The sequence below is a fragment of the Cetorhinus maximus genome, chromosome 31 (genome assembly GCF_964194155.1).
Source record: "Cetorhinus maximus chromosome 31, sCetMax3.hap1.1, whole genome shotgun sequence".
Classification (NCBI taxonomy): Eukaryota; Metazoa; Chordata; class Chondrichthyes; order Lamniformes; family Cetorhinidae; genus Cetorhinus; species Cetorhinus maximus.
The window spans coordinates 10,096,907-10,157,854 of NC_135909.1; the positions used below are offsets into that span (position 1 = coordinate 10,096,907).

Below are 60,948 nucleotides of genomic sequence, written 5' to 3' on the forward strand. Positions count from 1 at the left end.
CCGGTTGCTGCTCATGGACCAAAAGGCATAAAACCTGAAAGAAACCCTCTGGCACAGCCCTCTAGGCATATCTCCATTAGACCATGCAGACAGTACCTGCTTCATAGATAACAACGGCGGGAAGTATAAGCAATTTCAGTGTAGGCATTCTGTGGAAATAGAGGATTCAAGATAAAACAGAATTAAAAATACTGTACAGACCCTCAGGGAGCAGGACTCAAGTCAAAGTGGAAAAATCCCATGGATTTTTAGACGAAAGCTTTAACCACTGGACAATGGCAGCTGAAATCACCCCCCTTTTATACAGAGCAAAAATGTTCCTACACTGTTTCACTTTTGTTCAAGTTGTTTATAGTCAAATGAAGAAAATAAACTGTTGGAGGGAATTTCCTTCATTGATGGAAACACCAACAACCGCCAGTTGTCAATCACTCAGCCCCATCAGACCCACACACACTGACGGGAGCTTCCTGCATCCAGCACTGACCCTGTCGCACTCACCAGCTGCTCACCCAGACCCCACTCTCACAAACACTGAACATGACGACCCAACCCAGACTCGTCCCCTCCACACTGACAGATACAACACGGTCACACTCTGCTTCAGTGAGATGAATGTCGCCAGCGGTTTCTTTTGAAGAAATTGTGGCTGATTGAGGCACTTTGAAATTCCTGATTATTTGTACTGAATCAGTCACAAACCCCTTGGGATTTTCGTGGAGTGATACCTAATATCCCTCTTTGTGAAAGGCTATTTAAGATAAATGATAATCTCTTTCGGTGAAGCAGGTTGTGAGGAGAATTCCTTGAAATGTTTACGTGCTGTCACGTTAACAACATGTAAACAATTGACACTTTTATTCACAAATAAAGTTAAACCAAATGTCCGCCCCGATGTTAGCCCAGAATATTCAGCATTTTAAACGGAGTGGGAAACAATTTAAACACACATCTTCAGTGAGTTCTCGGAAAACAGGATTTAGCAACTGATTGTTGCAGCGTTCATGCAGTCACCTGTTTTTATCTCTTCCTCTTATGAAGTTTCAATCCTCTCGCTGACCCAGTGATTTTTTTTCTTGTTCTGTTCTCTTGTTCTTCCAAAATCTCGATGTCAGTGTCCTGAGCCTCTACTATTAAATAGAAAAGCGCTCATCTCTTCCAATAGAAACGATCGAGGGAGTTTCTCAGTGTGAGTGGCCAATTTCCACAAATCTCTTCTTTAGTCAAAGAAACAAAACTCTCTTTGCATTGAAAGAGTAGAAGATAATCTATTGCACAAAGATGGACAATTTGAACCAGCAATTCGGAAGTCCTCACCCGAACCAAGCCATATTTTGCACAGGTCAGCTCAAAAGCTTGGGAATTAAATAAGGCTCCGCTGGGATTTGAACCCAGGATCTCCTGTTTACTAGACAGGCGCTTTAACCAACTAAGCCACAGAGCCAAGATTCAGTCATAAATACTTTAATCACGGATCCAAACTTCAGGAGTTCCTGGAAAACAGGATTTAGTCATTGTTTTTTCCAGTATTTATACAGTCACCTGCTTTAATCTCTCTTCCTCTTATTCCCCGGGATGATGTTTGAATTCTGTCACTGACCCAGTGATTTTTTCACTTGGTCTTCCAAAATCTCGATGTCAGTGTTCAATTGTGAAATAGAATTGTACCCATCTCTTCCAGTATCAAGAGTCTCTCAGTGTGAGTGGCCTCTTCCCCCAAATGTCTTCCTCAGTCGCAGAAACAAAACTCTGTTCTTGTGTTAAAATCTTTGCAGCTGTTCAACGATACAGGGAGAGACTATTTTAAACTACAATTCTAGAACAAAGACAGATTTCGCCCTGTTATGACGGAAGTGCGTAATCGCACAGATCAGTTTCAACGAAATAAGGCGCTGCTGGGATGATGAACCCAGGAGCTCCTCTCCACAAGGCAAGTGCTTTATCAGCTAAACCAGTAAGACTAATGATGCTCAGTTGAGCACATGGAAATACTGGAAATAATTCGCAGATCTGGCAGTATCTGTGAAACGAGGAATAGTTTACATTTCAGACAGCGACCCTTCACCAGAACGACCTGAAACGTGAATCTGTTTCTCTCTCCACAGATGCTGTCAGATCTGCTGAATATTTCCAGCGTTTTCTGTCTTTGTTTCAGATTTCCAGCATCCACAGTATTTTGCTTTTGGACCAAAGGACAATGTGTTGCCTTTCCTGCACTGAGGGTTATTGCAGGTCTCTCTGGCTGTGATTATCATTGATTATCCATCTCTGGGCTCTTTATGATTCCGTGAGTTTGCCATAATTTGGGAGTGAGCGCCAGACAAAAAGACGTAGTTAGCTGATTTCTCTGTAAACTTTTCGAATCTCTGCCTTTTCCGGACCTATAACAAATTCATAAATGAGGGAATCACACACATCACTCCCTGAAACTCCCCCGCCAAACATTGAGCGGTTTATCGTGAGGTGGTTCCATTTACTGTATTCAGACACACACCTGGTATCAAAGTAGCCGTGTTCGGGATGTGACTCACACACACAGTTTTATGCTTGGATGTCGGATATGCTGCGATATGAGGTGATGCTCTTTCCATAGAAACATAGAAAATAAGAGCAGGTGTAGGCCATTCGGCCCTTCTAAAAAGCAGGTCTACAGACCAATGAAGGCTGAGCTTTCATAAAAAACGCCATGAACTGAAGAACAGATGTTGGGTGGAAAGAGCTCAGGAAATACAACAACTCACCAGCAGTCAGGCATGTGAGGATTCTTCAGTGCAGTCAAGACCATTTACAGCTCAAGCACAAAAGTACCTACCCCACTGAGAACTCAGAATGTAGTGGTGCTTATTAAGCCCAGTGGAAGTAGCACTCGCTGGAAGGAACATGTCCAGGCTCCCCTCAACTGAGACTCAGTCCTCGACATGAGTGCCCACGACCACATTCCACAGCATGCTACCCACCACCAGCTCAGCACAATCCCAGCCCGACATGAGGTTGGAAAGGCCATCCGACAGCTAAGAACCATCAAGGCCAGTGGCGCAGATGGAACCCCACCAAAACAGTGAAATACGGTGGAGAAATACTCTTAAAACAAATACATTACCACATCTCCCTCATCTGGAGGGAGGAGAGCATGTCAGGGGATCTCTGAGATGCCGCAATTGTGACCGCCTCCAAAAAAGGAGACCAGACTGACTGTGGTAACTATAGAGGGGTATCTCTGCCGTCTGCCACAGGGACGGTCGCTGCAAGAGTCCTCCTCAATTGCCCTCTCTCCATGCCTGAATAACTCCTACCAGAGTCACAATGCGGATCTTGTCCATCATGCGGCACTGTGGAAATGATCTTCACAGGAAGACAAGACCAAGGAAATGCAAAGAACAGCAGCAACCTCTATTCATGGCCTTTTTTGACCCCACAAAGGCTTTCAACTCTATCAACCGGGAGGGGCTGTGGAGCATCCTCCTCAAATTTGGCTGCCCACAGAAATTAGTCACCATCCTCCACCTGCTGCAGGATGACATGGAGGCCGTGATCCTTACCAAGGGATCTGCTGCAGACCCACACTAGGGAAAACTGGGGTCAAGCAAGTCTGTGTCATCGCACCAATGCTCTTTTCAACTTTCCTCGCTGCAACACCCCCAACCCATGTAAGATTTTGGGGGTTTGGGGGCCACAGATACCAGAATAGACAGTCAACTAGTCAGAAGTAATCTTAAGATAGTTTATTAAGAAGGAACTGTTTAGGTATGATATGTTAAGTAATTGGACAGAAAAAGCTCTATAATAGCCTGTGATAGCAGCATTCTGCCTTCTAGTCAAAGCGTTAGGGAACTCTTCCCTCAATATCTCCATCTTCCTCCTCCTCCTCTGGTCCATCTTCCATCTGAAGAAGGCAGCAACCCAATCAGCACCTCACCAGCACCGTTTATGGGGGGCTAGTAGCTTACCACTTGTCCGTCGTCTATCTAACTATTTTGACCAATGGATACAGGACAGGTAATCAAAACGTTAGGATGGATAACACCCCACCCCATCCCCACCTCACCCCACCCCGTGCATCACCCTGCTCAAGGTCAGCTTTTTAGTTTACATCTTGCTGAGGGTCATATCCTGTCCCTTTCTAAGCGCTCACATAGATAAACGGATGTACCAGATGCCATTCTATCAGCCTAGGAATGTCAACATGGCAGCCTGAAGACTGTCTGGAGGTTAAATTGTTTAAAAATTCTCCTTCCAGTGCGAGAATCAAGGCTGTTTTGCGATTCCCATAAAATGCAGAAAATACCCGCTTATTAAAGACCCCAATGTCTTTCACCCACCTCCATGAAGCTGCGGACCGGAGTGGGGCTACCCTATAGGACGAGTGGGAAACTACTCAACCTGCGTCACCTCCATTTCGGAACCGAGATCACCCCAGCCTCTGTCAGCGAGCTGCAGTCCGCTGATGATGCTTGTGTATGCGCATACTCACAGGCTGATATCCAAACTATCACTAACACGTTCAAGGAGGCGTATGAAATAATAAGACATGGGCTATGGTCCCAAAAGTTAAAGGTCCTCTACTAGCCTGCTCCCGATGCAAACGTTGCCTCCCGACTGTCGAGATCCATGGCGAACCATTGGACAATGTGGATCATTTCTCACACCTTGGGAGCCTCGTCTCAGTGAGGGAAGATATCTATAATGAAACGAAACATCGCCTCCAGTTTGCCAGTGCAGCCTTCGGCCGACTGTTTAAAGGAATGTTTGATGACAAGGACCTCAAACCCGGCCCCCAGCTCCTGGTCTACAGCGCTGCAGTGCTACCTGCCCCCTGTATGCATCAGAGACATGGACAACGTACAGCAGACACCTTAAATCCCTGGAGAAATATCACCAGCGGCGCCTCCACAAAATCCTGCTAATTCAATGGCAGGAGAGTTGCTCCAATATCAGTGTCTCCTCTCAGGCCAACATCCCCAGTATCGAGGCACTGGTTATGGTTAATCAGCCACGTTGGCCGGACCACATCATCCGCATTCCTGACACAAAACTCCCAAAACAAGCTCTCTACTCCGAGCTTCGTCACGGCAAGCGGTTACCAGGAGGGCAGAGGAAACGTTTCAGTGACGTCCTCAAACCCTCCCTGATAAAATACAACATCCCCACCGATTTGTGGGAATCTCTTGCTCGAGACGCCCAAACTGGAGAAGAAGCATCCGCGAAGGTGCCAACCATTTGGAACGTCTCCGACAGGCCCAGGTGGAGGCCCAGCGCAAACAGCGGAAGGAGCGGAGCAAAATCCGAGCATCCCACCCACCCGCCTCCTCAAACACTACCTGCCCCAACCTGTGGCAGAGTGTGCGGAGCCAACATTGGGCTCTTTACTCACCTCAGAACCCACACCCCAGAGTGGAAGAGAGTCATCCTCAGTCAGGAGGCACTGCCTAAGACAGGAGAGTAAATTCTCCTGTGAGTGTCTCTGGGTGATGAGCTAATGGTGCTCGGAGCTCTCAGCTTTTACTCATTGACCTTTAGAAGGGTTGATCCAGCTTTCATGCTGACTTGTCTCTGGTGTCGTTTTACACAAATTCTTCACCCGATTTTCTGCTGCCTAATGAATCTCTCTCAACCGAGTTCTCAGTTATAGCTTGACTTTTTCTCACGGGATTTCAATCGCCATGTTTTTGAATAATTTTGTTAAAGGATTTGCCCACAGCCAACTTCCAGGAGCAGCAATGTGATAAATACGAAGTAATTTGTTTTGAAGTGATGTTAATTGAGGGACAAATGTTGGCTCTGGCTCCCTGGAATAACTCCCCCGCCCCTCTCCAAAATTGTGCATGGTATCTGTTACCTGAGGAGGCAGATGGCACCTTAGTTTGTCATATCATCTAAAAGCTGGCACCCCTAATAGTAAAGAATTCCCACAGTACTGCACTGGAGAGTCAGACTGACTTACTGCTCAGGTTTTGAACACACATCCTCCTGCTATGTAAAAGCAAGAGACCTTTTGACTGAGCCGTAGCTCACAGCAGAGAATAAAGCCGGCAGACAGTGTACTCTGTAAGGAGAGACAGAACTAGATTGCTCATTGGAGGAGTGTTCCTGGGTTTGAGAGCTAGACATTCGTCATTGAAAAAGATGGACTTTTCTTTATCATGGCAGGGAGAGAGAGTGTAGCAGGAATTTCGATTCCCAGTGTTACCTTTGGATTAAGGATTGGATATGATAAGCCGCCAGAGGCCAACAGGATTTAATGATGACAACTTTATCAGTCAGATTCACACATGAAGAAATCAGACATATTCTGTGGTGTGTGAGTATTATTGGTGCCTATATCACATTTCCACTGGCTGGAAGATATTATGTTTTATCATCACAGTCAGGTGATTTAGTAAAGATAGAACCTGGAGTTTTTCAGTGTTCCCAACTCCCTGAGCTTCTAGAAGAGGTAAAATATGTAACACAATATCCTCTAATATCCCACAGATGGGGAGTAAGGATATATGACAATATCCAGCAATAAAGCACATTAGAAACCAAGACCCTATCTTCCCCTCTCAGAGGGATGTGAACAATCCAGCCAAACTATTGACAACAAGAGAAGAGGAGTTTTACCCAGAGTCCTGGGGTCAATATTAGTCCCTCAAACAGAATCTCTGAAACAGGTTATTCAGTCATTGATCAGGTTGCAGTCTGTGGGATCTTTCTGCGTGCATTCAAACAAAAACCTCACTTAAAAAGCCACGGCCCCTTCCCACCCCACCCCCTCCTGCCATTGGCCGTGAGGTTTTGTGTCTTCTTGAGGTTGCAAAATGTGCTGAAGAAATTCAAGTTCCTCCCCGCTCACGCAATCCCTCCAGTTTCCTCTGTTCCTTCAGCTCTCACCCCCCTCTCCCACCTCCTACTGTCTCCCTCCCATCCTCTACCCTTTTCTCCCTCCCTCCCTCTATTTCATGTTCTTTCCCTCCCTCTCCTCCTCCTTCTCAGCATCTCTCTCCTCCTTCTTTCCTCTCTCTCCACCTCCCTCGCTCTCTTTCTCTTGTTGTGAAAGTCAACTTACCTTGACGTTGAGAGCAGAGGTCTGGAACTTCAAATCCCGACAAGCCTCGCAATTGAGGCAATTGACGCTTTTTCAGTCCTTTAGGCTGAGGACTGGCCCAGCGCCCCTGTGCATAAAGAAAACAAAGGGGCGAAAACCCGGGTCATGTGGCCAGGAGCATCAAAAACATTGGAGATAAAGTGTTCCAGGCAAGTAACAGTGAGAGGGGAAAGGGAGATTACCCCAAAGGAAGAAATATCCCACAGGGAGAGGGACAGGGAGAGATATCATAGGGAGAGGGACAGGGAGAGATCCCAAAGGGAGAGAGGCAGGGAGAGATCACAGAGGGAGAGGAGCAGGGAGAGATCCCAAAGGGAGAGGAGCAGGGAGAGATCCCAAAGGAAGAGGGACAGGGAGAGATTCCATAGGGAGAGGAGCAGGGACAGATCCCGTAAGGTGTGGGGCAGGGAGTAGTCCCAAAGAGAGAAGGGCAGGGAGAGGCCCCAAAGGGAGAGGCCCAAAGGGAGAGAGACAGGGAGAGGTATCAAAGGGAGAGGGACAAGGAGAGGCCCCAAAGGGAGAAGGACACAGAGAGATCCCATAGGAAAAGAGACAGGGAGCGATCCCACAGGGAGAGGCCCCAAATGGGGAGCGGCAGGGAGAGATCCCATAGGGAGAGGAGCAGGGAGAGATCCCAAAGAGAGAGGGTCAGGGAGAGGCCCCAAAGGGAGAGGGGCAGGGAGAGGTATCAAAGGGAGAGGGACAGGGAGAGGCCCCCAAGGGAGTGGGGCACGGAGAGGCCCAAAGGCAGAGGGACACAGAGAGATCGCATAGGAAAAGAGAGAGGGAGAGATCCCAAAGGGAGAGAGGCAGGGAGTGTTCCCATGGGGAGAGGGGCAGGATGAGACCCCAAAGGGAGAGGAGCAGGGAGAGATCCCGTAAGGCGTGGGTCAGGGAGAGGTACCAAAGAGAGAGAGGGGCATGGAGAGGTCCCAAATGGAGAGGGGCAGGGAGAGGTATCAAAGGGAGAGGGACAGAGAGAGGCCCCAAAGGGAGAGGGACACAGAGAGATCCCATAGGAAAAGAGACAGGGAGAGATCCCAAAGGGAGAGGGACAGGGAGAGGTTCCATAGGGAGAGGAGCAGGGAGAGATCCCGTTGGGAAAAGGGCAGGTAGTGGTCCCAAAGAGAGAGGGATAGGGAGAGACCCCAAAGGGAGAGGGGCAGGGAGAGGCCCCAAAGGGTGAGGGGCAGGGAGAGATCCTATAGGAAGAGGAGCAGGGAGAGATCCCAAAGGAAGTGGGGCAGGGAGAGGCCCCAAAGGGAAGAGAAGCAGGGAGAGACTCCATAAGGAGAGGAGCAGGGAGAGATCCCAGAGGGAGAGTGGCAGGGAGTGATCCCAAAGGGAGAGGGGCAGGGAGAGACTCCATAGGGACAGGGGCAGGGAGAGATCCCAAAGGGAGAGAGGCAGTGAGAGACTCCATAAGGAGAGGAGCAGGGAGAGATCCAGTAGTGAGAGGGGCAGGAAGTGGTCCCAAAGGGAGAGGTGCAGGGAGAGGCCCCAAAGGGAGAGGGGCAGGGAGAGGCCCCAAAGGGAGAGGGGCAGGGAGAGGCCCCAAAGGAAGAGGGGCAGGGAGAAGCCCCAAAGGGAGAGGGGCAGGGAGAGGCCCCAAAGGGTGAGGGGCAGGGAGAGACTCCATAGGAGAGGAGCAGGGAGAGATCCCATAGGGAGAGGGGCAGGGAGAGATCCTATAGGAAGAGGAGCAGGGAGAGATCCCAAAGGAAGTGGGGCAGGGAGAGGCCCCAAAGAGAGAGGGGCAGGGAGAGGCCCCAAAGGGAGAGGGGCAGGGAGAAGCCCCAAAGGGAGAGGGGCAGGGAGAGGCCACAAAGGGAGAGGGGCAGGGAGAGGCCACAAAGGGAGAGGGGCACAGAGAGATCCAATAGGGAGAGGGTTAGGGAAATATCCCATAGGGATATCCCAAAAGGAAAGAGGCAGGAAGAGATCCCAAAGGGAGATGGGACAGGGTGAGCTATGAAATGGAGAGTCCCAGACAGGGAGAGGAAGAGGCCGCAGTTAAATTGAAAAAGGTCTGCCATCAGTGAAGAGGGCTCAAGAGAAGGCCTGAATTTCCAAGAAGGCAGTGGAAGTTTGCTGACTCCAAGCTTCGGGCCTTTGGGGCGAAGGTTCCCCTTTGGAGCAGTGGAGTTCTGTTCACTGCGGCTGAAGCTGTGCTGGGGAGATGCTTCTTGAGAGCAGATTCGGTAGATCAGTAAACAGAATCTCGGGAGACCAAATTGAAAACCGGAAAGTTTCGCAATCATTTCATCCCTCCGAGTTGGTGTAAGATCTTCGAAGGTGAAGGCTGGAATCCCTCGTGAGAGAGGCAGAGTTTCAGTGAGATTGATTGACTCACAGTTTTTCCTCATGTCTGAGTGGGTTGTTGTGAAATCCATGGATTCTGTCTTGGTCGCCATTTATTTTGTATTGTGCATTCAACCTCAATTTGGCTGTTATTTCACATGTACCTCACATTAATCCTGAATGGACGACAAATATCCCCGTGGAATCCTGTGGCTTTATTCACTGAGCAAGTGTCATGAATCACACACTTTATTCACATTAATAAAAAAACCTTATTGATCCCTAGCCTGATCTGACCAAAAACTTGTTGGGGGAGGGGTTGTCCGGACAAAGATCATGACTGTCTCTGATTCGTTTTCCTGGGATCTGTCTTCTCCCCAGGTTCCCACTGACCCCGGGCTCGGGGACTCTCAGGCCGGGCCGGGCTCTTTAACCGGCTCCATTCACTTTGGCAATCTCCACCTATCACTGGCCCTCTATCCAGCTCTACTTGCACACCCCCGCCCCCCCCCCCCCCCCCCCCCCGCCTTAAACCAGCTTATATTTCACCTCTCTTCTATTTTTCCTTAGTTCTGTTGAAGAGTCGTATGCATTCGAAACGTTAACTGTGTTCCTCTCCGCAGATGCTGTCAGACCTGCTGAGTTTTTCCAGGTATTTTTATTTTTGTTTTTGCACAGGAAAAGTGATTTCATTTCCACAAAAACATCCGCTCCCTCTAAAATCCCCAAACAGAAATTCAGACTCACCATCAATGTGAAGAGGGGGTGTCGGACTGCGGTTTCCGCTCCTGCTGTTTAATGCAGATTTCATAACTGTGCACAGTGAGCAGAAAGAAATTGCTGTTGTTTGTAAACATTTCTTACTGAACTCACTGTCATTCTGCTTTAACAGGACGAGTTTGAATCTCCTGATGTATTGGAAAAGTAAAGTTGGGTGATTATAGTTTACATAATAAAAGATGAATATAATGTTGTTAACACTGCGGTCTAACCAACTGAACTCAGCGGCTGTATAGACGGAGGCGGCTGGGGTTAATGGACAGATTTTGTTTTACTTCTCATACTGGGGAACAGAGCAATTGCAAAAAGAATGGCCACACCACGTTGCTCCGACATAAAACTGTGCAAACTAAAAGCTAAGCGGGTGATTCGGAAGTCGCCGGAGAAGAGGACTTTAATCCATCGAAATTGCAATTGAAATTAAGCTGTTCGCCAACATCCCCGCACAATGATTACAGATATAAAAGCCCGCCACTTGAGCAGTAAAGCTTTTTGAGCCTGACGTGATTTGAACACGCAACCTTCTGATCTGGAGTCAGACGCGCTACCGTTGCGCCACAAGCCCATCCGTTAAATATGGTATTTTACTGCTCCTAGATTCGCTTCTTTACACCTTGATTATACACAGGGGATTGGAATTTTGCTTAATCCCCATTTTCCCTCCGTTCTGTCAGGTCAGTGATTAATTTAAACTGTTTTCTAGGCTGTCTGCTGTTTAAGTATTTCCCAGACATTACTTATACTTTTTGCTTCTAACTTCTGCTTGATACAAAGTGCCCCAGAATATATGAAGGACAAATGCAGAACTCCGCCAACTCCGAGTGACCTCGAAACAGCAACCTTGAATTTAATCGCTGAATCCACAAACCAATACCGACGCTCACACTGCTGCTGCATTGAGCTTGTGTCAGAAACCCTGAACTCGGGTGTCACTGAGTGACGGCAACGTTTGAGGCCAATGCCGCGCACGCGCATGGATGCGCGTCCGCCATCTTTATTGGGGGCAATGTGCAACAAGGCGCATGCGCAGTCATCGCTGACCCTGGATTACAAAATTCACGCTTTTCACAACCACTCCATCCGCAGCTCAGCACAAACCTCACAGACAGGGCTAGAAAGAGCAAATGGGACCCACTCTGTTCCCCCATTCTCACCCCACCACCCAATTAAAATGACATGGTGGCGCCTTTTTAAAAAATATATCAAAGGATGAAATGTCGAAAGTAATTTCTGGCAGGAGAGAGAAAGTGGGAGAGTCAGGGAAATAACCGCGGCCCCAGTGCCGGCCCGCCGCGAGGCTCAGGAAGCACGGAATTGTTTGAAGTTTCCGGCCAACAGTTTCATTAGTTCAGAAAGATGTGAAAGATATTTTCCGTGTGAAATATTTCCAGACCATGTCCCACATGATTCTCGTCAGCATGAAAATTCACCGCGGAAATAGCGAAAGATACACACATTTGATCAGGTCATGATTTACATCACTCACACCTTAAACATGAGGTCCCTGGTGAAATCACGATGACTTGGAATTTCTCCGAAAATGTCAGTTGACCTCAGGGACTGGCAGAATTGCATTACCCACGTGATTGGCGAAGCGCAACCACAGGCCCAGCTGGCGAGTGGCGCAAACTGATATCACTGCTTCTGATCTTCGCCAGAACAGAGTTAGATGTAACATTGTTTAGCAAACAAATCGAGAGATGTAACAAACTTATTTATTCCAAAATTCATTCCATTCCGCTTTAATACTGGGTGGCTTTAATTCTTATTCCACATTCCATTCTGGGAATTGCAACACTCTTTATTAAAATATGCTTTTTATGTCATTTCATGTGTTAATTCCTAAGAGCCCTTTAATGTTTGGAAGAACAATCAGAACCTTCAGCTGCCAAGTAAGAACGTGGTTTTCAGGGAGTTCCACCAGATTTCCGTTTAAAAGGATCATGACAGGACTCAAGCCTGCAATCTTCTGAGACCTTAATCAACACCGAAGTCAGATATAGTCATACTCATGGAATGATACCTGACAGATCATGTCGCGGAGGTGGCGGCACAGTGTCAACGTCCATCACCAAAAGTGGCTCGGAACGACCAGCACAGGGCGAGCTGGCCGAGTCCAAAAGGGCATCATGTTGACATTCACCATACAAGTATAGTCTATCTACAGGCCCCCATTTATCCATTCAACATGTTGCCCCTTAAAATAACTCTAGTAAATGGGTTAAACATAATTTCCCTTTCACAAAACCATGCTGACTCTTCCCGATTACCTTCAAAGAGCGTATTTAATAGTATTGGCAGGAGTGACTACCACACAGTCCTTGTGGAGACAAAGTCCCATCTTCACATTGAGGATGTGCTTCATTGTGCTAGGTGGCACTAACACCGTGCTAAATGGGATCAATTTTGAACAGATGTAGCAACTCAAAATTGGGCATCATCAAGGCGCTGTGGGCCAACAGCAGTGGCAGAATTGTACTAGAACACAATTTGAAATTTCATGGCTCAGCATACCCACCCCCCACCACTACCACCACTCCCCCCCACCCCACCCCACCGACTCTGCCATTGCCATCAAGCCAGGGGATCAAACTTAGTTCAATAAAGAGTGAGGAGGGCAAGCCAGGAGCAGTACCAAGCATACCTAAAAATGAGGTGTCAACCTGGTGAAGCTATAATACAGAGCTACCTGGTGCCAAACAGCAAAGGCAGCAAGTGATAGGCAGAACTAAGCGGTTCCACAACCAACAGATCAGATCCATGCCCTGCAGTCCTGCCATATGCAGTCATGAATAGTGGTGGACAATTAAACAACTCACTGGAGGAGGAGGCACCACAAATATCCCCATCCTCAATGCTAGAGGAGCCCAGCATATCATTGCAAATGACAATACAGACGCATTCACAAAAATCATCAACCAGACTGCCAAGAGGATGATCCATCTCGACCACCTTCTGAGGGCCCCAGCAACACAGATGCCAGTTCTTAGTCAATTTGATTCACTTCACATAATATCAGGAAATGGCTGAAAGCACTGGACACTGCAAATGCAATGGCCCCTAAAGACATTCTGGAAATAGTACTGAAAATTTGTGTTCCAGAACTTGATGTGCCCCTAGCCAAGCTGTTCATGTACAGCTACAACACTGGCATCTACCCGGATACATGGAACATTTCTAAGGTATGTACTGCACACATAAAGCAGGACAAATCCAACCCGGCCAATTAACACCCCATCAATCCATTCTCCATCACCAATAAAGTAATGGAAGAGGTCATCAACAGTGCGATCAAGCGGCACTTGCTTAGCAATAATCTACTCATTGATGGCATGCCTGGGTTCTGCCAGGGACACCGAGCTTCTGATATCATTATAGCTTTGGTTCAAAAATGGACAAAAGAACTGAACTCCAGAGGTAAGGAGAGATTGACTGCCCTTTGCATCAAGGTCACATTTGAGTGAGTGTGACATCAAGGATCCCTAGCAAAGCTGGAGGCAATAGGAATCAGGGGGAAATCTCTCCACTGGTTGCAGTCTAATCTAGCACAAAGGAAGATGATTGTGGTTATTGGAGGCCAATCCTCTCAGTTCCAGGACATCACTGCAGGACTTCGTCAGGGCAGTGGCCTAGTCCAACCATCTTCAGCTGCTTCATCCATGATGTTTCTCCCACCATAAGGTCAGTAGTGGGCATGTTCGCTGATGATTGCACAATGTTCAGCACCATTTATGACACTTCACTTCACTTACTCCTTTTCCTGTTTAAATATCTGTAGAAACTCTTGCTATCCATTTATACATTTCTAGCTAGATTGCTCTCATTCCCTAATTTCTATCTTCTGATTAACCTATTAGTAATTCTCTGCCTTCACTATATTTCGGACCAATCTTCTGGCCTGCCATTCATTTAAAAAAAGAGCGTGAACAGCAGCGAGACTTCATTTTAAAAAGAGCGCACAGAGTGGGGAGACTTCATTTTAAAAATAGCAGAGAGCGGGGAGACTTCATCGAAAAAAGAGCATGTAGAGTGGAGAGAGTTCGTTTAAAATAGAGCAAGGATACTTCATTTAAAAAAAAACAAGGAGAGTTCCTTTAAAAAGAGCACGGAGAGCAGGGAGACTTCATTTTGAAAAGAGCAGAGAACAGGGATACTTCATCGAAAAAAGAGCACCTAGAGTGGAGTGAGTTAATCTTAAATAGATCAAGGCTACTTCATTTTTTTTTAAAAAAAGGAAGGAGACTTAATTTAAAAAGAGTGTGTACAGCAGGGAGATCCATTTTAATAAGAGAGCGAAGAGCAGGGAGAGTTCATGTAAAAAAGAGCAGGGAGACTCCATTTTAAAAAGAGCGATTATACTTAATGAAAAGAGCAGGTAGGCTTAATTATAAAAGGAACAGGGAGACATAGTTATAAAAAGAGCAGGGAGACATCATTTAAAAAAGAGTTCTGAGAGTCAGGAGACTAAATGTTTTTAAAGCGCATTGAGGGGGAGACTTCATTTTAAAAAGCCCGGGGAAACTTTGTTTCAAAAAGAGGGCAGAGAGCAGCTGGTGTTCATTTTAAAAAGGGCGCTGAAAGCGCAATGACTAAATTTTTATAAGAACGCGAAGAGCGGAAAGACATAATTTTAAACAGAGCACACAGAGTGGGAGACTTCATTTCAAAAAGAGCGCACAGAGCGGAAAGACATAATTTTAAACAGAGCGCACAGAGTGGGAGACTTCATTTCAAAAAGAGCGCACAGAGCGGAGAGACTTCATTTCAAAAAGAGCGCACAGAGCGGGGAGACTTCATTTCAAAAAGAGCGCACAGAGCGGGGAGACTTCATTTCAAAAAGAGCGCACAGTGCGGGGAAACTTCATTTCAAAAGGAGCGCACAGAGCGGGGAGACTTCATTTCAAAAAGAGCGGATGGAGATCATTTCAAAAAGAGTGTAAGGAGCGGGATACTTGATTAAAAAGAGCGCACAGAGCGGGGAGACTTCATTTCAAAAAGAACGCACAGAGCGGGGAGACTTCATTAAAAAGAGCGCACAGAGCGGGGAGACTTCATTTCAAAAAGATCGCACAGAGCGGGGAGAGGTCATTTCAAAAAGAGTGTAAGGAGTGAGTTACTTCATTAAAAAGAGCGCACAGAGCGGGGAGACTTCATTTCAAAAAGAGCGCACAGAGCGGGGAGAGGTCATTTCAAAAAGAGTGTAAGGAGTGGGTTACTTCATTAAAAAGAGCGCACAGAGCGGGGAGACTTCCTGTGAGACCAGCGGCTGTGTGACGTCATGAACCACAACCGAACGCGAGTGCAGGGAAAGCAGCTGATTGATGAGTAGGATTAGTGAGTTTCTAGTCTTTAAAATATAAGTAAGGTCTTTAGTTTGTGTTTAGGTCTCTCATCCTTTTTTCTCTTAAAAATACATTGTTCAGCATGAGATCTGTACTTGTGTAAAAAAATTACAATAAAGTGTAAAGAGCGGGGGATTCTTGAAGTGTAAAGGGCAGAGATACTAGAATAATTAATTAATAAATTGAATAGAATATAATAGTGATGACAGGGTGGTTGGTGTGTTGCTGCTGCAGCATATGGAACCTGCTGGACACCAAGGTGATCCAGAGCAAACACATCTGTAGTAAGTGCTTACAGATTGACGAACTTTGGATCTGAGCTGAGGAGCTGGTGTCCGAGCTGCAGACATTGTGCTACATCAGGGAGGGGGAAAGTTACCTGGACACTTTGCCCCAGGAGGTGGTCACACCCCTCAGATTAGGTAATTCAAATTTGGTCTGTGATCAGGGACAAGAGGGTGTGACTGTTGGTGAGGCAGGTATGGGGACCCAGGAGGTGGCATTCAAGGAGCCTCGGCCCCTGCAATTGTACAACAGTAATGAGGTTCTTGCAAACTGTGTGGATGAGAGCAGGGACTGCAGGGGGGTATGAGTGAACTGACCACGGCACTGTTGTACAGGGAGCCATTCAGGTGGGGGCAGGAAATAGGAACGTATTAGTGATAGGGGACAGTATAATCACAGGGATATATAGTGTTCTTTGCAGCCATGAGCATGAGTCACAAAGACCCGGTACCAGGGTTAAGGACATCTCCTCAGGGCTGAAGAGGGACTTGGAATGGGAGGGGAGGGATCGAGTTGTTGTTGTCCACGTTAGTACCAATGTCACTGAAAGGATTAGAAAGAAGTTTCTGCTGAAACAGTTTGAACAGTTAGGAGTGCAATTTTTTAAAAAAAGGAACCTCCCAAGTAATAATTTTTTAATTATTACCTGAGCCTTGGGCAAACTGGCATAGGGTAATTATTGTCAATGAGTTAAATGTGTGGCTCAAAGGTTGGTGTGAAAGGAATGGGTTTCAGTTCATGGGACACTGGCACCAGTATTGCGTAGAAGGGCTGTGGGTCCGGTAGGAGGAGCTTCACTTGAATCATTCTGGGACCAATGTCCTGGCAGAACGAATAACTAGGGCTGCATAGAGGAGTTGAGGAGTTTATACTAAATAGAGGGGGGGCGTAGGGTGATGAGGGTTCGAGAATGTATAGGCTTACAAAGCAAAAGGATATGGCAAAATTGCAGGGCAGCTATTAAGGTAATAATTCCCAGAGTGTGACAGGAGTAGACAGAGTCAACAAACATAAAAAAAACAGCAAGACATAGGGTCAAAGGGGGAAAAATTTTAAAAAGACAAATCAATGCCTCTTTACTTAAATGCATGTAGTATTCAGAACATGACATATGAATTAACGGCACAAATAGAGGTTAATAGGCATGATCTTATAGCCATTACGAAGACATGGTTACAAGGAGATCAACGCTGGGAACTAAATATCCAAGTGTATGTGACTTGTCGAAAGGACAGGCAGGAAGGAAAGGGTGGTGGGGTAGCTTTGTTAGTGCGAGATAGAATAAGTACAATGGCAAGAAAGGATCTTGGATCAGAAGTAGAATCCATTTGGTTGGATGTAAGATATAACAAGGGGAAGAAGACGCTGGTGGGAGTAGTCTATAGGCCCCGAACAGTAGCTATACCGTAGTACAGAGAATAAATCAGCAGACAATGAGGTCATGTAAAAAAAAGGCTGTACATTAATCTTGGGTGATTTTAATCTTCATGGAGATTGGGAAAATCAAATTGGCCAAGGTAGCCACGAGCATGAAGTCATAGACTATATTCGGGAAAGTTTCCTAGAACAATATTTTGATGATCCAACCAAAAATCCAGCTGTTTTAGACCTGGTAATGTGTAGTGAGGCAGATCTAATAAATGGTCTCAGAGTAAAAGATCCCCTAGGAAGCAGTGGCCATAACATGGTAGAATTTAGCAATCAGTTTGAGAGTGAGAAACTTGGGTCAGAAACAACTGTGCTTAACTTAAATAAGGCTAATTACAAAGGAATGAGGGCAGATTTAGCTGGATAGGACTGGGAAAGGAGTTTACCAGGAAAGACAGTTGAGGAACAATGGCAGACATTTAAGATAATAGTGTCTGGCTCACAACAAAGATATATCCCAGTGAGGAAAAAGGATTCTTGGAAGGGGATAAACCAACTATGGTTAATCAAGGAAGTTAACAATAGCATCAAATTGAAAGAAAAGAAATATAACGTGGCAAAGATTAGTGGTAAGCAAGAGGATTGGGAAAGCTTTAAAAATCAACAAATGATGATCAATAAAGAGGAGGAAATAAACTTTGAGGGTACACTAGCGAGTAATATCAAAACAGACAGTAAGAGCTTCATTTAATATACAAAAAGGAAGAGAGAGGTCAAAGTGAACAAAGGCCCCTGAGAGAATGAGGCTGGGGTAATAATAATGGGGAACCAGGAAATGGCAGACGAGTTGAATAAATACTTTGTATCAGTCTTCACAGTAGAAGACACTAATAGCATTCCAAAAATACTAAATAATCAAGAATCAAAAAAGGCGGGGGTGGGGGGTGGAATAAATACAATAACTATTAATAGAGGAAAAGTACTAGACATTAAAGGAAGTTGCTACAGAGACAGTGGATCCACTGGAAATAATCTTCCAAGAATCCTTAGACTCTGGAAATGTCCCAGAGTACTGGAAAAGTGCCAATGCAAGTCTCTTATTCAAAAAGGGAGGGAGACAAAAACAGGTAACTATAGGTCAGTTAGCTAAACAACTGTCACTGGGAAAATGTTAGAGTCTATTATAAAGGATGTAATAGCAGAGCATTTAGAAATGAACAATATAATCACACATGTCAGCATGGCTTCATGAATGGGAAATCATGCCTGACAGATTCATTAGATTTTTTTGATAACAAGCAGGATAGATGAAGGCGAACCAGTATATGTAATATATTTGAATTTCCAAATGACATTTGATAAGGTACCGCATGTGAGGCCAGATGTAGATAGGTTGATTCCCCTGGCTGGTGGGTCCAGAACCAAAGGGAACAGTGTCAGAATAAAGGCCAGGCTATTTAAGACTGAGGTGAGGCGGAATTTCTTCACTCAGAGGGAGGTGAATCTTTGAAATTCTCTACCCAGGAGGTCTGAAAGCCCGGATCTGTCACCTGGAGTTAATGCCTGTGCTCTGACAGATAAATTATACAATTTCGAGTTTCCTCGTATTTTCTGGCCACATTTTCTGCTGAAAGGTGACACTTCATTTGCTGGGCAGTTTAAGGACCCTCTATGAAACTCACTCACTAAACATTCAAATGTGACAGTGTTTATTACATGGGGCTTCCATTTATTCAGACACAGATCTGTTATAACAGTAGATTGGGTTGGGATGTGATTCAGACCCACAGCTTTCTGATCTGAAGTTCGATGTATTCCTGTGTGACATAAGAATTTGCTAACTTTTTCTGCGGAGTGTTGTTCAATGGCATCAAGGGCGGAGATGTGACACCGATCCCTCGGCCACAGTTTTGTTTTTTGCAGTTTCTAGTAAGGGAGAACCAGTTGCAGACATGGGCGACAAAATATGTGAATATCTTTACCTTGTTTTCAGAGAAGGCACTAAAACATTCACCACCATCAGCAGCGCAGGACTTTACCAAATTCTGGATAAAATTGACTGTCCATCAAAGTTCCTCCATCCTTTCATTACAACATGCACTGTACTGTACGGTTTGACAGCACCACTTCCAACAGCTTCAGGGTGAAGAATGGAGTGAAATGAAGAATAGGTTGTTTCCTTGCCCCACTTTGTTTAGTATTTAATTTTCTCATGATCCTGCCCTTTGCCTTCCCTGCAGATTTCCTGCATAACAGGTCAGACAGCAAACGGTTAAACTGTCCCAGTTGAAAGTGAAGGCAAAGATACAGCAGGTCTTGATCAGAGAACTCCTCTATCTGATGATACCACACTCATCGCCAACAGGGATTCTCAGCTACAAAGATTCATGGATTGTACTTCCCATGCCTGTAACTTGTTCTCCCCAGAAAACTTACGGTAGAATGTATAATATGAGGAATAAGTGTCCCATGGTGCAGCACAGGAGCTTCTCTGGGTTCGAGTCCCACTCTCGGACTTAACGGCCTAACAGGTTAATCATCAATCTGTAAATCATTCCAATATGCCTATGGCTGGCAGGAAGAGAAGGAGAGTCTCCTGGTTGGAAATGCTTGGTGCAGAGTTGTGCGCCTCAAGTTCTTGCCACGAGCGCCCTGTTTCAGGGGGAAAACAAGCTAGGCATAGAAACAGATGTAAGCACTTGTTTTGTCTTCCACAGACGCCACTGGGCATGGGAAGAGAAACGAAGGAAGAACAAGTATAAAATGGGGATATCAAGTCAGATAATAATGCAGCTTCAGGCCAATGGCTTCTGATGAAACAATTCATACATTACTTTCGGATGGCAGCTGTTCATCCGTCTGCCATTCACACCATCATCAGACAAATCTTTCATTTCTTTACTTGTCTCTTTACTACTCCCTTTAGCCTTGCACCAGCAACTCGCTTATAATTTAAACTTTCCTGCCCTCCACGCTACTTTAGAAATGATAAGACAACAGATTATACCGGATATTGTAATGAATGACGACCCATAATTAATTAATAATATGACAATGAATGAACAGCTAGCAATAAGTGACCACAAAATGTTAGTGGTAGACATTCAGTTCGAGGTGAAAGGTCACACACATGTCACAGTTTTCACCGTAAGTAAGGCCGATAACGACGGAATGAGCGGTAAACTGAACACGTTAAATCACAATCAGCTTGCTAAACAAGACAGGGAACAATCGGAGGCTCTCAAAGAAGTATTTAATGCAATATGTAGCTAATACAAGCCCGAAACAAACGAATACAAACGAAACTTCACTTCAACAGTTCATGGTGATTTTTCGGGACGGGATTCCATGTTTTTAACCAGGGATTAAGAAATCATGGTGTTGTCTGTCCAAATAATTATTAACTGCGTCTTTGTGGAAATGTTGTCTCCGTTTTGCTGACGTTCTAGTATTTCTGAATGGTACTTGTCACAGGGAGGACGCTGCTGTTCAAATAAACATGGTGAATTACTGTCAGATCGTATAGATCTGACAATCTCTAACAAATATGTATAAACTGCGCTATACTGTTTCCATCTAAGGGAATAACTTTTGCTTTTCAGATAATCCTCGAGTGCAGGAGAACAAAAGAAGGGCAGCTGCCTATGTCAGGTCTTTTGGAGAAAACGGTTGAGATAAAGTTGAAAGCCTGAGCTGGTGTGTGTTTGAAGCATTTACAGTTTGCGTCCTTGCGTAAATAAAAACAATTTGAGATGGCAGATTGAAGTGTTGACTGGGCGTAATAAACTGATACAAATATTCTGTAAATAAAAGTGATTGAGTGTTGCATAAAATGCTACCTTTTGGTGTTAATGGGAATACAAATAGTAGAGAATGGTTTTGATCCAGTGATCTCTGGGCTACAGACCGATCACGACTCAGCTGCACCATTCTGATAGATAAGGGCTCCAGCGTACAGCCCATGAGTGTTTAGTGGTAGCTGGGCAATTTTTTTTGAAGACAGTGAGTTGTGGTGATTCGGAATGCGCTGCCTGAAAGCCTTGAACTGAATGTCGGCCACTAAAACTTTGTGGTCACTTCTTGCTAGATGTTTATTCATTGTCATATTATTCATAGATTGTGGGTCGTTATTCATTACAATATCTGGTATAACCCGCTGTCTTGTTGTTTCAAAAGTAGCGTAGAGGGCAGGAAAGTTTAAATGACAAGCGAGTTGGTGATTCAATTGTACATTTAAAAGGGAATTGGAATACAGAAATGACAATATTTTCAGGCGGATCGGAAACTATCAGTGGAAAGGGACAGGGCCCACACTCTGAGTCGAATGGCCTCTGTCTGAGTTGTTGTTGAATGAAATGGCGGACGGAAATAACCAGAATGCTCAGCGGCTCGGAAAGCGGCCCCTCGTCATCGGAAAAGCCACACAGCGCAGGCGCAGAAGAGTCCCGCCCCCCCCCCCCCCCCCCCCACCCAGACCACGGAGGTGCCTGTTTGTGTGGAGCATGCGCAACGTGGCTCCTGGAGGCTGAGCCGGGGGTGACCGAGTCTCAGCGGCTCTCAGAGCCCGAATCGGAGCCGCCAGGATCGGCAGACGTGCGGCGAGGGACCTGGGCGGGCGGCACCATGAAGCCGATGGTTGTTGCAGACTGAAGGTCAGTGAGCTGAAACATTGAGCTCAACAATTTCAGACCGTAAACTCCGTTCTTCATTTTGTTTCCTTTGCTTGTTTCGTTTTATTTTTACAGTTCGCAGCTCAGCTGCTCGAGGCACAGGTTTTGTTTCTTTGCTTCTTTTCTTGCCCCATCTCCATTCCCTTTGGCCCTGGAGACTAACTTTTCTGTCACTCAACCTCTCCTGTCTTCCACCAGGTCACAAACCTTCCTTTTGTCCTTGTCCCACACACCCCTGGTTTCCAACCTATTCCATCTCTCACTTATCCCAGTCCTGGTGAAAGGTCACAGCTGAAACACTAACTCTGTTTTTCTCAGGACACAGATGCTGCCTCATCTGCTGAGTTTTCTTTTCCAACATTTTCTGTTTTAAGATTTCCATCATCTCTTCCGTATTCTACTTTTTGATGAGCACAGAGCTGAACCCAGTCAGAGTCAACACCTTCAGAAGAGAGAGTGGAGAGATGGTGCCGGAGGGAGGGCTTTGGATTTCAGGGGCATTGGTACCGGTTCTGGGGAAGGTGGGATCTGTACAAACCAGACAGTCTACACCTGACTAGGACTAGGACGAGTGTCCTTTAAGGGAGATTTGCTAGTGTTGTTGGGGAGGTTTTAACTAGGTTGGCGGGGGGATGGGAACCTGAAGGCAGATTCAGGTCGGACAAATTAAGAGCAAAGAGCGGGAGACAGCAAATAAGCGGGCGACTCTGAAAGACAGAAGACGCAAAGGTTAAATGCACAAGGATCTGGCAAAGTTAAAAGGTATTTATTTAAATGCAAGGAAATTAGCAAAAAAGCCAATGAGCTGAGGGACAAGATAGTCACGTGGCAGCATGATATCATTGCTATAATGGAGACTTGACTTAAAGAGGGCAAAAAATGGCAGCGCAACATCCCTGGACATAGAGTTTTCAGGCAGGGTACAGAGGGGCCTAAAAAGCTGTGGTGGGATAGCATTACTGATTAAATAATCAATTACTGCTGTGTGGAGGGATGAAATATAAAATGATTCATCAAATCGTGCTTGCATATGAGGAGGGGAGAGACCTCATCCTGAGTGAGGCACAGACAGAGTGAATGTGGGTATTGGCAATTTGGTGCACAGTGGGAATTCGGTGCAAAGGGGAAGAGGTGTTCTTGCATTTTTTCTTTGCTTTCCAACTTCTTTAATCTTCAGAGAGTGGTCTTGCCCTGCTGCAGCAGTAGAGGCTACAAGGGAGAGGAGTGACTGGTAAGTAGTGGGTAAGGTCGGGTAAGTATTTACTACTTTTATCACTTATAGTTTAAGGTCTTTTTGTGGTTTATAGTTTGTATATTCTGTAGTAACGAGGATCAAGAAAGAAGTGCCCTAGAGTAATTGATTTAAAAGGCTTACTTTAAAGGGATAAGTCATGGCAGGAGAGCTCAAAGTCGTGGTGTGCTCCTCGTGCTCCATGTGGGAAACCGGGAACATTTCTAGTGCCCGGGACCAGCATGTGTGCAGGAAGTGTGTCCAGCTGCAGCTCCTGGAAGCTCGGGATTCAGAGCTGGAATGGTGGCTGGGGACTCTGTGTACATCTGCGAGTCTGAGAGCATCGTGGATAGCACGTTTAGAGAGGGGGTCACACCGCAGCTGAAGGGACCTGAGGAAGGAAGGAAATGGGTGACCAACAGGCAGTCCAAGAGAAACAGGCAGGTAGTTCAGGAGTCCCCTGGGGTCTTGCTTGCAAATCGGTATTCCATTTTGGAGGCTGATGAGGGCGCTGGTTCCTCCAGGGAGTGCAGACAGAGCTATGTTTCTGGCACCACAAGCAGCCTGCCTGTACAGGAGGGGAGGAACAGCAAAAGTAACAGCAGATACTATTGTCAAGGGAACAGATAGGCGCTACTGTGGCCGTCAATGTGACTCCAGGATGGTGTGTTGCCTCCCTGGTGCCAGGGTCCGGGATGTCACTGAATGGCTGCAGAGCGTCCTGAAGGGGGAGGGTGATAAGGCAGAGGTCATGGTACATGTTGGTACCAATGACATAGATAGAAAGAGGGATATGAGGTCTTGCATCAAGAATTCAGGGAGTTAGGCAGTAGACTGAAAAGCAGGACCTCTCGGGTTGTAATCTCTGGATTACTCCCAGTGCCATGTGCTAGCAAGCACAGAAAAAGGAGAATAATGCAGATGAATGCGTGGCTTAAGAGTTGGTGCAGGAGGGAGGGTTTTAGATTCCTGGATCATTGGGAATGTTTCTGGGGAAGGTGGGACCTGTAAAAGCGGGACAGTCTACATCTGAACCTGAGCAGGACTAACATCATTGTTCTGTTGAAGGGTCATGAGTACTTGAAACGTCAACTGTGCTCTTCTCCACCGATGCTGCCAGACCTGCTGAGTTTTTCCAGGTATTTGTGTTTTTGTTTTTGTTTTGGATTTCCAGCATCTGCAGTTCTTTGCTTTTATCTAACATCCTTGTGGGCAGGTTTGCTAGTGCTGTTGGGATGAGTTTAAACTAATTTGGCAGGGGAGGGGACACAGAACACTAGCAGAATAGGGACACATCATATTACAGCAAAACAATCAAGTCAGAGGGAATACAGCTGCATTAAGTTTCAGTGGAGTAAGGCAAGTCAGGATGGCCTATACTTTAATGCCAGGAGTGTTATACGTAAAACGGATGAGTTAAGGGTGAGGATTGACACATGGAATTGTGATATAATAGTCATCACGGAGACGTGGTTGAGAGAGGGGCAGGATTTGCAGCTCAACATTTCAGGATATAGAATCTTCAGGTGAGACGGGGAGGGGGTAAAAGAGGCGGAGGCATTGCATTATTAGTTAAGGAGTCAGTTAATGCAGTAAGGAGAGATGATATCTTGGAGGGGACATCAAATGAAGCTTTATGGGCAGAGCTTAGGAATAAAAAAGGGGCAGCCACATTGTTAGGTGTTTATTATAAACCCCCAGATAGTCAGCGGGAAATTGAGGAGCAAATATGTGCACAATTTGCGGAGATGTGTAAAAACAATAACAATAGGATAATTACATTAGGTGATTTCAACTTTCCCAACATTAATTGGGATAGACATAGTGTTAAGTGGAGGGATTTCTTGAAATGTGTACAGGACAACTTTTTAGGTCAATTTGTAGAGGGTCCAACAAGGGACGGTGCATTGCTGGACCAAATTCTGGGGAATGAAGCTGGACAGGTGGCTGAGGTGGTAGCTGGGGAGCATTTTAGTGATAATGATCACAACATGGTACAATTTAAGCTTGTTATGGACAAAAAAATAGACAAGTTGCAGAAGAAAAATGTTTTGGATTGGGGTAGAATGGATTTTAGTAAAACAAGGTGGGTCTGGCCAAGGTAGACTGGGAACAGCTTGTGGGGAAATCAACAGAAGAGCAGTGGGGGGTGTTGAAAAAGGAAATTGGAAGGGTGCAGGCTCAACACGTTCCCTCTAGGGTGACAGGAAGGAGTAACAATCCCAGAGAACCATGGATGACCAGAGATATTCAGGATACGTTGAGAAGGAAAAGAGAGGCTTTTAGCAGGTACAAGGGGGGCAAATCAGCAGAGGATTTGTGAAATACATAAAGTGCAGGGTGGAGCTTAAAGCATTTAGCACGGCAAAGGGGGGATATGAGAGAGCTCTTGCTAGTTAAAGTAGGGAAAATCCCAAGATATTCTATAAGTATATCAATGGGAAGAGGATAACCAGGGAAAGAGTAGGGCCCATTAGGGACCAAGGGGGAAATCTATGGATGGAGCCAGAGGAGATCGGTAGAGTGTTGAACGAATTCTTCACATCCATCTTCACCCAAGAGAATGAGGATGAAGGTATGGAACTCAGGGAGAGGGACTGCGAGGTTCTTGAGCAAATTGATATAGGGAGTGACAAGGTATTGGAGGTGTTGGCAGGCTTAAAAGTGGACAAATCTCCAGGTCTGGATGATTTGTGTCCCAGACTGCTGAGGGAGGCAAGGGAGGAGATCGCAGGGACTCTGACCCAAATTTTTAATTCCTCTCTGGCCACAGGGGAGGTGCCAGAGGACTGGAGAACAGCTAATATGGTTCAGCTATTTAAGAAGGGTTGTAGAGATAAGCCAGGGAACTGCAGGCCAGTGAGTCTCATGTCAGTAGTAGGGATCCTATTGGAGAAAATTCTGAAGGAGAGAATCTATCTCCACTTGGAGAGGCAAGGTTTGATCAGGGATAGTCAGCATGGCTTTGTCCGAAGGAGGTCATGCCTAACAAATTTGATTGAATTTTTTGAGGAGGTGACCAGGTGTGTAGATGAGGGTAGTGCAGCTGATGTAGTTTATATGGATTTCAGCAAAGCCTTTGACAAGCTCCCACATGGGAGACTTATAAAGAGAGCAAATGCACATGGGATACAGGGTAATTTGATGAGGTGGATTCACAATTGGCTTAGTTGTAGGAGACAGAGGGTGATGACAGAAGGCTGCTTTAGTGAGTGGAAGCCCGTGTCCAGTGACGTACCACAGGGATCTGTGCTGGGTCCCCTATTATTCATCATTTATATAAACGACATAGATGACTATGTGGGGGATAGGATTAGTAAGTTTGCGGATGACACAAAGATTGACCTGGTGGTTAACAGTGAGGTTCAGTGTCTTGGGCTACAGGAAGATATAGACGGGATGGTCAAATGGGCAGATAAGTGGCAGATGGAATTTAACCCGGAAAAGTGTGAGGAAGGAGTAATTTGACAAGGAAGTATTTAATGAATGGCATGACACGAGGACATTCTGAGGAACAAAGGGACCATGGCGTGTGTGTCCATAGATCTCTGAAGGTGGAGGGGCATGTTAATGGGGTGGTGAAAAAGGCATTTGGGACATCAATCGAGGCATAGATTACAAAAGTAGGGAGGTCATGTTGGAGTTGTATAGAACCTTGGTGAGGCCACAGCTGGAGTATTGTGTGCAGTTCTGGTCGCCACATTATAGGAAGGATGTGATTGCACTGGAGAGGGTGCAGAGGAGATTCACCAGGATGTTGCCTGGGATGAAACATTTAAGTTATGAAGAGAGGTTAGATAGACTTGGGTTGTTTTCGTTGGAGCAGAGAAGACTGAGGGGCGACCTGATCGAGGTGTGCAAGTTTATGAGGGGCATGGACAGGGTGGATCGGGAGCAGCTGTTCCCCTTTGCTGAAGGATCAGTCACAAGGAGACACAAGTTCAAGGTGAGGGGCAGGAGGTTTAGGGGCGATGTGAGGATTAACTTTTTTACTCAGAGGCTGGTGACGGTCTGGAATGCACTGACTGGGAGGGTGGTGGAGGCGGGTTGCCTCACATCCTTTAAATAATACCTGGATGAGCACTTGGCACGTCATAACATTCAAGGCTATGGGGCAGGTGCTGGTAAATGGGATTAGGTAGGTAGGTCAGGTGTTTCTCACGTGTTGGTGCAGACTCGATTGGATGCAGGGCCTCTTCTGCACTGTGTGATTCTGTGAAATCATGCTATATGTGTTAAGCTCAGAAATAAAAAGGGGGCAGCCACACTACTGGGAATGTACTATAGATCCCCAAAATAGTGAGATGGAGCTAGAAGAGCAAATATGTAGGAACATTTCTGAGTGCAAAAACAGGAAGGTAATAATAGTTGGGGACTTCAACTCCCCGAATATCAGTTAGGATACAAACAGTGTAATACGCACAGAGGACATAAAATTCTTCAACTGCATTGAATAGAAAATTTTTAGTTGGCATGTAACAAGACCAGTGAAAGGGAGTGAAATTCTTGATTTAGCCATAGGAAATGAAGCTGGGCGAGTGGATTAAGTCGCAGTGATTGACCATTTTGGCTATAGTGACCATATTACAGTTAGATTTAGCATAATTATGGAAAAGGATGAAGATAGAACAGGAGTAAAAGTTCTAAATTGGGGAAAGACAAATTTTATGAAGCTGAGAGGTGATCTGGAGAGTGTGAACTAGTTACAGATCTTAATGAGCAAGAGAATAACTAAGGAAAGGGTAGGGCCTATCAGAGATGTCTCTGGTAACTTGTGCATTGATGCTGAAGATGTAGGCAAGATTCTAAATGAGTATTTTGTTTCTGTCCTCATGAAGGAGAGGGATGTTCTGGAGGGTTTGACATCCTTGAAGTTGGATAAATCACCAGGGCCAAATGGGTTGTATCCCAGGCTGTTAAAGGAAGCCAGGACAGAAATAGCGAATGCTCTGAGGACAGTTTTCCATTTCTCCCTAGATACATTCGATGTACCAGAGGATTGGAGGTCTGTGAACATTGCACTATTATTTAAAAAGGGCACAAGGGATAGGCCAAATGATTATAGGCCAGTCAGCCTGACTTCAGTGGTTGGAAAATTATTAGAATCAATCCTGAGAGACAGGATAAACTCTCGCTTAGAAAGGATTGGATTAATCAGAGAGAGTCAGCATGCTTTTGTTAGGAGAAGGTCGTGTCATACTAAGTTAATCAATGCTTTTGAGGAAGTAACAAGGATGACTGTGGGTAAAGGAAGCATATCGAATGCTTTCTTTTATTGGATGAGGCATTGAATACAAAAGCAGGCATGTAATGCTGGAATTGTATAAAATACTGGTTAGGCCTCAGCTGGCATTTTGTGTACAATTCTGGTCACCACATTACAGGAAGTATACAATTCCTCCAGAGAGCGCACAGAGGAGACTTACAAGAATATTGTCAGGGCTTGAAAATTGCAGCTATGAGGAAAGATTGGATAGACTGGGGTTGTTTTCCTGAGGAGGCTGAGGATGACCTGATTGAGGTGTACAAAATTGAGGAGTTTTTTGTATATTAATTCATGGGATGTGGGCTTTGCTGGCTGGGCCAGCATTTGTTGCCCATCCCCATTTGCCCTCGAGAAGGTGGTGGTGACCTGCCTTCTTGAAACACTGCCATCCATGTGGTGTATGTAGACCCACAGTGCTGTTAGGAAGGGAGTTCCAGGATTTTGACCCAGCGACAGTGAAGGAGTCTAGACAGAGTAGACAGGGATGCTCGGTTTCCCCAAGCAGAGAGGCTAATTACAAGGGGACAGAGTTTTAAGGTGATTGGTTGAAGGATTGGAGGGGACATGAGGAAAGATTTCTTCACCCAGAGGGTGGTGGATGTTTGGAATTTGCTGCCTGGTCTGGTGGTGGAGGCAGAAGCCCTCAGCTCATTTTAAAGGTACCTGGATCTGCACCTAAAGTGCTGTGACCTGCAAGGATCCAGGCCGGGTGCTGGAAGGTGGGATTAGAATGGGCAGCTCGTTTTTTTTCTTTTCGCCCAGCCCAGGCACTAAAGGCTGAGTGGCTTCTTTCTGTGGTGTAACTTTCCTATAGTTCTATTGTTCTATGGAGTCAACACCTTCAGCAGAGGATAGTGGAACCAGTGAGTGTAGAACTGAACCCAGCCAGAGTCAGCACCTTCAGGGGAGGAGAGAAAAGTCGATGAAAAGGAAAATAGCTGGAGTTGGTGCGATGGGTTTGGATTTCTGCACTGGGAGGAGGAAGTGTGTGAGGGACATGGTTTCACAGTTTTGGGGGAACAAGAGAGGAAAGAATGTTCCAGAGAAATTAAATTGTTCTGAATTTCTATCCTGTACTTAATGATTTTTAAACTCCTTTTACAGGGTAGAAGGGGAGCATCTGCAGACAGAACACTCATTCCTCGGAACCTGAATATGATAGGTCTTTGAATGTGGAATGAGAAATATTTGTCTGTTCTCTCTGTGGGAAAAGATTTCATACATCAGTGTGTCTGGAAAAGCACCGAGACACACACACCCCCCCCGAGTGAGAGTGTTCCAGTGCACTGACTGTGGAAGGAGCTTTAACCAGTTACACAGCTTGAAAAAGGATCTCACAATTCACAGTGGGGAGAAACCATACACACGTGTGCATGGACAAGGCTTCATTTGAATGTCCGACCTGGAGAGACACAAGGGCTCCTGCACTGCGGAGAAACCGTGGAAATGTGGGGACTGTGGGAAGGGATTCAGATCTCCATCCCTACTGGAAACTCATCGACTCATTCACACTGGGGAGAGACCGTTCATCTGCTCCGAGTGTGGGAAGGGATTCACTCACTCATCTGGCCTGCTGAAACACCAGCGAAGTCACACTCTGGACCGGCCTTACACCTGTTCCCTGTGTCAGAAAGGATTCACAACGACATCCAATCTATCTGCACACCAGCGAGTTCACACTGGGGAGAGGCCGTTCATCTGCTCCAGGTGTGGGAAGGGATTCACTCAGTCATCCCAGCTCACTGAACATCAACTTGTTCACACTGACCAGAGACCGTTTCAGTGCCCTGTGTGTGAGAAGAGCTTTAAAAGCACAAAGCAGCTGCTGGAACACCAACACACTCACAGTGGGGAGAGGCCATTCCTCTGCTCCGTGTGTGGGAAAGCATTTCCTCGGTTATTCCATCTGCAGCAACACCAAGTAGTTCACACTGAGCAGAGGCCTTTTCAATGCCCTGACTGTGAGAAGAGCTTTAAAAGCAGCAATAAACTGCGGAAGCACCAACGCATTCATTCAGGAGAGAGGCCGTTCACCTGCTCTGTGTGTGAGAAGACATTTAATTGTTCGTCCAACCTATTGACACACCAGCCAATTCACACTGGGGAGAGGCCATTCATCTGCTCTGTGTGTGGGAAAGGATTCACTCGGCCATCGAACCTCACTGAACATCAACTAGTTCACACTGAGCAGAGACCTTTTCAATGTCCGAACTGTGAGAAGAGCTTTAAAAGCAGCAATGATCTGCGGAAGCACCAACGCACTCACTCTGGGCAGAGGCCGTTCCCCTGCTCTGTGTGTGGGAAGGGATTCACTCGGTCATCCAATCTGCTGCAACATCAGCGAGTTCACATGTGACTGCAGGGGTTGGATTCTGCTGTCAGTGCTGCTGTTAATCACATCCAGGACTGAACCATGTTCATTCTGACAGAGTTTAATTGTCCTGTTGTTAATAACCCCTATAGCTGGCCTGGAGTTTAATATTTTGAGAGTGATTCAATAATTAATCCAGTTTTAAATACATCACATTGGGTCCTTAATTTCTCCAAGTTAAGTGGAGACTAATTGATGTCCCGTTACTGACTGTTCTATATTTGGGTCTTTCCCCCTTTATAACACGATTATTTCAGTTATCATCCCTTCAATTACTCTCAGGGAAAAGTCTCAGCTCCCCATACCTTCCAGAGTGCCTGTCCTAGCCTTGGTATTCAGGAAAGGTATCAGTAATATTCCCGGGAGCACTGAACACAAACTCCAGTCTGTTAATCACATTCAGCTACTGGACAGAGTGTGTGTCCTACAGCATCTCTCTCTCCTTCAATGTTTGAATAAAGCATCACACCTATAAACCTGGTTTCAATTTAAATTCACTCAGGGAATGTATTTAACAAGAACCTTTCAGTCGATGAGACTCTGAAGCTACTGCCATTATAAATCTGTAGCAATTTATTTCAATCATTTCATGTATAATATTGAATTGGGATTTATTTTGTGGCAATCTTTAGATGTCTGGATCAATCAGTGTTTCTGTTGCAAACGATTCAGCCTTTTCCGAGCACTCGGAATAAGGTGATGGTGATATCACAAAAAGAGATCAGTGGAGCTTGAAGTCAGCACCTGACTCTCACCAGGTTGAGTCTGATTTCCTTCCAATCTGATTAATGTTGTTCTTAATTGCCATCAGCTTCACGGACCCAGATTGGAAATGACTGGAGGCATTACAAACATAGCAGCTCATAAATTAGGAGCAGGAATCGGCCATTCGGCCCCTCCAGCCTGCTTCCCCCATTCAATAAGATTATGGCTGATGTTATTCTGGCCTCAACTCCCACTTTCCTCCCTGCCTCCTATACCCTTTAGCTCCTTTGTTAATGAAGAATCTATCTAACTTTGCCATAAAATGTTCAATGGCTCTGCCTCCAGCTTAACTCCAGGGAGAGCCAGAGAAAGGCATCTAAAAACAGGACACGTCTGCTGTATGGTCAAGAGAGCAGGGTGGTGTGTTAAAATGGCAAGCGACAGGGAGGTCTGGGTCATTCTTGCGGACAGACCAAAGATGTTCTGCAAAGCGGTCGCCCAGTCAGCGTTTGGTCTCTTCCCCCCGCTCCCCACTTCTCTTCACCCACCCCCCAACCTTAAACCAGCTTATATTTCACCCATCTCCTATTTTTAATAAATAACCAGGCATTTAAAAGTGCCGTGCCTTCAGAACAGAAGAACTTTCTCTGCTCCCTGTAAACCTGATTCCAGCTACTAAGCTCACATGTTTACGTAACCTCTGGCAATTCCACTGTGGAAGCCATTGCAGCTGCCAAGACAATTCTATAACTTAAAAACCTTCATTTCAGACAGCACAACATCTCGACTTCAAAATATATCAGGCCTGCACTGAGTATGGACTAAAATGATCCAATTTTATAAGTACTGTTCTATCTTCATTTGTATCTAATCCACATGTGTATGTGTTAGCAACTTTATCTATTTTCAGTAAATTCCAGAGCAATAGAGTAAAATAAACTAATCATTTATTTTTTCAAGGAAAAAGGCTTTTTCGCTGGCTTATTTACAATTGAATTTCTCACTCCATGGGTAAGGAAATATACACAACATACAAATATATTGTTCATGGGCGACTTCAGGGAAACACCTTTAAAGCATCCGTGACATTATTAATAAAATCTATAGACATTCCACTATCAACTACCTCCCCTTTACTAATCCATGTTGGCTTTCTCTGAACAGCTGAAAAACTTCGAGGTGTTCAGACTCCCTATTCTTCATAGTGAACTCTCGGAATTTCCTGACAACAGGGCTTAGTCGAACTGGCCGACAATTCCCTGGTTTCCCTCTGACTCCTTTCTTAAATGTTGGAATGACAGGCAATATTTTTCAATCTGAGGGAATGGTCCCCAAGTGGAGAGAAGTTTGAACACTTCTGTTCTCAACTCCTTCCTTTAATTCCCTGCAATGAAACAATCTCCTCTTGGAGTTTTGTTACTCGTTAGTGCCATTAGTTTCTTCCTTACTATTATCTTGCTTATGTGAACTTTGTTGAGTCCTCCTTCCTGATTCAATAATAGATTACTTGGAATACATGAAATGCTGACTCTTCCTGTATTGCAAATACTGAAACAATGTCTGAAACTTCCTTATTTTCATTGACAACAGCACCGCTAACAGTTTTCAATTGGCCCACATGCTCTGATCATTCTCCTTCTCCTAATATAATTGTAAAAGTTTATGTGTCGATTTTGAAATCTATTACATTTTTATCGTACTGCGTTTTTGGAGTTTGTTATCTGCTTTGCCCCCATTTCCTGCTCTTTGTATCTTTCCTATTCACCAGGATCTCTCCTTTCTTTGCAGTTATGTTTGCAGAGTTTCATGTTGTTTCTTGCCTCCTTCCTTGTCCATGGCTGTCTTTTTAGGCAAATAGATCTCTCGAAGGTTAATGGTAGAAGCTGGCTCTGCACCATGTTAAACTATTTGTGAACAGTTCCTCCTCACCATTTGTCTTTTTCCTCATGAACAGATTTGCCCAGTTTACTGTGGACAATCTCTGTCTCATTCCCATTGAATTCAGCCTCACTGAAAACGAGAAACTTAGTAGCTGTTTCATGCTTCTTCCTTTCAAGCATTGAGTTGAACTCGATCATATGATCACCACTGGCTTAGTGCTCATGCACTCTCATGGGGAGGTGGTGGAATAGTGGTAATGTCACTGGGCTAGTAATCCAGAGTCCAGTCTAATTCCCTGGGGCCATGGGTTCATATCCCCCATGGCAGCTGGTGGAATTTAAATTCATTTAATTAAATCAGGATTTTTAAAAAGTAGAGTGACCATGGATCGATTGTTGTAAAAACCCATCTGGTTCACTCATACCCATTAAGGAAGGAAATCTGCCGGGCCTGGCCTGGCCTACACCTGACTGTAGACCAACAGCGATGTTGTTGACTCCTAGCAAGCCACTCAGTTGATCAAACTGTTAAAAAGCAGAAAAAGGAATGAAACTGGATCGACCACCTGGCATCGAACCTAGGTACCGGAAATTATACCCAGCCTAAACCCTCAAAAGGCCTCCTTACTAACATCTGGGGGCTTGTGCCAAAGTTGGGAGAGATGTCCCACAGGCTAGTCAAGGCACAGCCTGACATTGTCATGCTCATGGAATTATACATTACAGACAGTGTCCCAGACACCGTCATCACCATCCCTGGGTATGTCCTGTCACCAGTGGTGGTGCCTCTGTGCTATGCAGGTGGGAGGGAGTCGCCCTGGGAGTCCTTAACTTCCACTCGGGAGCCCATGAAGTCTCTTGGCATTAGGCCAAACATGAGCAAGCAAACAACCTGATGGTTACCACTTGTGGCACCTGGCACCCCCACCACCAATCCACAACAACCCCATCCCCTCAGCTGATGACTCTGTACTCCTCCATGTTGAACACCATTTGGAGGAAGAATGCTACTGTGCTAAATGGGCTAGATATTGAACAGATATAGCACCTCAAAACTGGGCTGAGGTGTAGTGGGCCATCAGCAGCAGCAGCATTGTACTCAACCACAAACCATCACCTCATGGCTTGGCACAGTCTCCACCGTACCATTATCATCAAGTTAGGGGATCAATGCTGGAACAATGAAGAGTGCAGGGGGGCCATGCTCAGAGCAGCGTCAGGCATACCTAAAAATGACGTGTTAACCTGGTGAAGCTATAATACAGGACTACTTGCATGCCCAGCAGCATTAGCAGCAAGTGAGAGAGCTAAGCGATCTCACAACCAATGGATCAGATGTAAGCTCTGCAGTCCTGACACGTCGATGCATGAATGCTGGCTGGCAAATAAAAAACTCTCAGGAGGAGCCGGTTCCACAAATATCCCCATCGCCAATGATGGGGGAACCCAGCACGAGTGCGAAAATAAAGCTGAAGCATTTGCAACAGCCAGAAGTTCCAGGTGGATGATTTATCTCAGCCTCCTCCTTTGATCCTCAGCATCTCAGAAGCCAATCTTCAGCCAATCTGATTCACTCCAGGTGATACCAATAAACAGCTGAAGGCACTAGATACTGCAAAGTCTATTGGCCCTGACAACATACCGGCAATAGCACTGAAGGCTTGTGCTCCTGAATTGGCTGCACCCTTAGTCAAACTGTTCCAGTAATAACAAGGCTTTGTCTCCCAGTGTGATGTCCGGTAGAGGCGAAAGCGGTAAAGGTCTTGGCAAAGGTGGTGTTAAAAGGCACCGGAAAGTCCTCCGAGATAATATCCAGGGAATCACTAAACCCACCATTCATCACCTCTCTCAATGTGAAGGTGTTAAACACATCTCCAGCCTCATATATGAGGAAACTCAGAGTTCTCAAGGTTTCCTTGGAAAATATCATCTGGAACTCAGTCAACTACAAAGAACATGCTAAACAAAAGACATTTACAGCTACATCACTGACATCGATCCAGCAATGTGGAAAATTGCCCAGGTTATGTCCTGGTCCAGAAAAAGCAGGAAAAATCCAATCCGGCCAATTATCACCCCCTCAGTCTATTCTCGATCATCAGTAAAGTGATGGAAGGGGTCATGGGCAGTGCTATCAAGTGGCACTTACACAGCATTAATCTGCTCAGTTTGGGTTCTGCGAGGGTGTCTCAGCTCCTGACCTCATTACAGCATTGGTCCAAACATGGACAAAAGAGCTGAACTCCAGGGGTGAGGTGACAGTGACTGCACTTGACACCAAGGCTACATTAGATCGAATGTGACATCAAGGAGCCCTATCACAACTGATGCAAATGGGAATCAAGGTAAAATAACTGTCCACTGTTTGGTGCCATACCCAGCATAAAAGAAGATGGTTGTGGTTGTTGGAGAACATCTCATCCCCAGGACATTGTTGCTGCAGTTCCACAGGATAGTGTTCTAGGCCCAACCATCTTCAGCTGCTTCATCAATGGCCAATGACCTTCCCTCTTTGATTAGGTCAGAAGTGGGATATTCGCTGCTGATTGCACAATGTTCAGCACCATTCGTGACTCCTCAGGCACCTAAACAGTCCATGTCCACATGCAGCAAGGCTTGGGCAAGATTCAGGCTTGGGCTGACAAGTGGCAAGTGACAGTCACACCACACAAGTGCCAGACAATGACTATCTCCAACAAGAGAGAATCTAACCATCTCCCCATGACAGTCAATGACATTACGCTTGCTGAATCCCTGACTATCAACATCTTGGGGGTGTTACCATTGACTAGAAACTGAACTGGATGAGCCATATAAATAATATGGTGACAAAAGCAAGTCAGAGACTTGGAATTCTGTGGCGGGTAACTCACCTCCTGACTCCCCAAAGCCTGTCTACCATTGACAAGGCACAAGTCAGGAGCATGATGAAATATTGTCCACTTGCCTGGATGAGTACAGCTTGACACGATCCAGAACAAAGCCCACTTGTTTGGCACTCCATCCACCACTTTCAACATTCACTTTCTCCACCACCATCCCCAATGGCAGCAGTGTACTATCTACAAGATTCCCCGCAGCAACTCCCAAAAGGCTCTTTCACCAGCAACTTAAAAACCCGCCACCTCTAACACCTAGAGGACAGGAGCAGCAAATGCATGGTAACACCACAACCTGCAAGTTCCCCTCCAAACCACACACCATCCTCACCTGGAATTATATCACCGTTCCTTCACTGTCGCTGGGTCAAAACCACAAACTCCCTTCCAAAGAGCACTGTGGGTGTACCTACACCACATGGGCTGCAGCAGTTCATGAAGGCAGCTCACCATCACCTTCTCAAGGGCAATTAGATAGGGACAACAAATGATGGTCTAGCCAGCGATACCCACATCCCATGAATGAATTCAAGAAGCCCTTTAGGCTGTTACCTAACTCTGGTCCATTCATCATTGTTAGGTCTAATATAATCACCCACTCTTGCTGTTTCTCTGACAGGAATCTATCCCAGACACACTCAAGAAACTCCCTACATTTCTGACAAGTGTTATTCTTATCCCAATATACATGGAAGTTAAAATCCCCCAATGAAACCAGTCTTCCTTTGCTACATGCTTGTCTAATCTCAGCATGTTTACAAACTGCCACTTCCAGGCTACTACCAGGAGACATATACACAACTTCAACTGAAGTGTTAAAAATGTTCCATTTCTTAATTCTATCCATAAAGCTTCCACTCCTTGCTGATCTCAGCACATATCCTCTCTTATGGTGGAACCAATTTCATCTGCAATAGTTAAGGTTACTCTTCTCCCTCTACCATTTTCCCTATCTCCCTGTAGACCTAATTATCTGGCATATTTATTTCCCAGTCCTGATGGTCATGGAACCTGGTCTCTATAGAGGCAACCACGTCATATCCTTCAAGTTGTATCTGTGTCTGCAATTCATTCAGTTTGTTCCTCAGACTCTGTGCGTTTGTATAAAGAATGTTTGTTTGAGCCATTACCCCTATCCTGTCCTTCTGCTCGAACGTTTTACCAACACATTTCCTATCCAACTTCGTGTGATATATCTGCCCGCTGAAGCTGGCTGGTGAGTCCAAAACTAGGACACACACTCACACAATAGGTTTCAGCTACTTTGGACATTTTTTTCACTCCGAGTATTTTGGATCTTTGGAATTGTCTCCCCCAGAGAGCTAGGGGTGCTCAGCTACTGTCTGTATTCAAACTGAAATCAATAAGATGTTTGGATAATAAGAGACCTGGAGATAGAGTGGGGAGGTGCACTTCATTGAGTTAAGGTAATGGATCCGCTGTACTGTATTCAATGGTGGAACAGCAGGGAAGGGCTGAGTGGCTGACCCCTGCTCCGAGTTCTAATGTTCTTATGCTCATCTCTCTGCAATGTGCTTTGTTCTGGGCATTTCTAAAACTTGTTTTCCTTTTCTTTGACAACCGTCTCTGTAACTGAATCTGTTTGGTCAACTTGCAAATTGATCTTAAATATTTGAATAATTTGCAAGCCATTGCTGCTGATGTGCTGGGTGTATTTCCATACAGCTCACAAACCACTCAGGGGAGGCTAATTTGCAGCCTTGTTAAAGAACATAAAAAAGGCCATTTAGCAAATTAATGGAAGGGCATTAGAGGAAAATAGCTAAACAAAGTTATGAAATGAATACAATTTATAGGTGATTAATCATGTGAGATTAAACTATAGCAAATGATCTAGGAGGAAAAGGTAGGAAAGGGGAAAAGGGAATGGAATATTTACAGTGTGTTCAGGACTTACCCAGTAGATAGGAAGTCCAGCAAGGCAGTGGTGATGGGTCTGGTCATTGAGGAATAAACCAGATCAATCATCGAACAGAACATCCAGTTTTGAGTAAACGATTGAGAAAAATGTAAAGAAGAAAAGCCAAAAATAGTAAATTACAATAAAATAGTTCCAGAGGGTTGGGAATATAACTTATGAAGATAAACCTGAACAGAATATTGATGAACAAAGAGATAGAACAGCAGTGATCAAACAACAACAGGAGAAATATCTTCTTCTAGAACAGGAACCAATTATCCAATAGTGAAATTCCTTGGATAAATAAAGGGATCAGGGCAAAACTGAAATTAAAGTAAAAGGCCTGTGCTGAAGGACGTTGACAATAAAGGAGAGGATGATAAATGGACAAATCAAGAGGTGAGGCAGCTGGTCAAAGAAAAGCTCCAGGATTAAGTTATGAAGGAATATAAAAGCAAATAGGAAAATATCCGATGGGCACAGAAACAACAAAGGGCAAAAGAGAATATGGAAAGAGTCTCAGAAGGATGCACAAGAAAAAAGCTCAGATAATGAGAGGGTTTAGGAAGAAATATTGGATTGTTACTTGGCCTCAGTTTTTAACCAGGTAAACTGACCACGTGGACTAATGTCATTCCAAGTAGATTTCAAGACATCTAGCAAAGAAAGGAGGGAAGAGCAGTGAAACATGGAAATGGTAAATCATTGGAACTAGATGAATTACATCCATGTATGCTAAAACAGAAAAAGAAGACTCCACTGAGACAGATGAATTCAGATCTAAACCTCACACCTCAAGGTGCTTAGGATGGGGTGCAGGGCACAGTTTCTCCAGACTAATACTGAAGTTTAAAGGACTAAATGATGAGAATTGATTGTGTGAATTAGTGTTGTACTCACTTTAACTAGAACAGATTAAGAGATGATATTTGGAAATGTTTGAGCTGATTATAGGATTAAATAGGATAGAGAGAAACTAATTCTTCAGGTGGGTGAATCCTGAAGACGGTATTCCCCAAACATTAGAGTGAGGCCCCTCATCTCTGCCACTGCTATATCTCCCTTTCTGATTGTTTCAGTCCCAATTCATTCTCCATCACTGTTTCTGCACCTCTCGCTCTGCCCTTTCTCTACAGCCATCTCACTTTCTCGGTCTCTCCCCCTTCTCTCTGCTTCGATTATCATTTTCTCCTCTCTTCCACATTCTTCATTTTTGCCTTCTCTGCCACTATCTCCTTTCTCCCTCCTGTCTTTCCATACCTCGTTCACTGTGTCTCATTCTTTCTTCTCTTGCTAAGAATCTATCTTCCTCTCTCTCAGTTACATTTATTTTCTTCTTCACACTCTGTAATCCTCTGTCTTCACTTTGTCTTGTTTTATTTCACTCTGTTCCTTGCCCCCCCGACCTCTCTCTGTCACTCTCTCTCTCTTCCCATGTCTACCTTATAAATTGTCAAAATTGCTCATGCATCTGGTCAGTTTCCACATGAACCCACCCTGTGCTCCAAGCACATTATATGTGATGAGCTCAGCTTCTCCATTCCCTGTTTTTATTGAGCTGGACTGGATGTTCCAGGCTCCGTCAGTGGCTTCAAGAACTGCAACATTTTGCTAAAATCCAGAGGAACATTTGCATTTGATTCCAATGTTTGCTGCACCTTCTGCCTCCCCATCTCCTAGATTCAATTCATGACATCATCACTAGGCGATATAACCACCAGCTTATGTACATGTGCTGCCAGGGGATTGTAAAACAGCAGGACACAGTCTTATATTGTGGGTCAGCCATTATGGACTAAGATTAAGATCAATTTCTTCACTGAAAGGGTTGTGAATCTTTGGCATTTCTTATCCCAGGCATTGAATATATTCAAGAGATAATTTGACAGATGTTTGGATACCAAGGTGATAAAGGGATATGGGGGAAGGTCAGGAAGGTGGAGATAAGGTAAAATGTTGGCCATTATCATACTGAGTGGCAGCACAGGCTCTGGAGTAGTCTACTCCTGCTCTGATTTCTGATGTTATCTTCATGTCCACATGCCTGTGATGTGTTTTGCTTGGTATATCTGATTAACCTTGTTTTTTTTTTTCTTTATTTTTGTCTGGCTATCTCTATAACTGAAATAGTTCATTCAGTTTACAAACTCATCGGAAACATTTGAATAGCTGGCAGGGAGTTGATCCTGATCTGTGGAGCTTATCTCCATACAGTACACAGGGTGAAGCACAAGGAAGAGTGAAGACCATCCAGGTTCAATAACACAAAAAATACTATTCTACAGGATAGATAATATTGGAAAGGCATTGGAGGGAAATATTTAAACAAAGCTATGGAATGAGTAAAATTCAGAGCATAAAAATCATGGGAGATTTCAAAGCAAGTGTTTTGTCAGGAAGATGTCGGGAAAGTTGAAAACTGGAATTGGGTAGTTACCCTGCGTTCAGGCTGCATTTCTTCCCCAGAACCTCGGAAGCCCAACAAGAGATGAATCACTGCTGCATCTAGGAGTTTAACATGAAGCAGAACAGATAAGAACATTAAAGTTTCAGTGAAAATCGAGGCAATAATATCCACAACCGAATAAAATTTATCCAATAATTGAAGAACATTCTAGTAAGGAAAGGCAGAAATGTAATATATAGAAAAAGCTTAATATTAGGAGATGGGAATACAACTTGGAAAGATAAACTGGAAAGAATATTACTGGACAAAGAGATAGAACAGCAGTGGGAATTATTTCAAATGGAGAGCAGTGGACTTCAGGAGAAATAAATTGCATGAAAAAGATACAGCGCAGCCACTATTAAAACACATATTCTTCTTGAGCTTTCTGCTTGCAGGCAGACTGGCCCACAACATTACAATCTCCATTATGGGAAGGGTAAAGAGGCAGCTCCTGAATCTACCCCAGCTGGAGCGGGGATTGAATCCTGTGTTGTTGACAACAACCTGTTTCACACCAGCTTTCCAGCCAACTGAGTCCCCATGGAACACTAGTTGCTGTGGCTGCCTGCATTTTTACATGTATTATGGCACAGTGATGGTAAATGCTGAGCTGCTCCAATCTCAGAAACTTGAAACCCTGCCACAGCTGTTCTTGCAATTTGTATTTTTTATTTCGAGATGCGTGCCTTGAATTCAGTAGTAATAAGACAACTGAGTCTTAGAGGGTTTTTACCAAACAAAATTAAACATTTATTAATAAAATAAACAATTGTAAGCACATACATAGGACTAAAAATTACGACTATAATAACTCCTCGAATCCCTAATTAATCTAGCTCACAGTTACACCTCCGGTAAGGCAACAGTAAAACAACATAGATTTCAACAGACCCAGGCAAAGCAGACAATACCCTGGACAGCAATATTTAAAATGGATTCTCTTAGCTTCAGTTCCTGGAGACAGCAGCTTGGTACACAGAGGCTGGAGGCTTTTCACACTTGTTAGACCTTAGAATCCTTCTTCTCACATATGACTTCATCTGTTTTATACAGGTTTCTCGCATTTTAACGTAAATCCCATTGTTCCAATATGTCATTGCAACTTTTTCCATAATATAAATTTTCCATAGTACTCCCATTATCAGTAATCTTTGGGAAATATGAACACACTGTTTGGCTTAACCTCTGTTGGCTCAGTGTAGCATCTTACAGTCTCTTTGAAATTCACGACTTTGGTTTCTCTAAAAATGCAAATGTTCTTCACACCTCACATTCTAAAACTTCAGCCATATTTATGTACTTAGCATTTCAAACCTAATTTCCCTTCGGGTACATCAGAGCACCCAGACCAGCTGTCTATAATTCAATTCAGCGGCATCTGTAACAGCTGCTTCCATGATACAGATCACTGCCTCCTCCAGAGGGCTCAGGTGATGCAGGCGTGCATGTCCTCCTCTGGTTCTGCTCTGCTCCCTGTGGTTATGGATCACATTGTCCTGTGAAAGACCAAATAGAGAATGTCAGTGAGTGTGCTGAGTGTTTGAGTGATGTGGGTATCACAGTTGGAGGAGGTGGAGTTGTGTGAAGTCTGTGTGAGCTGTGTGCGAGGTTGGCAGCATTTCTGAGTGTTTGAGGTGGAGCATCTGAATGTTAGACCCAAGTCCTGACCGCCCGGGATTGCTAATGGGTGAGTGATGGGAGTGTGGTGTATGAAGCAGTGTGAGAGGTGGCTGCTGTGGTGTGTAGGGAATGTCACGTGAAGATGTGGCAAACAGTCAGGATGATACCAATCAACTACAACAGGACAGAGATAGACTAGTAGAATGGGCAGGCAAGTGGGAGATGGAATTTAATACAGAGAAGTTTGAGGTGATGCAGTTTGGAAGAAGGAATGGGGGAGGAAATCAGTTCAAAATAGTATGCAAGGTCATAGGGATGTGGGGGTTTATGTACATGGGTCTTTGAAGGTGGCAGGAGGTTTTGAGAATAATTAGCAAAACATTTGGAACTTTGGGCTTCATAGATAGAGGTATTGAGTACAAAAACAGGGAAGTTATGATGAACATTTATAAAGCCCTGGTTAGGCCACAATTAGACTATTGCTTCCACTTTTGGTCACTATGCTTTAGGAATGAAGTGAGGGTCCCCGAGAGGGTTCAGAGGAGATTTCCCGGAATGGTTCCAGGGATAAGGGATTTCAGCTGGAAGGTTAGGTTGGAGAAGCTGGAGGTTCGAGCTGGGGTTGTTCTCCTTGCTGAGAGGGAGATTGAGAGTAGGTTTGATAGAAATGGACAAGATTATGACAGTGTCAGATACGGTAGACAAGAAAACCTGTTCCCATCAGCAAATCGTACAAGAACTCAGGTACACAGATTTACAGATTATGGGGGCGGGGAGGGGGGGTTGTAGAGTTTGGAGGAGGGAGAAATGAAGCACATTTTATTTTTGACTCAGCAAGTGGTGATGACCTGGAAGTCACTGCCTTCGAGGTTAGTAAAAGCAGAGATAAACAATGGTTTCAAAAGGAACTTGTTTGAACACTTGGGGGAATTAAACATGCAGGGATATGGTCATCAAGCAGGTCAATGGGACTGGCTGGATTGCCCTACACAGAGCTGGCTTGGACTCTTCTGTGCTCTATGACATCATCATTCCTGACTAAAGGGAGGGAATTGAGCTTCAGGTGACCCTGCTGTCAGCTCATTGGGGTTAGACTCTGGGAACTGATCACCATAATTGCCTTCTGATGGTGTTGCTTTAGGGTCTCCGGCACAGAACACCCCCACCCCACACTTCCCCATACACTGCAGAGAAGTGGGCTCTCTCTTCCATCCAAGCCCTGGACTGTTGCCTTTAGAGCTGCATCCAAGAACCTGGGATCCCTTTCTCTTCCGTGTTGCTCTATTTCGAGTGCTTTGTTTTACAGGCAATTTTTGCAAATCGGCAGCAGCTTCCTTACAATTAGTGCAGTTCCTCTTTAAGAGGGGCAGGCTCACTGGAACAGTAGCCATGCAAAACTGCTTTTCCCCCCTTTCAGGTATTCAGCAAGCTAACCTCACAGTGAGCTCTTGCCTGAAGGCTACACTCATGAAAATGAGTATAGAGGAAGAAGGGCAACACCTTTTACCCGTAATAAGTTCAGTGAGTGACTCACTCTGTGTGTGTGTGTGTGTGCGTGTGTGTGATTATAAAAACAGCAAACTCTCCGAGATTAGATACAGAACATTTCTACTCCAGCATCCTGATACTGTCTGTGAGGAACTCCATGGAAGATAATGAAAACTCTCTTCCTGCTGATTCAATTTCTGCTCCTGACTCAGCCAAGTCCGACTGCAGGGAATGGGTTTCTCCATCCTGATAGTAAACACCGGCACATTTCCCCAATCCCTTCACAGCCAGTGTTCAGACAGGATTCTTTTCAAACTACATTACTCTCTTGGAATTTCACAGTTTAATTGTTTGAACATCACAATATAATTGGTTGAATTGTTATTTATGAAAGACTGAAGAATTTAATGTAAACCAGTTGCACAGGTAAATTCCCTGAATGATTAGTCACTATCTGAGCGGCTGGAGGGGATGGTGGGTGTTGAGGGCTGATCCAAATAGACCAGCAAGAAAAGGGCAGTGCCGAGTTGGTGGATCACAGCCGGATGAGTTACTCAGTTGGGAGACTCTGTAATTGGCCTCAGTACCCAGGAAGCACAGAGGAGTAACTCCCAGTTGCTGCTCCCCATCGCTGCTACCTGCTGCAGTGTGAGAGTGCAGATTGTGTGTGAGGACAGAGTCGGCAGTTCCCTCAGTCCCTTTCCTCCACACGCACTGTCCAGTCTAACAGGTGAAGAATGAGGAATTCAGAATGATACTGGAGGTGTCTGTGGGATCAATCCCCAGGCATGAGTCAGCTTTTCATAATGAGGGCAAGGAGTGAGAGTAAGAGGGTTTAAGACAGGTTTATTTAAATTGATTAATACTGCAGCTTTCACACAGATTGGGTTGTGAGAACACAGATTGTGTTGATAAGAGAAGTGGTTTATTTATCCATTGTCACTCTGCCTCAGTTGGGAGTTGAGTGAACAAATTGTGGGTTGATGTCCTACTCCAGTAGATCCAGACCATCACTGGGGGAGTGCTGCACTGTTGGAGGTGTCATGTTTTGGATGAAAAGTTAAACTGAGACCCTGTCTACCTGTTAATGCCAAAGGTTATATCTGGTACATTATTTGAAGAGCTGGCAGTTCTCCCCGTGTCTTGGAACAACATCACTCTCTCAACCAACATGACCAGAAACTCCTCACCCCGTCAAATCTCATTCACTCTTTGTGCGACTTTGCTGAAAGCTGATTGGCTGCAATGTTTCCTATAAAACAGTATCAGTACTTCAGAAGCAATCGCCAGTCTGTGAAACTCTTTGGACTCTTCTCATGACAGGAAAGGTTTGATATAAATGTCCGATCTTTCATTTCATTCTCTCTGGTCTGAGATTGTGGGTCTGGTGGGGTCCAATCTGAGAAAAATCCCTTGGACTGCCCTTCAGGACAGAGAATGAGTCTGTACAGGTCGAGGGGAGGGAGGGATGTGTGGGTTTTAATTGAAAATAAAAGAGGTGAGGTTGATGTGTGATCCAGAGTCATTCCAGTAATACTGATAGAGTCAGCTTCATGTTTTCACATTGATCTCCCTCCCTCTGTGTACAGAACAATCACTCAATTCATTCTTCATTTTGGATTTTAGTGTACAGGCGGGCTTGCTTTGTGAATGGAGGAGAAACTGTTCAAAAGGCCTGTGAGGAAACTGGGGAATTTCTCTTTAGAGAACCTGACCAGTCAATATGTTGCGTTCGAATACAGTGAAAGATCTGGTGATGGATTCCCAGCAGCCCGAGCTCTCCAAGTTCTTACTGCATGAAATCTTCGTTTCTGGGAAACAGGCTGTTTGATTGTTTCAGTCCAGTGAGCACTGACCCTGTGTTACTGCTGTCTGAATAATGGGCTGTGCTCTGAAATAAAACTTACTGCTCTGATCACAGCTTCATATCCATGTCTTGTTTCTCTTTAGGATCAGTGTGTCCCAGGACAAGGTGTTTAGGGATGAATGAGGCTGGGAGAAGATGTGGGAATTGCAAGGAATGGGAAGTGGGGAATCACTCCAGAGAATCTCTGAAAGTTCAGAATAACCCAATAAAGAAGGGACTGAGAGAAGACAGGGGTCTTAGGTTGTCAGCACTCTGACCATTCACGGAGCAAGCTACCTCACAAATATCAGAGGTGGGAGAAGGAGCAAAGGCTATGGAAGGCGTTTAAGGGGACGAGGAAAGTGGGTCGGGAATTGGTTCATGGGGTGGGGAAGGGTTTCAAAGGGAGGATTGGTGGCTAAGGGGGCAGAGAAGGGGTTTGGAAGAGGAATGTTTTCGAACGTACGAACATATGAAGATAGGAATTCGGAGCAGGAGTCGGTCAATCAGGCCCTCGAGCCTGCTCTGCCATTTGATAAGATCATGATCGATCTGATCACGGCCTCAACTCCACATTCCGCCTGTCCCCATAACCTTTCACTCCCTTGTTAGTCAGGGAAAAAAAATCACCCTGGCTGCTGCAATTTCAATAAGATGGACATTGTTGCAGATTGAAGGAGCATCTCCTTCACTCCCATTGAGGGAGCAGGAGAATTCAACGGGAATTGCTCACTTTTCATGGCTTCCTGGGAATTGACCAAGTTTCGCTGGAAGCAGCAGTGAGACAGGGACTGGAATCCTCAGCCCTCAGATTACAAAGCTGATCCTTTCCCAATGGGTCAGAGGCTGGGGAAAGGGCTTTACCAGGTGGGGAAGAGTTTCAGTGGGTGGGGAAGGAGATCAGGAGGAGGAGACGAGGGTGCAGTGTTGATGGGAGGGGGGCTGGGGCTCGTTCAGTGGTGCAGGGCTGTAGACGGGTTTCAGAGGGTGCGGCCATCATATACAAAATGGGCTGAGTGGCCTTTTCAGTGTTTTCTGTGACTCCTTTCTATGTTTCTATGAAAAAAGCAAAATATTGCATGTATATATTTTCCTTCACAAACTCAGAACATCTCAATGAGCTTTACAGACAATGAATTCCTTTTAAAGTGTAGTCACTGCTGTGGGAAATACAGAAACTACATTTCACTGATGCCAATTAAAACAGCAACTGGTCTGTGTAAAGCCAGAGGGCGAGAGAGGAGGAACTCGGGGGAGAGGAAGGGGGAAACAAATGGAGGGAATGGGATCCAGGTAGGGGAAGGAGGAAAGCAAGATACAGGCAGAGTGGTTTCGGCAGGGAATTCGAGAGCTTAGGGCCCAGGAGCTGAAGGCACAGCCACCAATGGTGGAGTGATTAAAATCAGGGATGTCCTGAAATTAGTGGAGCTCAGATTTCTCAGCGCATTGTCGGCCTGGAGGAGATTCCAGAGATAGGGAGAGGTGAGGTCATGAAGGGATTTGAAAACAAGGGTGAGAATTTTATCATTGAGACCAGGAGTCGGTGTAGGTTAACGTGCACAGGGGTGATGGGTGACCGCCATTTGGAGTGAACTCAGATCCAGGAAGCAGAGTTTTGGATGAGCTTCACTCTCTGGAGGGTGAAAAATGGGAGGTTGGCCGGGAGTGTGTTTGAATGGTCAAATCTAGAGGGAACAAAAGCATGGACGAGGGTTTGCGCAGTGGATGAAGGCTTCAGGGCCGGTTAATTGAGGCATGGTGACATGGGAAGGTTGTGGCATAGTGGTGTTGGTAATTATTGGTAATTAACTAGATTGGTAATCCAGAGACCCAGGGTAATGCCCTGGGGATGCTGGGTTCAAATCCCACCACAGCAGATGGTGGAATCTGAAAACAATATATTTTCAAAAATCTAATGATGACCATGAAACCATTGTCGATTGTTGTAAAAACCCATCTGGTTCACTAATTCCCTTTAGGGAAGGAAATCTGCCGTCCTTACCTGGTCTGGCCTACATGTGAGCCTCAAGGGCAATTAGGGTGGACAATAAATGCTGGCCTAGCCAGCGACACTCACATTAAAATAAAATGTGCAATGTTACAGACCTGGGAATAGATGATCTTGGTGAAGGAACTGGTATGTGGTCAGAAGCTCATTTCAGGGTGAAGTGAGGTGCCGAGGTTATGAGAGTTTGTTTCAGTCTCAGACAGTGACCAGGGAGAGGGATAGAGTCAGTGACTGGGAATGGAATTTGTAGTGTGGTCTTTGGTCTTCTGAATATTTAGTTGGGGGAATTTTCTGCTTATCCAGTACTGCATGTCGGATAAGAAGTCTGATCATTTAATGACAGTGGAGGGGTTGTGAGAGGTGATGGTGAAGTGGAGCTGGGTGTTATCAGCATACATGTGGTAACTAACACTGTGTTTTCAGATAATGTCACCAAGGGGCAGCATATAGATGAGAAATAGGAGGAGCCAAGGATAGATCCCTGGGGGATTCCAGAGGTAACAAGAGCAGGAGTGGGAAGAGAAGCCATTGTAGGTGATACTCTGGAAAGATTAGAATGGGAGCAGGTGAGTGCAGCCTGACCCAGCTGATCAATCCCTCCTCATCCTTCTCAACCTTTGACACTGTTGACTTCACCATCCTCCTCCAATGCCTTTCCACTGTCAGGTCAGTGTTCACAGCAGATGAAGATGATAATGTACCTGATATTCCAGAAAAACCAATGATGATTCAAGGACTAGGGGTCAGTAAAGTTAACGAGTGTAGTGAAGACGTGAGTTCTTGATCACCTGTATCTTGGGAGGCAGCACATCCACCTCAATATGTGTGGTGAGTGTGACAGAATAGGGACATTCTGCTCAGTCAGGAACACCCAGACTAACTGTAAGAGAGAAGCTGTAACTCAAACCAAAGAATGAGGGATATCCACTCAGAGTAAACTGAACCTGAGAGAGAGCACAGGGAAATCCAAGCCCTGTACGTGCTGAATGAGCTACTTTCACCAGCTGTGGTGCAGAGACACACAGGCACACAGTCTCTATTCCCAGCCTGCGCTCAGTGAGGTGCTCTCACCCAGGCACTGAAACCCACACATGGAGCACAGGAAGATCCCAGTCTCTGTACTGAGTGGTCTGACTCCAGGGGTTTGATGAATTACAGCAACACCTCCACTGGTGAGGCTGGTGAACTGCAGCATGACATGTTTACATAGGAAGCTACCATTGGAAACCCTGAGCAGAGAATTCCAAAGATTCACAGTGATGAAATTTCCCCTCATCTCAGTACTAAATGATCATTATCTGAGACAGTGCTCGTGTTTTAGATTCCCCAATCAGCAGAAACAATCTCCCAGTTTTTACCGCATCAAGCCCCATTCAGAATCTTGTAAGTTTCAATGAGATCGCCTCTCATTCTTCCAAACACTATAGAGAGAATAAAAAGCCCAATTTGATCAGCGTCTCATCGTAGGCCAATCACCACATCCCAGGGACCACTTTAGTGAAACTTTGCTTCGGTTTTAAAATTCACTCCCAATTCAGTTTGATAGTTTCACATAGAAGGAACAGTCTGTAATGGGCAGGTAGGAAGACCCATTCACAACATTCTGTAATGGGACCCAGTCCAATTCAATCATTGTAAAGATAACACATCACAGATTAGAGATTGGTGCCTGGTGACAGGAGCAGCCGAGGGAGTGAATCCAGAGTCCAGGCTTCTGGTGTAAGAAGTTAGAAAGTGACATTAAAGTTTCTGCACTCCAGCGGTTTAAGGTTAATGAATTAACATTTCTCAATAAGTAAACACACTGGAAAAGGAGAAGGCTGACACATTCCCTTTAAATCCACTCTAACTGAGTGGGAGGAGGTGGAACATTAACAGGTGAGGCCAAGAAATTGGACAAAGGGTCAGGGACCAATGTTTAGTTTACATCACAAATACTGAATAAAGAAACAGACATTCCGCTGGGAGAGAAACTGCATTTTGGAGAAACATGTGATCGAATTGGAAAACATTGGAAAATTGACCTACAATCCTCCAGCAAGATATTTATCATTAACTCAATATGGGAAAAGATGGTGCAGCTTTTTCAGGGAGATTGTGGGTGGCTCTTAAAAGAGCCGTTGCGTTTTGAATGCTTTTCAGTCCATTGTGGGGTTTTACTTGGAGCTGGTGTACTTGGTGACCGCCTTTGTCCCTTCCGACACGGCGTGCTTGGCCAGTTCCCCGGGCAGCAGCAGGCGCACGGCGGTCTGGATCTCCCGGGAGCTGATGGTGCTGCGCTTGTTGTAATGGGCCAGGCGGGAAGCCTCACCCGCGATGCGCTCGAAAATATCGCTCACGAACGAGTTCATGATGCTCATGGTCTTGGAGGAGATGCCGGTGTCGGGGTGAACCTGCTTCATCACTTTGTAGATGTAGATGGCGTAACTCGCCTTCCCCAAATTTTCCTGAATATTCCTGCCCTTTACTCAGAGGTTTCTTTCACCCATTCTTGGCAACTGTTTCCTTCTTCTCTTCTTTTTTTGCCTCCAGAAATATACTTTCATAAAATTTGTAGGAGTACGTTGCAAACCACTTCAACTTGAAAATTACCGCAAGTGCAACAAAGTTCAACTTGTCCCCATCCCTAGGTGCCTGTCCGCAGTTGTAGTTCCCCTGATGTTTATAATATATGTTCCATGTCAGGAATACAGCCCAATGGCAATTGTTTTCAAACTGAAACATTACAGAAACTGCAACAGAATTCAACTTGCCTTCATGCAGCAAGTTCCTCTCTGAGGTGCTTCAATCCAATTTCTGTTACTCTTGATATTCAGAAAGTACAATCAATGTCAGGCATATAGCCCCAGAGGTGCTATAAAATTCTTCAGGCCCTCAGTGCACTATGGGTGAAAGGCATTCAGCAGTGACCTTTCCCCATTGAACCTCTGTGGTGGCTGTTCCAAGCTTTAATGTGTTCCTCAGCACATAGTCTTCGATCTTGGAATGTGCCAGTCTATATCACTCAAAAGGTAGGCAAGTTTCGGGCAGACCAAAGAGCTGATGAACCTCCAGCTGCAGTTGATATTTATCTTGGTGTGTGTCCCTGGGAACAGGCCATAGAGCACTGAGTCCTACATCACAGAGCTGCTCAGGATGAACCTCGACAAACACCACTGCATCTCTAGCCAGACCTTCTTGGAAAAGGTACATCCCAGAAGGTGCAGAACAATGGCCTCTTCTCCACTACAGCCACCGAGTGTGATGAGCAGAAGGAGAGAGTCTTTGGGCTTGGAGGAAGGACATGATGGGGAGGACCTTTCTCACCACCAGCCAAGCTACATCCTAGGGGTTGTTTGAAAGTTCTGGTGATGAGGCTTTCTGCCAAAAGACATTGATAGTTCACTGAGCAGGCTATCTGACAGAATCTACCATCGCCTTATCCTGCTGTACCTGTAGATCATTACGTGGGTACCACTGCTGGATGGAGTTGTCCTCAAAGATGTTTTTCTAAATAAAATTTTCCACAAGTTACCCATCCTCGTGTCACCGGGTCAGGTAGAACCTCAGCACATATTGACACTTGCTGTTTGCTTCCCGGGGGTCTATGCACAGCTTGATGCAGCCACACACAACAGGGCAATTAGGATGAGGGTGATGTTGGTCACATTTTGTCCCCATTTATCTAGAGGTTTCATTGCCATGTCCCTGTGAACATGGTCCATTCGCAACCTCCAGATAAAGCAGAAGATAGTTCGGGTGATCACCACAGTGTAGGAGTGATGAAAGGGTCAAACCTGCACCATGTACAACACCAAGAGTGTTTCATACCTGATGACCAGTTTCTTAGCAGTGATGGAGAGGGAGCGTCGCTCCCGCATGCCCAGTTTTTCTTTGACCATAGCTACTTGCTCCTTTCAGTCTCCAGTGCATGCCCAGGACCATATCCCCAACACCTTCAGGCAGCCTGACCTGACAGTGAAGGGGACAAAGAAATGGTCAGCCTAGGTCCCCAAAGAACATGACGTCACTCTTGCCACAATTTAGCTTGGCTCCCGAGGCCAGTTTGAACCAATCACAGGTCTGTACACTATCAGTGGATCCAAGCAGAAGATGATGACGTTGTCCATGTACAGGGAGGCTTTGACCTGAGTGCCTCCGCTGCCTGGGATTGTCACCCTTCTTATACCCGAATCCTTCCTGATGGACTCAGCAAAAGGTTCTATGCAAAATACGAACAGGAGAGGGGAGAGAGTGCTTCAGATTTATCGGAAAGATATCCAATTTCACCCATTGGCTGAAACTGCACTACTGAGGTTTATGTAGAGCAGCTGGACCCAACTGCAGATTCCCTCTCCAAACTCCATTTTGGAGGGCAGGTCCAACAAGTAGGCGTGTGATATTCTGCCATAGGCCTTCTCCTGGCCCAAGCTGATGAGGTAGGTCCAGCCGCCCCCATCCTGCAATTATTTCCCTGAGTAGCGAGAGGCTATAAGATATCTTCTTGCCATGTACAGCGCAGGTCTAGTCAGGGTGGATCACCAGCCCCAGAGCCCATTGGAAATGGCCTTGGACAGAATTTTGTAGTCCACGTTCAGCAGTGAAATGGATCACACATTTCTAATTTCTTCCCTTTCCCGCTTTTCAGCGATTGGATTTCTATTCTGTCTCTTCAGATATTTGTCCTCTGTAGCTATGTGAATGTGGCCTATCAGTAACTGATATTTGGATAAAGCTTTTAATCTATGTCAGTTTTGTGGCAGTTGATTACAACAATTAATTCATAATATTTAATCTCCAATTTATGTTTTTTTAAATCTCTATACCATGCAGCTTCAAAGGAAGTGTTTTCCTGTGTTCCTGTCAGTCTCTCCTATGTCAGTCTGTATTTTAATCTGCACCTGTCAGTCTCTGCTACATGAGTGTGGGTTTGACTCTGTCTCTTTCAATCTCCCAAATGTGGATGTGGCTTTTCATCTGCTATTGTCAGTTCCTGATAGGTGACGATCTGTTTTTGTTTGTATTTGCCAATCTCTGTTCAGTGAATGCAGGTTTTGTTTCCATCAATCACTGACGTGTGTGTGTGTGTGTGGTTTTTACTCCTTGTCTGTCAGTAGGTAATTTTGTATTTTATTCTGTACTGTTGGTATTTGGTATGGAAAGTGTTTTTTTTTACTCCATATTTCTCAGTCTGTGGTATGGTGTGCAATTTGTCTGTACATGCTCATTTCTGATATGTGAAGGGTTTTTTTACCCTGTGCATATCAATATTTGGCATAATTGGGTGTTTTTTGTAGCTTCTAGTTTCTTATTTTGAGTGTGGCTTTACTGTGTTTCTGGCAGTGTCAGGTATGTGTGAATGAGTGATTTTTTAAACTCCTTGTGTCTATAAGTTTCTCATATGTGATTGTGACTTTGACAATCTACCTGTCAGGTTTGGTAGGTGTGAGTGTGTTGCACAATGCAGCTGTCAGTTCCTGTTGAGCCAGTGATGGTCTTACACATATACTAGAAATTAACAGGGATGATGTAAGTGTTTTATTTTGGACAAGTTGGTTGCTTGCCGGTGAGTTTAGTTTCACATTGTGTCTTTCTGTAGTTTGAGAGTGTGGGTTTTAGTCTGTATCTCTTGTTTTGTTTTGAGATGAGTGGGCATTTTATGCTATTATAATTTCCATTTCTGGAATGTCAATGTGCCTTTTACACTGAATTGGTCAGTATCTGATGTGTGAGCATGCCCTTTACCTGCCATTTTCTGTTATGAGTGTGGGTTTTAGTCTGCCTATCATTTTCTGTCATGTAATTGTGGGATATACACTATTCTTATTAACTTCCCTCATGCAATTGTCACATTTAATCTTATTTTTTAAGAACATAATAAATAGGACCAGGAGTAGGTCATTCGGCCTCTTGAATATGCTCCACTATTCAATAAGACCATGGCTGATATAATTGTGACCTTTGCTGCCTGGCCCCCAAAGCCTCGACTCCCTTGCCAATCAGAAATCAGTCCAACACAGCTTTGAATTTATTCAAAGACCCAACCTCCACTGCTCTCCGGGGACGAGAATTCCAAAGTCTAACCACCCTTTGGGAGAAAAAATCCTTCTCATTGCAATCTAAAATGGCAGACACTTTATTTTTAAGCTGTGGACCATAGTTCTAGACTCCTCATGAGGGGGAACGTCCTCCCAGAATCTTCCCCGTCAAGTCCCCTCGGAAACTTATATTTCTAAATAAGATCACCTCCCATTCTTCTCAATTCCACTGAGTATTGGCCTAAATCGAGCAACCTTTCCTCATACGACCAATTTGTCTCATCTATGTCAATGTTGGTTTTACTCTGATTCCCTCACTGTCCGATATGTGATTGTGGGCTTTGTCCTGTAACTTTTGGTTCCTGCTAAGTGCCTGGATTTTAATCTCTATCTGTTAGACTCTGCTATGGTCATATGCATTTCCTGATTTATTATATCTAACTCTATAACTGTCAGTAAGTGGTATGACTGTGTGGATTTATATTGAATATGTGATTTCCTGCCATGTTAGTGTTCTTTTCACTCTGTACAAGTCAGTATTTTGGAAGACTGGGTTATATACTGCACCAGTCAAACTTTTAAGTGGGGCAATGTGCTTTAATCTGTTTCTGTCAATCTCTTTTATGCAAGTACCTTATTTTATATCCACCTGTCCGTTTCTGAAAAATGGGTGTAATCTGTATTCTGTCCTGCCCAGTTTCTGGTTCAGTGAGAATTAGTTTGCTCTCTCTCCAACTGTTTCTGCTATGAGAATCTGGGCTTTATTGTGCAAGTCACTTACTGATGTGTGATTGTGGATTTTAACTGTTTCAGTTTTGGATAGGTGGACTTAATTATTTTTGCCTATTTTTGTTACATGAGTGTGTATTTTATTTTGTTCCTGTCGTTTTTTGCTGGAGTGAATGCTGGTTTTGCTTTGGGTCTGTCAATTTCTTAAACATGTATCTGGGTTTTCCTTTGTACTTGGACATTTCCAGTGTGGAAGAAAAGGCCTTACTCTTTATATGTAAATTTCTGACAAGTGAATATGGGATTGCTGTGAACCTCAGTGTCTAATTTGTTATTTTTGGCTTTAATCTTTACCTGGCAGTTTCCAGTCTGTGAATCAGGATCTTCTTCTGCACCTGTCAGTTACAGCTTAGTGAGTGTCTATTTTTCTCTGTACTAGTTAGTCGCTGGTACGGAAGAAAGGTTTTCCTCCTGTACCTTTTAAATTCTGGCAAGTGAATGTGCGGTCACTCTGTGCCTATCAATTTGTTAGATGTTATTTTAGATTTAACTCTGCAATTGTGTGTATCTGATATGAGAATGTTGATCTAATTCTGTACCTGTCAGTTACTGTAACAGAATATGTTTTTATTCAGTACCTCTTCATTTTGTTTAATGAGATGTAGGTTTTACTGTGAATCTTTTAACCTGTAGAATGTAGATGTTGCTATGATTCGGTGTCTGTGTCTGATTGGTGAACATTTGTATTCATTTCCCTGTTGATTTTATTATGGATTTCTTTATAATTGAGATGCGACTGTGGGTTTTGTGCTTTGCCTGCACGTCTACGATAAGTGAGTGTGGCTTTTTCCCTGCAATGGGATATCTCGCTCGAGTGTGACCATCTTTTTTTTTGTGCTTGTTAGTTTATGGTAAATGATTGAAAGGTTTAATCTTACTCTGCCACACAACTACTACAGCTTCAGGAACAGGTCAAAGCAGGTCCACAGTGAGTAACTGACCTTTGCACTCCTTAAAGCCTATTCTGCAACTTACAACCTACTAGTCAGAAGTGTGATTAAATACTTTCCACTACTGAGTGCACTCCCAACAACACTCATGCAGATCAATAATATTCTGGATAAAGTATCTGAGTGACACACAATTCATGAGTCCATTCCCTCCCCCACTGTCACACAGTTTGTACCATCTACGAGATCTACTGCAGCAACTCAAAAAGACTACTTCAACAGCATCCTTCAAACCTGCAACCTGTTATACATAGAAGAACATGGACAGAAGGTGCCTGGAACAACACCACCTGCAAAGTCACCCCCAATTCAAACACCATCCTGACTTGACAATATATCACCATTCAGTCATCATCACTGAGTCAGAATCCTGGAACTTGCTACCTAACAACAAAGTTGCCACACCTATGGATGACAGACAGCATCAGACAGAAGGCAGTCCACCACCGCCTTCAAAATGACAATTGGGGAGGAGCAAAACTCCTGGACATTCTAGTGACACAAACATCCAAAGAAGAAATCAAACAATATTAGTAACTGCTCTATGTGTGAAATACATTTGTTCAGTATCTGCTCATCACTGGTTCAGTCTGTGAGTATGTAAATCATTTTGTATCTGCCAGTCACTGCAAGTGAATGGTTGTGGGATTTATTATGTATTCATCATTCTCTGCTTCACTATGAGAGTTTTAGACTAATTCATTAGCTGATAATTGTCTGTCTTTATCATTTTCTGGTAATGAATGTGCTTGTTGGAATAATTCTATATCTGACTGTTTCTGGTACTAAATGCAATTCTGGGATTCATGCTGTAACTTCTAGTTCTGAGGAACTGTACACGAGTACAATATCTGTCACTGTTTTTTTGTGAGATGGTGGAATTCATTCTCTATCTGCAAATCTTGTACCATGTGAGAGCATAGGGTTCACTCTGCATCTGTCAATTTCTGGACTGAATGTGTGTGAGAGATTCATTGTGTATCTGTCAGTCTCTGCTTCTATATGCAAGTGCTGATGTCAATCTGTACCTCCCAGTCTCTGCTCTGCTCTGTGAGTGTGGTCACATTCACTGTCTGCCACTGTTCTGTGTGACTGTGGGATTCATCCTGTGATCATCAGCCCTTCGGACTCAGCAAGTGTGAGAGTCAATCTGCATCTCTCCATTTCTCATCCATTATTAGGTTAATTCTGTAACTGTCATTCATTGGGGCTGTGTTGTTATGGCCTTAATTCTCCATCTGTTAGTCTCTGATTTGGGATGAGAGTGTGGGATATATTCTGTATCTGACAGACTCTGGTCATGTGTGTCAGTGTGGGATATTTTCTCTTTCTGCCATTCTCTGGTACTGAATGGGACAGTTAATTTAGTTCTGCATCTGTCAGTCTTGTGTGCTTTTTGCGAAAGAGTTTTTAATAATGTATCTTTCTATGCTACTGTATGTGAGCATGGGATGAATTATATACCCATCAGTCAGTGGAACTGAATGTGATTTTGTGATCCATTCCATCTGTCAGTCCCCAGAATTACAACTGAATGTGGAGCTCATTCTGAAGCTGCCAGTATCTGGAAGTGAGTGAGAGTTTGATGTTAGTTCTGCTGCCATCAGTCTTTGAATAATTATATGTGTAACTGATTCATTGTGTATGTATCAGTCTCTGGTATTGTATCCAAATGCTGTTTTCTGCCTGTATCTGTCAGTTGTGGTACTTTGTACTAGAGCAGGATGAGCTACATAAATGCAATTCTTTGATCCTGTGATTGCTCTATTCAATTTGCTTCAAGTTTTCTGCTGTGAAATGAAAAGTGTGTTTTATTCTTTGCTTTCTTTCCGTTTCCTATAATACTGTAATACTGTTGCATTCAACCTACTTCTGTCAGTCTTTTGTGTTGTATGTGAATGCCTTATTCCTTCTGTATCAGTCATCTCCTACAGAATTCCAGAAGCTTGACACAACCCAGGACAAAGCAGCCTGCTTGATTGGTGCCACATCCACAAACATTAACTCCCTCCAGCACCGACACACAGTAGCAGCAGTGTATACCATCTAGAAGATGAGCTGTAGGAACTCACCAAGACTCCTTAGACAGCACCTTCCAAACCTGTATTCTATATTTTTCAATCTTAACTGCTCAATGTGAATTAGTTATTGTTGGCTATCAGTCTCAAGTACAATAAGAGAGTGTGGACTTTGTGATACCTTTGTCAGTTCCTGGTGCTGTATATGACAGTGGACTATATTCTGTATCTTTCTGTCAATGACAGTGTATATGAAAGTAGCTTTAATTTTGTATTTTTCCATCTCTAGATCGAATGTGTGCTTGGAATTATTGTTTAAATGTCTGTTTCAAGGTGGGTGAGTGAGTTTTGGATATATTCTCTATCTATGCATCTCTGGTGTTGAATGTAACTGGGATTTCATAAATTATGGTATCAATATTTGTTTAACTTTTGGTTTCTTGTAAAATATTTATTCAATGTTTTCTTTCACGGCCATAGGTTACATTCAGTAGTTTTGTATGGGATATGTAGTGCTGTTCAGTTTGTATCTCTGTGAAAACAATTTGAAATGATAACATATACATCAATCTGATATATGGCCTGGTGTGTAATTCGTGCAGTTTTTAAAAGGAAATTGATACTTTAACTCGATGTTCTCGTCTAACACTTTGTGAGATTTTGGAATTGGTATTTAATCTATAGCCCGGTCTACACTCTGGGATACTTAACAGCAATCCATTCTGTATCTCACAAAAGGGTAAATGTTGTCTGATGGAGTTAATAATTGGTATTTAATTTGTGGACAAGGTGACACTGTGTACTTAAAAATAATATTGGGTTTGCTTTTGCCCTGGGATTGATGTATCTAGTTCTCAGTTGTACTAAGTTGGAGTGCAATGGAAACAACTTCTCCCACCAATGCTCTGTTTGAATATTTTATTGAAAGGGCGCCTCTCAACCTTTGGACCTATGTGGATCTCTATACTGTTTCATTTTGGCCTAAAGGCCTGGCAGTGTCTCTGTGCTTTGTGAGTGATATTGTACTTACTGTGAGTTGGAACCATCAGGCTGCACTTTTCCTTGTTTCGAGGAATCATCTGGTTCCTTAAATTCTTTCCGTGCACACAGAAAACATAACTCCTTTACCTGAAGAATAGGTGAAGTAGAAGATACAAAAGTGATCAATGTATTTTTTCAAGTAATAATTATTATGAAGAATCAACAGAGCAAAACCAGCACCACAAGCAGTACTGGAACAATCAGTTTCTGCTCATCTGTTATTTTAAGTAGATTTGTAACAAGTTTGTGACCTGCAGAGACAACCTGTCCTGTGCACTGTTCCTTGAATTAGGCTATCCGATGGAGAAATGACCTTTGCAAGGGTCAAATTTCTCTTTACAGCTCCCTTTGAACTAACTGTACACCCGGAAACAAGCAGGTACTGTTTAAAATGTCTCTTTCACACTTCTCACCTGGTGCCTGAAATTGATCTTCTTGGTGTAACTGGAAACATTGTTACTGTGCGGCTATTTTCCCCGCCATTCTCTGTCCAATAACAAGGGACAGTGGGAGCCGGAACTAAGCCAGGAAGCTTCACTCGGGTTTGGGGAGAGAAAGCAGCAATGATCTTCAATGGCGAGTTCTTCTCACTCTGTCCAGACACTGCTCGAGAATGGCCTCTCCCTTCCCCCCGCTCACTCCATGTTCCGGGAGCAGCTCGTGTTCCAGGGAGCCCATTAAAAACAGCCGCCGCCTCCGCTGCCCGGACACTCAATGCCAATCTCTAAGCATATCTGCGGACGCGGCTCCAAACCGATGCGCTGCATTAAGCAGATGCTGTTTGTTCACTTCCCTCTGGGGCGGTGATGTCTCCGATCGCTGCTGAATTAAACCCTATTCCGCTCACTGAGTGAATGACGCTCTCGGCCATTGTTGGGGATAGAGTTGCGCATGCGCTGTTATCCTCGTGGTGACGACACTGGGGGGCGGGGTTAGACTGCGCGTGCGCAGATCTTCGTAGCAATTCAGCCGGTAAAATCAATGGGAATTTTGCCCATTTCACTCTCATCACAGAGAGAACAAAATCTCCGAACCTGTGTCGGCGCGGGGGGCAAGGGGCGTTGGGCGCGAGTGGACGTGTAGCAGAAGCGGGGACCATTTGCGTTTGAAGCTCTGTTTGTCCCATTTCGATATTCAATTTGCGTCCATCCCCTGCAGATTGTGTGTTATGAAACTGTCTCTCATCCCGTTAAATTTAGACTTCCTACAATCTCGGATATTAGTATTTGTTTAGTTTTCACATTTTTGAAAGTTGTAATTGAATTGTATTCCATTATGCTCACTCGTAATAAAATCATTGATCATAGAGTCAATTACTCAATACTTACTGTACTATGGCCGTCTCCCCCTACCTCCCTCTGGACCATGACCCAACCACCGAACATTGTTTCCAGGACCGTCACTGACCTCACCTCCTCTGGAGATCTTCGCTCCAAAGTTTCTCACCTCAGTCTCCCAGCCTCGGACGGCCCCCTTCTAGCTCCTACCCAAAATCCACAAATAGGACTGTCGCGGTTGACCGATCTTGTCAGCATGTTCTTGCCCCACGGAACTCATTTCTTCTTATCTTGACTCCGTTCTCTCTCCCCTTGTCCAGTCTCTTCCCACCTACATCCACGATTCATCTGGTGCCCTATATCAAATCAACAATTTCCAGTTCCCTGTCTCCAACTGCCTCCTCTTCACCATGGATGTCCAATCCCTATCAACCTCCATCCCCCACCAGGATGGTTTAAGGGCTCTCTGCTTCTTGAACAGAGGCTTGAACAATCCCCATCCACCACCACTCTCCCCCACTCGCTGAACTTGTTCTCTCAATGGACAATTCCTCCTTAAACTTGTCTCACTTCCTCTAAATAAAAGATATGTCTATGGGTACCTGCATGGACCCCAGTTTTGCCTGTCTCTGTATGAGGTGTATGAAACATTCCTTGTTCCAGTCCTACTCAGGCCCCCTCCCACAACTCTTTCTCTGTTACATCAATGACTGCTTCGGTGCCGCTTCATTTTCATGTCTGGACTTGGAAAAATGCATTAATTTTGCTTCCAATTTCCACCCTCCATCACTTTCACATGGTCCATCATTGACACTTCCCTTCCCATCCTTGACCTCTCTGTTTCAATTTTTGGTGATAGTCCATCAAAATTCAATATAAGCCCGCCGACTCCCACAGCTACCTCGACTACAACTTCTCACACCCTGCTTCATTTAAGGACTTCATCCCATTCCCTTAGTTCCTTCGCCTCCGCAGCATCTGTTCTGATGATGCCACTTTCCAAAACAGTGCTTTTAACATGTCTTCCTGCTTCCCTTAACGAGGTTTCCTGCCCACGGTGGTTGACAGAGCCCTCAGCCGTGTCCGACCCATTTCCCGTGCCTCTGCCCTCAAATTGCCCTCTCCCTCCCAGAACCATGATAGGGTCCCCCTTGTCCTCACTTTTCACCCCATCAGCATTCAACAGATTCGAAACGTTAACTGTGTTCCTCTCCACAGATGCTGTTAGACCTGCTGAGTTTTTCCAGCTACTTTTATTTTTGTTTTGCTGCACTATGGCAGAAAGGTCTTAGACAGCGACCTTTCCCCATTGTGCCTTTGCGGCAGCTGCCCCAAACTTTCGTGCTTCCCTCAGCACATAGT

The 60,948-nt window shown here is 44.7% G+C and overlaps 1 protein-coding gene, 1 long non-coding RNA gene and 2 other non-coding genes across 4 annotated transcripts; 1 reads left to right on the plus strand and 3 right to left on the minus strand.

The window, feature by feature from the left end:
* Positions 1-1,370: 1,370 nt before the first annotated feature.
* trnat-agu (transfer RNA threonine (anticodon AGU)) lies at positions 1,371-1,444 on the minus strand. The gene has a single exon. It is a non-coding gene; the product is annotated as a tRNA-Thr (tRNA).
* Positions 1,445-10,658: 9,214 nt separating this feature from the next.
* On the minus strand, positions 10,659-10,730 carry trnaw-cca (transfer RNA tryptophan (anticodon CCA)). Its single transcript has one exon. It is a non-coding gene; the product is annotated as a tRNA-Trp (tRNA).
* Positions 10,731-21,722: 10,992 nt separating this feature from the next.
* On the plus strand, positions 21,723-41,066 carry LOC144670257 (uncharacterized). Its single transcript, XM_078532743.1, has 3 exons — positions 21,723-21,812; positions 29,432-30,436; positions 40,928-41,066. The coding sequence occupies exons 2-3, from the start codon at positions 29,721-29,723 to the stop codon at positions 41,064-41,066; spliced, it is 855 nt and encodes a 284-aa protein (XP_078388869.1). The 5' UTR covers positions 21,723-21,812; positions 29,432-29,720.
* A 189-nt stretch (positions 41,067-41,255) lies between these two features.
* LOC144670416 (uncharacterized) lies at positions 41,256-59,158 on the minus strand. The gene is made up of 3 exons (XR_013573871.1): positions 58,723-59,158; positions 58,299-58,396; positions 41,256-42,028 (listed from the first exon to the last, which is right to left on the minus strand). It is a non-coding gene; the product is annotated as an uncharacterized LOC144670416 (long non-coding RNA).
* Positions 59,159-60,948: the final 1,790 nt, after the last annotated feature.

Excerpts from the sequence above, each read along its gene's own strand:
- LOC144670257 (XM_078532743.1), top strand. The coding sequence starts at position 29,721 with ATGTCCGACCTGGAGAGACACAAGGGCTCCTGCACTGCGGAGAAACCG. Across the intron at positions 30,437-40,927 it reads CCAATTCACACTGGGGAGAG|GCAGACTGGCCCACAACATT; the intron begins GCCATTCATCTG and ends TTCTGCTTGCAG.